The sequence below is a fragment of the Homarus americanus genome, unplaced genomic scaffold, assembly GCF_018991925.1.
Source record: "Homarus americanus isolate GMGI-L3 unplaced genomic scaffold, GMGI_Hamer_2.0 scaffold31037, whole genome shotgun sequence".
Classification (NCBI taxonomy): Eukaryota; Metazoa; Arthropoda; class Malacostraca; order Decapoda; family Nephropidae; genus Homarus; species Homarus americanus.
Window position 1 is genome coordinate 13030588 of NW_024722227.1, and position 72089 is coordinate 13102676.

Sequence of the window (72089 nt, forward strand, 5' to 3'; positions counted from 1 at the left end):
TATGTCCCACCTGCTGTTATACTACTGCATTGTGTGTCCCACCTGCTGTTATACTACTGCATTATGTCCCACCTGCTGTTATACTGCTGCATTATATCCCACCTGCTGATATACTACTGCATTTTGTCCCACCTGCTGTTTATATACTACATTATGTCCCTTTGCTGTTAAACTACTGCGTATGTCCCACCTGCTGTTATGCTACTGCATTATGTCCCACCTGCTGTTATGCTGCTGCATTGTCCCACCTGCTGTTATACTACTGCATTATGTCCCACCTGCTGTTATACTACTGCATTATGTCCCACCTGTTGTTATACTACTGCGTATGTCCCACCTGCTGTTATACTACTGCATTTTGTCCCACCTGCTGTTATACTACTGCGTATGTCCCTGCTATTATACTACTGCATTGTAGGCTACCTGCTGTTATACTACTGCATTATGTCCCCACCTGCTGTTATACTACTGCATTATGTCCCACCTGCTGTTATACTACTGCATTATGTCCCACCTGCTGTTATACTGCTGCATTATGTCCACCTACTGTTATACTACTGCATTATGCTCCACCTGCTGTTATACTACTGCATTATGTCCCACCTGCTGTTATACTACTGCATTGTGTGTCCCACCTGCTGTTATACTACTGCATTATGTCCCTTACTGCTGTTATGCACTACTGCATTATGTCCCACCTGCTGTTATACTGCTGCATTATGTCCACCTGCTGCTATACTTCTGCATTGTGTCCCACTGCTGTTATGCCTGCTGCATTATGTCCCACCTGCTGTTATACTGCTGCATTATGTCCCTGCTGCTGTTATACTGCATTATGTCCCTGCTGTTATACTACTGCATTGTGTCCCACCTGCTGTTATACTACTGCATTATGTCCCACCTGCTGTTATACTGCTGCATTATGTCCCACCTGCTGTTATACTACTGCATTGTGTCCCACCTGCTGTTATACTACTGCATTATGTCCCACCTGCTGTTATACTGCTGCATTATGTCCCACCTGCTGATATACTACTGCATTTTGTCCCACCTGCTGTTATACTACTGCATTATGTCCCACCTGCTGTTATACTGCTGCATTGTGTCCCACCTGCTGTTATGTACTGCTGCATTATGTCCCACCTGCTGTTATAATTACCGCATTATGTCCCCACCTGCTGTTATACTACTGCATTATGTCCCACCTGCTGTTATACTACTGCATTATGTCCCACCTGCTGTTATACTACTGCATTATGTCCCACCTGCTGTTATACTGCTGCATTATGTCCCACCCGCTGTTATAATGCTGCATTATGTCCCACCTGCTGTTATACTACTGCATTATGTCCCACCCGCTGTTATAATGCTGCATTATGTCCCACCTGCTGTTATACTACTGCATTGTGTCCCCTTTGTTGTTATACTACTGCATTGTGTCCCCTTTGTTGTTATACTGTTGAATAATGGTCCATGTATTATAATAATACTGCAACATCAACCTAGAGAAGTCGACTTGTGAAAGAGACCTCGGGGTACTTGTAAGCCCGGACCTACGGCCTAGAAAACAGTGCGTTAATGTTCGAACTAAGGCAAACAGAGTATTGGGTTTTATATCTAGAAGTGTAAGTAACAAGAGTGCAGAGGTCTTATTGCAACTATATCTTGCGCTAGTCAGGCCGCACCTCGATTATGCGGTTCAGTTCTGATGCCCCTATTATAGAATGGATATAAATTCACTAGAGTCGGTGCAGCGAAGAATGACAAAAATGATTCCGGGACTTAGAAACCTTCCATATCAGGATAGGTTAAAGAAACTTAACTTGCATTCCCTAGAAAGACGAAGAGTGCGAGGAGATATGATAGAAGTATTTAAGTGGGTGAAAGGAATCAATAAAGGGGATATAGATAGAGTTCTTATAATAACCGAGCAGGATAGGACTCGGAGCAACGGATTCAAGTTGGATAAGTTTAGGTTTAGGAGGGAGATAGGAAGAAACTGGTTCACAAATAGGGTGGTGGACGAGTGGAACAAGCTTAGCAACTTTGTAGTAAGTGCGGGAACTCTGGAAAGTTTCAAAGGGAGGCTAGATAGATTCATGGATGATAGAGAGTGGTAGTAACTCTCGACAGGAGCTGCCATGCACAGGCCAACCGGCCTATTGCAGACTCCTTATTTTCTTATGTTCTTATGTTCTTATGTTCTTATTAATTATGTAGTTTCACACCAAAAAATCATGAAACACGCAAACGCCTTTTCAAAATTAAATTCATATTATACAGCTTCAACAAAAAATTGCCAGCCGTGTGGTATAGCTGGCTTGATGCACGAGAGAAAGACACGACTGCCATCTATAATTCCTGACACAATAACATCCAATTTTAAACTTCAAGCCATTGACTAACTATAATTTTCAGAGAATTACCTAAATTAAGAACATCTACGCAAGTAATGTTAACACAGTATGGTGACTAATTTATTATTAATTTATATTAACACAAAACAAAACCAAAAACACCCTGATAACAACCGTGACTGTGAAACTCCTGCTTTGGGACTTGGGGTATAAAAAGTGGCAGATGAACTTAATGATCACGAACATAAAAATAGCCATCACTAGTATACACCTGAAGTTAATAATTGAATATTTTTTTTCTTAAGATGTCTTATTTGTGATGTATTGTTTAAATTTAATATAGCTTTGTTACGGTACCGTATATCATTTTTTTAATTAATTCTGACCTGTAACTAAAGTGAACTAACTTCACCAAGTTTGTTAATTACTGATAGCGTCAATGTGAATTACTGTACCATGACTCTCTGCTAACGTCACTCCCAGCACAACGTGACTGAGAGCTGTCAGGACGAAATTTTTCAACTATCGCTCGACTTTTCCTTTTCTTATGTTCATCCATTCTGTAGAAAGTACCAACAAAAAACTGCAAAAATTGGAACTGAAGATTCTTAAAAAAAAAAGCTGGCTGTATACAGAGGGCAGAAAAATAATAAGAGGCCCGGCAACGCCACATGAGCAAGTGTCAGGTTGTATCCAGAGTCCGGGATAAAACATTTACGCCACAAAAACCTGATCAAGTGGTTGAGATAAAGTAGAATCGATTTGTTTATTCATCATCAGTTAGTCAGTCAAGAAACCAGACACAGGGCTATCACATCAGTCTTTAACTAACTCCTACCCCCACATTAATACACTAATGATAATATTCAGTTCAGTCTAGTCTTTGGAAAAACAAAACAAAGCATAAAATTTTCGACATGGGGTGTATAATTGTGACTTAGGGTTTTTTTTCAGTACCGTGTTTACTGAGCACTGAATCTTGCTGAACAAGTCACCTCAACTAGTGTACGATTTGTCAAGTGAAACTGTCTATAATGTACTCTTCGGGAATCACATGAAGATCAGGCACCCAGCTTATTTCATCAGATTAAAGAAAGTTACGCAAACCTAACCCCGCCAGAGAGCGTTAGGGTGTTAAATCATCTGATGTCTCATGTACAGCAGTACAGCGTGATACAGATGGCTGACGCAGGGGTCACATGTAGAGATATGTGAATACATTATTACAAAAACCTAAGGGGGTTCCACATAAATTCACTCTCAATACAACACCTTAAATGTATTGTAACATGGAAACAATACAGAATCTGACATTTTACCATAGAGACATTGTGGTTTAGAATTATCCAAGGATTTCATCCTCCAATTTAATGTACTCTTTGCTGAATCACCCTTTATATTCGAAATGAGAGAAGTCCAGCTGTGAAGACATTACCGTTAACAGTGTTGTGAAGAATCAGTGCTTATTAAAGTGGACTACAGTGCATAAATGAGTTTCTGTGACCTGCTGGAAATCTACATGCCTATTGTTTGTCTGCACACTGATGCCGATCGTCGGGAAATTACCGGACAGCCAGTGGTAATTCGACAACATTTGTGATATATCTACTGCTTCTGTATATATGACCCGGACCGTTGGTAACCAGTGGTAAGTGGATAAAAGAAGGTCGTAACAATATTTAAGACCTGGTGCCTGGGTTAAGGATCACAGCTAGAAATATTTTCAATAGAATAAATGTTCTTCAGTTTATCAAGAACATCCTCAAAATGACATAGGAAAAAATCTTTTTGCCAAACAAAACGATTATTAAGAACAAGACAAAACAGAAAGAAAAACTCTAAAACTAATAAATTTCCGACGAAAATTCTTTAATTTTTTTTATTTGCTCTATCTACTTACATAAAAATCAATATCGGTATTTCGTCCATTCCGCAACAAAACGGGCTTTATTATACGACCAGCCTCTAGTTGACCGTTGCATACGAAAGTGCGACTTGAAATCTTCGTTATTGTACAGAGGGATTATCGGTTCCACATCTCTCTCCACCCTCGCAGGACACAGTTGTAGATAGTGTATCATCTCATCTTCTGTCCTCAAAATCACTCCCCCCCCCCAACAAACCAGTAACGCTTCAAGTGGCTTCGGCCAAATTATTCGTTTACGTATTCTACAGCTGATAGATCGTTCAGTGTACCCTCTAGCCGACCGCGCACTACGTACGGCAACGTGCAGTATTGTTCAAGGCTGGGGCGGACACCCCACATGGTCACACGCTGGGTCTTCCTTTATCTTTATCTTTTTCCTCAACAATCAATTACGATTCGTGGCCATCTAAGCCAACAAACCACAGAACCTTTGTTTAGAGACACACTAGAAATGTCTTCATTATTTTATTCGATGTCTGTACTGTTCTAAGATCACGTGACAATTAGCCCCCAAGCTTATTTCACATTAAGTTTAACCATACTAAACTAACCTTAAATATACCTCACCTAATCTACCTTAAGATAACCTTACTCCAGGTAGCGTTATGATGCATAATCATGATTTGAAATAAACCGGAAGGCTAATCTTCAGGCCACCTTTGTACTACATAAGGGGAACAATACCTGTAGTCAGAATCCACCTCACTCAATACAATGACAACCTTAAAGACTCTAATTGCGTACTCAAATGTTCCAGCCAGAAAAAAAAACTGACAAAGAAACATAAGAAAATGGCCCCCCCCCCTGTCCAACATATACCATGGGACAAGGACGGTGGTATCAAGTGTCCACCAAGCAACAGAAACACCTTTAAATATGCTACAAACTTCGCCTTATCCAAAACGCTGTATTGATGACTCGCTTATTTAAAAAAAAATATATAATTTAAATAAAATATTTAACTTTGAAGAGTTTGTATAAAACGTAATCATAAACTACTATTGTTGCAGTGTGTACACGTTACTAGGCACAGCACACTAGTAATTCTGATTGGTCACAGCCAGATATACTTTCTTTCTTTGACAAATTCTAATAATATGCATGGCATCAATAAAATCAGTATACTGTAACACACACACAAGGACTTAACTACTGCCAGCACAGACACAGCTACTGTATACAGTTAACGTAAGTAAAGAAGCCTCAGTAATCCTCAACATGACCAAATGTATAAACATTTTAAGGACAATTAATAAAATTCAAGACAGATGTACAATTCTAACCAAGGATGGAATTATTACTTTATCCTTTAATCAATAAATGTTTAGCATGAATATTGAATCGAATCTTAAATAAGCGAAGATACTCCTCAAAAATACACATCTAGTCGAGAAACCAATAAAATAGTCGTTTTATCTCTTAATACACAATTCCACATCTTTAACCAAAAGAAAACATTCTATTCTTAATCAGTGTCACTTTAGACGTCATTTAATGACAATCTAAACTGGAGTAACAAGGAAGTAGGTTAGTGCCACAGGTACCAGGTGCTCCCCTACGCTGAGACTAACACGTAAGTGTGGAAGCAACAAGGGTTCATGGACGACAAGAAGAGCACGGCTGGGGGTAGGACAATGGGTGTTCCCTGTAGCGGGAGTGGGTGAGCGGGCGTGGTTGGCTAGCCTTGCCACCCTCTACATATTAAAATTATATTCAGTAACGCTCTTACGTTAATCCTTTATTTTTGTTATGCAGGAGTCTCATATAGTAACTCAAGTTATAATATATATACAACCAAAGCACAGTTGTGGCTGCGGTGTATGAGTGAGTGATAAGGAGAAAACCTTAGGGGAGAGAGGCCGCTATGTTTGCAGACAACACCACCACCACCGCTACGACGCACATTTCTCCGAATGCATCGTCGTTTTCCTTGTGACAGATCGAACTGACCACAATGCCCCTGATGTTCTCTCTTGACAGTGGAAACACAGCTACAACAGCTACGTGACATCTTCCAGCAGTAACAGGTAGACGGGTAGCCAAGAAATCTCTCGACCCTGCCCAGACCATGACGTCACACGTTGTTTGTAAACAGAACGAACGTGACTGATTCGCTAGCCTCTATTTGATGTAAGCGAAATATTAGGTGGTAATTAGCTACTTACCTCATATATTAATTCTCCTCCTTCACTCATTCATGATGACGGCGTAAATCCAGCAACGTAGTCTTATAAATTTCTTGATGAATATCTCTTGGCGGGAAATGCTCCTGCGAATCGATACTATTCACTTGATCAGCACCGTTTAAGATTTTGTTCGATACACCAAACACTGCTAAAGCTTTACACACTTGACACTTTAGACAGATATTAGTCAAGTGAACGTGACAAAAGGCCCCGGGAGAGAGAGAGTCCGTGTTTTCTCCCCTACAGTGTCGGGAGCAGACTGGAGCTTACCTAAGGTCCGTACTGTAACCAATGTGTCAGGGAGACTGGTGGTGGTGGGTGCCAGCCTTGGCGGCAGCAGTTGCCTAATGCCGCTTTACGCGGAACATCATCTCCGTCACATGTGATTGGCAGTAACCATGGCTTTCGCAAATGTTTCATTCAAATTCACATAAAAATGATTTTAAAAATTTCCCAAGCTGCACATCATTATGATGAGTGAGTATAGCTTGTAGCAGACCTTAGGAAAATAAATTTGTTGTTGCTAAGCCGATTATGAGTGGCGACTGGAGAAGAGCGGCGTGCTTGGCGGAACACCGCAGCTGGACAACCAGCCTGGCCACTTACTTACACACCACAATCCTGACGATGGTGTCACACCACAATGCTGACGATGGTGTCCCACCACGCTGTTAACAATGGTGTCGTGTCCTACCACTTGACGATGGTGTCCCACCATACTGCTGACGATGGTGTCCTACCTCACTATTGACGATGGTGTTAATACCGTACTGCTGACGATGGTGTCCTACCACACTGCTGACGATGTGTCCCACCACACTGTTGACGATGATGTCCTACCACACTATTGACGATGGTGTCCCACCATATTGCTGACGATGTGTCCCACCACACTGTTGACGATGATGTCCTACCACACTGTTGACGATGGTGTCCCACCATATTGCTGACGATGTGTCCCACCACACTGTTGACGATGATGTCCTACCACACTATTGACAATGGTGTCCCACCATATTGCTGACGATGGTGTCCTACCACATTACTGACGATGGTGTTCCACCATACTGCTGACGATGGTGTCCTACCACACTATTGACGATGGTGTTAACACCACACTGCTGGCGATGGTGTCCTACCACACTATTGACGATGGCGTTAACACCACACTGCTGGCGATGTGTCCCACCACACTCCTGATGATAGTGTCCTACTACAGTGCTGAGTTGCTGACGATGGTGTTACCACACTCCCGACGATGGTGCCACCACACTGTTGACGATGGTGTCAAACCACACTACTGACGATGGTGTCACACCACACTGCTGACGATGGTGTCACACCACACTGCTGACGATGGTGTCACACCACATCCACACCAAGCGTTGACCTCATGCAGATAGTCCCCAGCAGTAGTTGACCCCACCAATCCACCAATTAAGAACTTAATAATGAACACTGCAGTATAACTATTGGTCCATGCAAGACAGCTCTTGTAATACAGTACACCCAACCATTACCACTCATATATCTGTATCACCTAGATATGAAACTTCCTTAGTATGACTTTGTTAATGAAGTTATTAGGTAACTTGTTTCACTCATCTATATACTGTGCAACTTTATTTTTAAACCAATGCTTAACAATTCCCTTCTTAAATCTAAATTCGCCGGATAGAAATCCATTGTTATGAGTTTTGTCTTTATTTGATAGTTTAGTACCTTGTTCATAGCGCATAAATTTAACCCTGCCTTCCATTTAAACACTTTGATCATATCGCCCCTCGCACTTCTTTCAAAATGACGAAGTTCTGTTTTCTTACTCTCTCTGCAAATGGAAGGTTTTTAATGCCCGGAAATAACTTTGTCAGCCTTCTTCAGAATGTTGATCAAAACTGAACCTCACAATCCAAGTGAGGTCTTTCTAACGCTGAATATAGTTGTAAATAATATATACTACTGTTCCTGTTACTTACACTCCTAGATATAAAGCACAGAACTTGGGCACTTTATTAGTTATTATATAGATAAATTCAATGTTATCTTCATTGGTTAATTTAAGCACACAAACCACAATGATTCACGAACCATCGTACTGATTGATTTTATTTCAACATTATGTGAACTGTCAGGGTGTGTGATGTGTACACCAGACATTGAACCTCCACGACACTACACCCTTTGTCTTTGTTGTTGGAGTACTGTACCTGGCCACTTAGCCTAACGGCTGTTTCTGCCACACTACACCCGGCGTCGGTACGACACTTTGGTTACTGGATCAATTGCTAAACGAAGTCATCTTAGGAAAGAGCATCAACCCTGCTTTATCAAATAAATACTCCCACGAACATTTAGGTGACGATCAAGTGATGATTCTTACACTCGTGCTAAGGTGCTGATGATACTGAGAAAGCTTACAGAGATGATCATATACATACAGTAGGGTAGAGGCAAGTGTTCGCGAAAACCTGAAGACCTGCAACAAACAACAGTTCGCTTGTGAAACAGTTATTGTACAGATGTTAATAATATCGAATCATGTGGAGAACTGAAGATTACCCCTAACTTATTTCACCTTTAGATTATCCATCCGAACACTAACCTAACCTACCCCCGAGTTAGGGTTTCAATGTTTAATAACTAGGCGAAATAAGCGTAATTCACACCTCAATAATGTTAGTCATCAGTATGTAGCTGAGACTTTTACGTTCATTTCACTAAAATATTTTCTTTAATCTTGGAGCAGGGGTTCCTAAGCATTTTGGAATGCCACCCCATCTAGTGCTGTCGGATATACAGTGCGACCTCTAGTCGCACAATGGAGAAGAAGAAAAATCTACATTTATAATTGACTATTACAAGAACATTGCCAGACACACAACAAACACATTCCTCCGTTTTGCTGACATGTTAACAAAACTAGTCCACCTTCCGAATGTGAGTGAAAAATAATCTACATATTTATTATACTTCATTAAATTTAGATGCAATACTCTAAACGTAGTAATGTGGTCAGTAAAAATAATTAAGTCATTTATAAATAAGTTAACTTCTTGAATATGAGTAATAATCACATGATGTATGGAATCATCTATGCTATGTCCATAAACATCTATCGCCTTGAAGAAACATTCTGGAGTGAAAATGCTTTCACAATTTTGCGACAAATTAACAGATGTGAAATCGTCTTTTCCTCCCAAATGTGCCAAATTCCTAGACCATATAGCTGAAGTGAGAATAAACCTATGCCATAAACTTAAATTTTTTTTTCTCTCTCTATTTTCAAATCGGAGGGAAATGTGGTCATCGGTGGTTGACACAATCAGGTACAGTAACACCTAAGCCACTGTTACCAGGACCCCAGCACCACCACCACCACCACCAGGTACACGAACACCTGACAGTTGTTTGGTCAATGTTCCACTGCCAAACGTAACAGAAACATCAGGCTTGTTCACCTTTGAATCCTCAGTTACAACAAAGCTTGGCTCAGAGTTAAGTCCTGGTTGCTCTCAACTGGCTCAGCCATGTCAATATTGTTATAATTATCGACTCTGTTCCTGTATTTTTCCGGCTAAATAAACTGTTTCAATAAAGCACCTGAAGAAAATTACTCTGGAAACTCCTCTCCCATCACAGCAACATTTGAACACACTTGAGAAAAACTTGCTTGCAGGCGGACAGACAACATACGTTAAGAGATATCATTTTTTTTATTTACCTCTGGTCCATTCAAAGGCAAATAGTGCAGGTAGGCGGTGGATGTTGCCGAGGCGGGTGGATGTTGCCGAGGCGTCTCTCCTGGTGCAGACGTCCGCACCTCACCTGGCACAACCTACAGTCCTACACCTAATACTCAAACACCCTTATGCGATGAACAGAGTACATGGTTTTTATGTAATAAATTATCTGTCAGTGTACATAATAGTTACAGAGATCCAGCAGTGTAAATAAAGCCCACACCAATAGATACTGATTGACACGACGCTAAACAACACATCACACCTTTCTACTTCAGGAGCTCCTACTAATCCTTCCTTTTCCTCCTCTTGTGATGTTTTACGACGATGGTGGCAGGTGACGGTCAGTGTGATGAATGATCTGTCACACTGAGACGGTGAGACCTACAGGAACAGTATAATTACGAGACACTCGGAAGTTAAAGCTTATCGTGCTGTTTCTCACCAGATACTAATTAAAACTTAGTTTGCTTAATTCTAGACGTCGTTTACTATTATGACATTAAAGTATGCCTAAAATAGGTTAGGTTAGATTGGTTAGGTTACTTAAATTAATAATGAACGTATTCATTTATAGTTTTTATTATGATTATCTACTCTACATGATCGCTTGAGTTTTTGGAGAAAAAAATTATATGGATTTTTTTCTAAAATTTAAAGCCATGAATATTACGTACTTATTCTTAAAAGTAAACCACACGAATAACTATATATATATATATAGCTATCACTCTCCCCCTGTACTTCCCACTTGCTAACTTTACCTTCCTCTTACACCTTTTTGTATCTTCAGAGCCAACGACTCTGTGGCGGGCAAAGAAAACAGACTTCCCCTTTGCCAGACGTATGATTTGCAGTTCAAGCCCAACGCTGTCAGTGGTTAAGTACTATTAGAATGCAAAACTTTGATTTATGTTATCTGCTCATTCCAAGATAAAGAAGCTAAGACACAACACGCCAATTACAATGTCTTATAATAATAGTGTAAAATGCAGTAATAAATAATATTTGGGGACATGGGGGTACTAGGAGGTGTACAGAATGGTCGCAGAGGTCACTGGGTACACGCATGTTAAAGGAACGTTCAGTCAAGTGCCTTACATCACTTCACCTCTGGTTCCTTCACCGCTAGGTAGTATGCAGCTACCAAACAGGGAGGTACTACCGCCTGGGAAGTTATTGGAAGCGTAATGTGTTGTCCAATGGTAGACCCTGCTGCCATCTGGCACCACGAAAATTGTGACTAAGTCCCAGGTTGCTGATCTGCCTTTCTGCCTCATTTACACACAATTGCAGTTTCTCAATTGTTTCTCTCACTATTGAAAACACAACATACATATATTGCTTCTCACTCTTGATCTTTTTTAATTTTTGAATTTCTTTATGGTTCTTTATTATTATTATTATTATTATTATTATTATTATTATTATTATTATTATTATTATTATTATTATTATTATTATTATTATTATTATTATTATTATTATTATTATTATTATTATTATTATTACATTTTCGTCCCCCAGGCCCCAATGTGGGTCAATGACCTGTGCCCGGGTGGGCTAATGCAAGTGTAAAAAAAAAAAAAAAAACAGGTCGACAGAGTATATGAAAGAAACTTAAAACAAAACTTTCACCCGTTAGTTAGAATCTTCTCACAAAAGAACATGACCGCTGGCTCACCTGTGTGAATTCATGCCAAACTTGCCGATATCACAGGAAGACCTTTGGGTGTACTGACGAAAATTATTTTAATGCGATACAAACACCCTGTCTCCGGTATTCTTGGCGTGTCCTCAATCTCTAGTATACAAAGTTTACCAGCCTTGCGAAGATGTGTAAACAACTAAATACAGCTCGGTTTATGTACAGTATATCATTATCCTAATTCTCAATAAATTTAACTCGATGCAGCAGTTCTTTTTTGAGCAAATTCATCGTTCTTAAAGATGTTCGGTCATAAGCTTCGTTAATATAGGTTAGGTTAGGTCTCAGTAAGATGTAATGGATCACCTGAAGATTATACCCTAGCTTATTTCACCTGAAGGTTGACCACCCTAACACAAATGTAACCTAACCTAACATAACACAACGTAATTTAACTCCAGGTAGAGTTAGGGTGTTTATTCATCATGTGAGAAAACCAAGGGGAACTAGTAATCAGGTGATCTGCCACATATATTTGACGAATAATAAAAAACACGGAATTAACCTAAATCTCGCGCGCGCAGGCACGCACGCGCACTACTACCACCCGAGATCCCTCGACCCGAGAATTGCTGTTCGATACCACAACTGCATCCAGCCCATAGGAGCACGAACTGATCGCTATAAGAACAGCCCAGTCCCAAACATTGTAAAAATTAACAATAACTTGTAATCAACCAGTGTATTCACTCCCAGTCAATCTTACTTTTTGCACTGTCACTATGTTGAAATGCCCTGTAGTTTGAGCTTCTCCCCACCTAGTTATTATATATCATATTTGTATCACTTATGTCACTTGTATATTATTTGTAAATCAAGAGACCAATTCCCCAATTATGTAACTGTATATTTTCAGCCTTCTGGCTGCCATGATCTTTCAATAAACCGTTAATTATTATTATTATTATTATTATTACGCACACAGCTATAATAAAATGATACGAGTTATTAATTATGTCTCTGTCGTTGGTGAGCTCTGAAGTGACTAAAGAGGTCGATACAGAACCGGCAGGGTCGTCCACAGATGTTGCATGCGTGGAGGGCTACATCTAGTGCGGGAGGGGCAGTGGCAGCGTCTTTCCAGCGTTGGTGCTTGTCTGCCGCGGTATGGAGTCGGGCGAACTCCAAAGTACTGACACCTCGTGTGGTGATCCTCCAAGCATAAAGTGTGTAAAGTGTGGAGTAATCGTCTCCCAGGCGAGGTGGTCAGTTTGGCACTTTTTCAGGTTTGTCTTCAGACTATCCATCTACCTTTTCAGCTGCCGGCCAACAGTAAGTTTACTATTCGTTGGGTGACTGTAAAGTAGCTGCTTTGGCAATCTACTGTCGTCCATGCGGCTAACATGGCCATTCCAATGTAGTTGTTCATGGATAATGGTAGCCTCGATGCCCTTACAGTTGGTGTCAGCGAGAATACCGGCATTTGTTCACGTGTCTTCCCAGCGAACTCGGAGGATGGAATGTAGACTACGTTGGTGAAAGTTTTTAGGTGCCTTGAGGTATGTGACCTATGTCTCGCTGCCATATAGCAGGGTGCGGAGGACCACAGTTCGATATATGTGCAACTTTGTAGATAATGTCAGCTCCCTGCAGCTGAAGACACGGGTACGAAGTCTGCCAAAGGCTTGAGATGCACATCTGATCCGATTTTGAATCTCTCCATCGATGTCCGCGGTGGTGGACAGATGGGAGCCGAGATACTGAAAGTGGGTAAGATTAGAGTGGGTAGTACCATTAAGCTGGATGGATAGTGGAGGTGTGGCAGAACCAGAGGCAAGCTGAAAGATAATGTGAGTCTTACGTACATTCACCTCAAGGTCGGAGTTTGCATACGCATCTGCGTAGATGTTCAGGATATCCTGTAGGTCGCGTTCAGTGTCAGCGACAAGGCTGAGGTCGTCTGCATATTGAAGCTCAGTAATGGAAGCTGCCGACACCTTTGTTCTTGCCTGGAGTCGTCTTATGTTGAAAAGACCCTTCATCCGGTACTGGCTGTCCACCCCGCCTGCTAAATTGGCACTGGCACGAGTAAGGAAGGCAGCCAAGAAAATCCTTGTTTTACCCCCGCTTGGATGTGAAAGAACTCAGACTGGGTACCAGTGCACAGAACACTGCCGTTCATTCCAACGTGGAGTTGCCTCACTATGGCGATGAATTTTGGTGGGCAGCCGAAACTGCTGAGAGTTCGCCAGAGGGCTTCCCTGTTGACCCGAGTCGAAGGCCTTAGGTAGGCTGATGAAGGCAATATACAGGTCACGATGCTGTTTCCTGCACTTTTCCTGTATCTGGCGGGCAGTAAAGATCATGTCAGTGGTGCCACGTGATGCTCTAAAGCCACATTGAGATTCTGGGAGAAAGTTTTCTGTTTCAGGAAGAATTCTGCTTCGGAGGACTCGGGCGATAATCTTGCCAGTTACAGACAGCAGCGAGTTCCCGCTGTAGTTGCCACAGTCTGACTAGTCTCGCTTGTTCTTATAAATATTGATGATGGAGGCGTCTTTAAGAGCTTGGGGGATTTCCTCCTTTTCCCATATATTCTCCATGAGAGAGTGGAGACGGCTGGTAAGCAGAGGTCCTTCTGCTTTATACTTCTCGGCTGGGATTCCATCAAGCCCTGAGGATTTGTTATTCTTCATCTGCTTGATGGCAGAAGCTACTGTACTTTGACAGCACAACTTATACATATATAATTTCTCACTAATGATCTCTTTAATTTTTGTATTTATATATTATTATTATTATTGATAATACTATTATTATATTATAATATATTTTTATTTAATATATATTATAATTTGTTATTACTTTTTATTAATTGTTATTTATTATTATTACAGTATTAATAATGATAATAATAATAATAATAATAATAATAATAATAATAATAATAACAATAATAATAATAATAATAATAATATAATAATAATAATAATTATTATTATATTTATGCTCCCAGGCCCTGATGTGGGTCATTGACCTGTGCTCTGGTAGGCTAATCCAGTAAAAAAAATAATAAATAAATAAAAACTCACCCAGGGATGGGTGATAGCTGTGGGGGGTCAGCAAATGGTAGTCCTCCTTCCAGCGCTGAAGGATGTCTTCTTCGTCTTTAATTAGAGAGTTACTGTCGGATGAGCAAAGGGGGGCTGGGCCATGAGTGATGGACCCATAAAATGTTTTAGTGGAATCGAAAAATTCGTGCATCTTGTGTTGATCCACAAGTTTTTGTGTTTCACATGTTTCATTTTTAAGCCAGTCGAAAGGTGTCAGCTTTGGTCCGAGACTTAGGGTTGTTCTGCCAGTCAATTAAAGCAGCACGTTTATCATCGACGAATGCATTGATTTCCGGGTCATTTTCATTAAACCAGTCCTGGTGTATTCTTTCGATCTGGCCGAGCGCCTCTGCAGGTTTTTGTCATGACAGTGTCGAGAATACCCCATTCGGCACTGGGATTTGGGTTGTTTGTTGTCGGGTTGTTTATCAACCCATGTTCGAGCTGCTCTCTGAAAGCATGTGCTACCGCTGGATCCTCCAGAAGCTTAGTGTTAAAACTTTTTCTGGAGACTTGTTCCCTTCGCCGTTTTGGGGCGATGTTAAGTGAGAGTTTAGCTTTGACGAGCCGATGATTAATGTTGCAGTGGTCTGAGCCACGCATGGCTCGGGTGATGAGGACATCTCGACGTTCTCTTTCTCTGACAATGATGTAGTCAATGAGATGGCAGTGCTTGGATCGTGGGTGTTGCCACGAAACTTTGAACTTGTCGGCCTGCCTAAACAAGGTATTAGTGATAGTGAGGTTGTGTGTAGCACACTTGCTGAGGAGGAGTAGTCCGCTGGGATCACACTTGCCTAGTCCCTTTCTCCCTGCCAAATGTCAGCATCTCTGCCAACTCTGGCATTGAAGTCACCTAGGAGCACAACCTTATTTTCTCTGGGGATAGAGGTTAGCACTCTGTCAAAGTCGGCATAAAATGCCTCCTTGATGTCATCCTCTGCATCCAGTGATGGGGCGTATGCACTGTTGAAGAAGGTATGACACGAGTGATTCAGTAGGACTCGGACCGTCTTGAGGCACTCGTTGATCCCAAGAGGGTATTTCAGTTAGCCTGTATAGGATGCATTGGCTTATGGCAAAACCAGCTCCATAAGTGCGGTTTCCCTCTGTAGCAGGCTTACCTTTCCAGAAGGTATATCCAGATCCCCTTTCTGTGATTTGACCCTCGTCTGGGAGCCGGGACTCACTACTGGCTGCTATATCGATGTTATACCTAGCCAGCTCTTTTGCCACAAGGGTGGTTCTTCTTTCAGGACGCTCATTTGTGACAGTATCCACAAGGGTGCTAACATTCCATGCGGTGACCATAAGAGGCTGTATAGTTTGTTTTTGTTTTAATCTGTGATTATGATTGTGTTTTCGACCGCATAAAGATGACCTTACTGGGTGCGGTTGCCCAGTCAGGATGGTTCTTTAGACAGGCTATGTTTAGGGCACCTTTTCTAGCCCCCTCTCCATGTGGGGTGAGCAGAATGGCTCCTCGAAAGGGCTGTTCAGTCGCACAAACAGGACCGGATTGCATTACTGCCTTGATCCCAGTGCATGAATGACCATCTTATCTATGCCGCCCATGTGCAGAGTTGTGACTAGAGACTCCGGGCAGTCATCTCTGTCTGTCCTCGTCCCCACTCGTCCGTCGCCATAGGAATTTTGGGGGTGTGGGGGTTTTGATGATGATGAGAAGTATGATAAGCTGGATGATGGCTGCGCGTGAGTTGATTTATGTGGTGAGGCTGGAGCGCAGGCTACAATCACACATCTTGGCTCTCCCTTTTCCTGATCCAGTAGTGCAAATGTTGCAACGACTGGGGAGAGGGAGAGTTGCAATGGACTGCCGATAGTCCAAGCCACAAGATACTTTCCTTAACCCTTTAGAGTTTAGAGGGAAGGGGTTTCTCTTAGCCAAATAAAATATCTAAGGGTTACACTGCCCTCTAAAGGGTGTGTGTGTGTATATATATATATATATATATATATATATATATATATATATATATATATATATATATATATATATATATATATATATATATAAACTAATGATACTGAGGGATCTAAGTCAACACTCAAAAAGAAACTCAACCACCGAGAACGTTAATTCACGTTGATTCATGACTCAACATGAGTTGAGGATAAGTGAGATAAATTAAGTTTTTATGAGGCTTGGACGCACCTGTCCCACCCACCACATCCCCGAGCAGCCTGGAGTCCCCTTCAAGAATTACTGGTTCTGTAAATTCCACAAATATTTCTAGTATTTGTCACCAAGAACAACCTTTAACTCAATGAGAGCATTTATGTGGAGAATGAAAATATGGTTAATATATAGGAATAACCGGCAAGCGAGTTATTTTTATTATTGTTTATTTCTTACAATATTTTCATCAGTGCTTTCTGATATGATAACCATTTATTGTGGATAGTGTTCGTTTCATAGATAATTAGGCGCCTACGCGTGCATTAGTTTATCTTGCGGGCGGTAATGAGGCCGCGGTCTGCTGAGGGGCTTTTCCCGGCCCGGGGCAGTTTGTATTTTCAGCAAGTCGTGTGAAGGTTCTCGCTGATCTTACATGGACGTAATTTGTGGATTTAGGGATAAAGACAACGATACCCTTCAATTGTTCAAAGATCACGACATTGTTCCTTTACATAGAGACTGTTTATTTTCTTACATTATTTTGATCAGTGAGTTTTGATATGATAATCATTTATTGTGGAACCCGCCAACACAGTAAATCACTCCGCGTCCCCGGGTGCAGAGCGCTGATGCGACCGCATAATCTCACATCCAGAAAATGCCGCAAATTTCATCAAATCATAGCAAGTTCTTTCTGTTTAATATACCGGGGGGGGGGTAGGGGGGTAATTAGGTAAAGTTAGGTAGGTTTGTTTGGTTAGGTTAGTTAGGCCTGTTTTTCATACCCACAAATGTTAAGTAACGTTTATTATTAAAATACGTATTCAATTTTAAACATGTTTCCACAAACTACAACACTGTCCACTATAATATAACAGTGAAAATCCGGTGTTTTTATATTCTTCTTCAATAAATTTCGCTCACCGGTTAGTCCTATATAATTACCGAAAATATATATCACCATGTTTAGTCACCACAAGATGAAATACTTGCGAAGAGTTGACAGGATGTGTGTGCCTCGCTGACGACAGTGAGCTGGTCACCACGATGGACAGCCACCTGCGTTCTAGCGGAACTCTATAGCTCAGCCGTACCTAATTACTGTGTCTGGAGTTATTTCTCATTGTATTACATCATCATAAGTCTATACGATAGTATTCACAAACTTGATTATTTTGTCAAGGTATACAAGAATGGCAATGAAGTAAATTATTTATTTTCTTTATTCAAAGTGTATTTATATCTTACCTAATAAGGAGGGTACGGCAGGAGGGTAGGTGTGTCGTCCTCCACCACGTGTTACTGTGCCGCCACTGAGTGTTCAACCTTCTCATTAATGTTGATCCGCTGCTCACCTATCCATCAAATGTGACATCATGTTGATGATAAATCAATGACACAGGACTCTGCGATATGAAGTATGTGTGCACCACGCGCAGACTCTGTACAATGCTAATGGGGGAGGTAACGTGGGACACGTGAAGGTTTCTCGCACTGTTGTTTTAAGGGCTGATTACACACACACACACACATTTATCTTATGAGGGTCAGGCTAAGGAAAGTGAAGTTGAAGATACAACAATGATTGGGCTGATGATGTATCAAACAGATACGTGGGCATCGAGTAAGGACGAGGAGCAGTTATTGGTGAAATATGATGAGCATTTCATGATGGATTTTGGAAGTGTCACTCATGGCTGGGTTGGTAAACAAAGATGTTAGAGCAGGACTGTGAGTAATATTATGTAAGATGAGAGACGTTCAAGACAGCATTATTAAATAAATGCGAATTCCATTTGTTGGAGCTCTGAAGTAGGCTGCTGAATACTTCATACGATTTTAAATTCGTAAATTACAGTAAACGGTATCGGTGAAGTTCACATTAAACAGCTGATAGATAGCTTTTGTGAGCTTTAAGTCTTTGGTTTAGAGCTCACAAGATAATTATTTGGTTCAACAATGATGAAATATATTAAATTCTTTGTGAGTAATCAATGGCCTTTAATTATTTATGTTGGTAAACAATATATCCTGCTTAGACTATTTGTTCAATATATACTGTAATAGGATTGTGGGGGTATAGGTTGTTTGTGTTCACACTCAGGATGGAATGGAGAAAGGAAACTCACAATGTGCTCTCTATATACATGTTGTATTGGATGTACAATGCAGCTTGGTGTTGGGAAGGCAGCATGGTTACAAGCATGATGTAGAGAGAGCTGGTTGGTGAGGGTGCTCAGAGGAGGACAGCTTGTGGGTCGCCATGCCCGCCGGCGGGAGCGAGGACCGCCAGGCAGGCGGAGGAGGAGGAGGTGTTGCTGGCTGGTTGGTGTAGGTAGAAAGAGAGCGATCACCTGAACTGATGTTGGGGATTACTGGCCTCTTCGCCATTAGGCTATTTCGGCCGGAGCTGATGTCTTCTTTCTTCTTCTAGTCTTGGTCTTCTTTCTTGCTACAACTAATCTGATGTTCTTGTTTCTTCTTTTCTTGTTATTCTTGTGTTCTTCTTGTTCTTGGTATTTTGGTTACTTCTTTCTTCTTGTTGTTTTATTTGGGATGAATTATGGTATGCGTGAGTGATATGATGGTGAGTTACTGACAGACCAGATGAAATGGCTTGTCAGGTGACTAGTTTCTCTGTGATTTTTTTATTTTATTTATTTTTTTTATTTTTATTTATTTTTGTCTTTTGTAGCCCGTGTCTTTTTGTTTGAATATGTGTCGGTGGGTGTCAGTTTAACTTGATAAATGTGCGTGTTGTATGTAATGAAAAGGTTTGTGATGTGTCTCTCATGTTGTATGTTTTAATTTTTGTTTTATTCATTTTTATTTGCTTTGGGGCATGGTTACATACATATTATAGATATAAAAGAGTTCATGCGTGTGTCACTCATAACATGCCGATAAGATGGGTCTCCTTGAGGAAGATTATTACAGCGTCACTTATGGTGACATCATCTTGCAATAGGTTGGGTACAGTCAGCACGAAGCCTCGCTCGGCAGCTAGGATCACCAGCTGCCGGCACTCTGGTTCGTACTGGCTGCACTCAGTCAGAATATGTCGGATAGAGAGAATTTTGTTACAAGTGGCACAGATAGGTGGGAAGGAATTGTCAAGATAGGCCCCTAGGTGGGTCAGATAGGTACAGTTCAGCCTTAGTCTGGCGAGAACGACCTCTTCCCTCCTATTCTTTCTATATGCTGAAGGCCAGTTTCCTATGTTAGTCTTCCAGTTGTTGTGAAGATTTAACCTAGTCCATTCAAGTTGCCACTTTCCAATTGTATATGTCTTCCCCAAGGAGAGACACGACTGAGGCTCCCAGGGTACATTAGTTGTCTCCCCGAGACCCACAGTCGCTCTTGCTAATCTGTCTGCCTGTTCATTTCCCCAAATGTTGCAATGCCCAGGCACCCACACCAGCACAATATTCTTGGCACACTCATGTAATTTATTAATAATGTTGCCCTGTATCTCATTGCTGGTAGTATCACCACCTTGAATTGCTTTAAGAGCTGACATGGAATCTGAAGCGATCACCACGAGGTCAGGTCTTAAATAGCAGGGGTTGGCGTGGCTTAGTAGTTGACCCCCGCTCCGTGGGTGGCACTGGTTGACCTAGACCACGAGGCATACACTGGGGAATTCGTGGGGTCGGCTACGCAGCGACAAACAGCGTTTGTAGGGGAGAAATCCACTACAGGATTACCAAAGCTACAATGCCAAGCAACAACAAGATGACAAGACACAAACTGGCCAACGAAATACACGTTCAGCAACCTGTAGTGGTTCTGTACATGACATGTTTAATTGAACGAATCCCTATCATTGGACGATCAAGATTTCACAGTTCAGTTGGATGTACATATATGATTTTATTTAGTATATGTAGATATATAAAACTATGAAAGATCTAAAAAAAAATTATTGAGCATTAGAGATGGTTATTTTGCATAAACAAAGTGAACAGTATTCAAATTCAAGAACCCAGTAAACCAACTAGTACTCGAACCGAAATGCCCATCCCTAGGAGTTAGTCGATCGTTTCTTCTCAGAGTGTTAAGTACAAGCCTAGTGACAACTAAAGATAAATTGGTGTTCAAGTATTGTGGAATTGTTGTGAGCGATATAAAGTGAAAAGACTAAGGAATTGTACACTGGTAGTATGTTGACTATATTCGAAGTGAGAAGTCCATCTGTGAAGACACTACCCCGTGAACAGTGTTGTGAATAATAAATAATAATTAAAGAAGACTACAGTTCACAAGTGTGTTTCTGTGACCTGGTGGAAATCTACCTACCTGTTGTTTGTCTGTACACTGATACCAATCGTCGGGAAATTACCGGAGACTGGCGGGACAGCCAGTAGTAATTCGACGACACTTGATATATCTACTGCTTCTGTATATAGTATATACGACCTGGCCGCTGGTAATCAGTGATGGAAGCTGGGTAAGCCGCGGTAAGAGGAGGGTCGTAACAAATAAATAACTGAATAAATAATAATGATAAATAATGTGAAACAAGTGGTAACATTCTCATATTATTTACTAGCACCATGTGACATGTTGTAATCCAGATGATACTCTATGTTATATAATAATTCCCTTGAGATACTGTATGTACTGGACACGACAGCATTTAGCATGTGCCACTAAGAATGCCCCACCTCTTACTTGGCTCAGCTATGTCCATATTGTTGTTATTGTTCACTTTCTATCTGTAATTCTCTGGCAAAATAAACTGTTTCACTTTCTTCTTCTTCTATCTGACATTCCCAAAGGTCCGGGATAATTTTCTCGATTCAATCTCCACCATCTTCAGTATCCTCCACTTACCCCAATGTTTTTCATGTCTGAGTCAACCACATCCTTCCGCCTTAAGTCCTGCCTGCCTCTTGATCTCCTCCCTCGAATTGGTTCTTTATAATCTAGGCTTACGATACGTAAGTAAATCATAAAAAAAAAGATACTATACATTCTAGAATTTTGTTAGAATTATTTTACACATGTAATATACCAATAGTCTGTATACATAAAAATCTCCCTTAACTTGCCAACATAACTGCTGCTTGTAATAGAAAATAATCAAAACGCCTAGTTCACAAAAATTATGAAACTAAATTATGCCTCTGCATAAATTTTTTTTCTTCACTTTTTGAGTTATTTGTGAAGGCAATACAGCTTGGGTTATGTTAAAGTGAAACAATAAAACAATGTCAGTGAGGATCATGTCGTGATGGTATAGCAAATAATCATTGGCAATGTTTTTTTATAAACGTATCAGTATACTGTATAGTGTAAAGATTTTTAATGACGTAATGAAAAAAAGTAGGAAGCAGGAAAACAAATGGGAAAACTCTTATTGGTAGAGCAACAAGAGGATAGTTGAAATATATAGAATAAAAAAAAATATCTGGCTATAAATCATTTAATGATGGGATAATGGTAAAGATGTTAATAGATAAAACTGAGGGTAGGAGGGCCAGATGAAGGCAGACCAGGATGGATAAATATAAAAAGAAAGTAAAAACTGAAAACGTTTAAAGAGGCAAGACGTGATTTCCAACCCTCACAAATGAGATTGGAACCTTAATTGATTTATTGTTAATTATAATATTAGGTTTACAGTCGAACAAAAATCAAGTGTAATATTACAGCGACCTTAAACTGACACCGAGAGTCAAGGTAATATCATCAGTCAGTCGCTTAAGAAACTATGGATGAGAGCTCGCTGGGTCAGGAGTTTATCAGAACAGATCAAGTGACCGACCTGTGGTCTTTCCTCCAGACCAGACCAAGGAAAATGGCCGCTTTGGATCGTTGTGCCGTGGGGGAAGAGGAGGGGAGTGTGGGGAAGGACGACCTCCTTGCCACGCTGTTAAGGCAGCTGGGGCAGTTGAGGAGTGAGGTTGACACTCTAAAGGGGGAAAATGAAGCCCTCAGGACGGAACTCCTTCAGGTAGGTGTCCTGCCTAGCAGGACACCTGCGAAGGAGGAGCAGGCGTGGAGAGTGGTTGTCTCCAAGGGGACTAGGGTCAGGCTTAGGAAAGCTGACCAGGGTGTGGAGTGCAGTAACCCTTACCAGGTGCTGCAGGAAGCTGGAGAGGAAGAGAAGAGGCAGGACGGTATGGATCAAGGAGAGGAAAGGGCAGTTGTACAAACCCTGCCCACAGGTAAGGTCGTGGTAGTTGGTGACAGCCAGGTGAGGTTTATGGATAGGGCTTTTTGTGCGAGAGATAGGAAACGTAGGACTAGGGTATGTTTTCCTGGGGCTGGGATAGGGCATGTAGCCGAGAGGTTAGACAGAGTTTTGTCAGGGGAGGGTACCAATCCAGTAGTGTGTCTTAGTGTGGGAGGAAACGACATAGGTAAGGTTAGGAGTGAGGAACTTTTCAAGAGGTATAGGGAGGCGCTGGGGAAGATTAGAGATAGGGGAGGGATCCCGATAGTATGTGGTGTCTTGCCTAGAAGAGGGGTTGGTCGTGAATGGCTGTCCAGGGCAATTGCTATTAATTGCCGACTGGAGAAACATTGTGCAAACAATGGTTGGGCATTCATTGATGACTGGCAACGATTTTATGGCAACGACTACCTGTACTGTCGCGACGGAGTACACTTGTCTCGTGAGGGGGTAAAGACGTTGTCTGCATCCCTGGAGCGTGAAATTGTCACTCCGAAGGGGGGGTTTCGCCAGTAGAGAGGGGTCGGGGAAAATGGGAGTCAAAAAACAAGGAGGTCCTGGGAAGTAGTGAAACAGAAGTAGATAATGCTGAAAATATAGTTAGTCATAATAACAAACATCAAAGTAATAAATGTAAAACAGATAGAAACGGAAGAAATATATTGAGTGTTTATTATACTAATAGTAGAAGCCTGTGTAACAAAATGGACCAGCTCAGGGCCATTGTTAGTAAAGAGAACATAGATATAATTGCAATAACGGAAACATGGATAAATTCAAACAGCAAGCATTTTTTAGCAGAATTTCATATTCCAGGATATAACCTATTTAAATTTGACAGAGTAGGAAGGAGAGGTGGCGGTGTAGCAGTGTATATCAGGGTGTCATTAAAAAGCTGCAATAAATCAAACATTAAAACAAATAGCGACAATGAAAGTATTTGGGTAGAGATTGGTGAGGGCAGTGAATCCGTAGTCATTGGTGTTATATATAGACCACCTAATTTGAGTAGGAACGATGGTAAATTGCTATGGGAGGAAATAAAGAAGGCATCTGATAGAAACAATGTATGTATTCTAGGCGATTTCAACTTTTCAGGCATAGATTGGAAAAATCAACTTAGCGATAATGAATCTGAAGATTTTCTAGAAGTAGTACAGGATAGTTTTTTATATCAATTCATAAACTCGCCCACTAGAGGAAATAATATCCTCGATTTAGTTCTCAGTAATAATGAAAATCTAGTAAAAGATGTTGGGATTGGAGACGAACTAGGAAACAGTGATCATAGAGCCATATATTTTAACATAATATGGGATGGCAGGAAGAAGGAAAATTCGGCCTTGATCCCGGATTTTAGGAAGGCTACTTACGGTAGCTTAAGGAGAGACCTAAGGGGATAATTCCTTGTCAAAGATTACCCCCACACCTCCGGAAACTGTCAACTTAGGACGATATCCTAATTTAATTTAGCAGCTACTTATGCATCAATTTATTGCGACAATCAATAATGCCCAAAAATAAAACACACATCCCTAAAAGAAAATTCAGATCGACACGGAACCAACCAAAATGGATGAATAATAGACTCTAGATCTTCTAGGAAAAAGAAAGGAGTATATAGAAAAGTTAAGAAAGGCGAAAATCACTTACTTGGTTAATATCAGAACCTAACAAGACAGGTAAAAACAGAAATTAGGAAAGCAAAGAGAAATTATGAAATCAAGGTAGCAAACGAATCGAAAAATAACCTCAAAGCTTTTATCAACTGTATAAATCAAAGGTTAGAGATACAATAGGTCCCCTTAAACTAATGACAGGAGAAATGACTGATGATGAGTTAGAAATGTGCACGTTAATAGTTGGCTTGCCCAGATTCACAAAATGAAAACTCTAGCACAGTTTCCAGTTCATAAGGTATATAACCACAGTATAGAAAATATATGATGAATATCAATATTACTAGTAACGATAAAATAAAGCAATTAACAAACTGAAGCTCTCATAAATCGCCTGGTCCAGACGAGGTATATGCTAGAATATTAAAAGAATGTAGAGATGAGTTGAGTAATCCATTAGCAGTTTTATTTTAATAAGTCATTAAAATCGGGCCTAGTGCCAGAAGCTTGGAAACTTGGTAAATGTAGTTCCGATTTTCAAAAGGGTGATAAATCAATAGCATCAAATTACCGTCCCATTAGTCTCACGTCAATCATAGGCAAGTTGTTAGAGTCAATTATTGCGACAAAAATCAGTAGGCCACCTTGAAACATTCAACTTAATTCATTCTTCTCTCATGACGGGGTTCACCCAGGACGTTCTTGTCTCTGCCACAAATTTGCTTAGCTTTTTCTCAGAAGTATTTGAAGTGGTAGATACAATGATAAGTCATGATATAATTTATTTAGATTTCAGTAAAGCATTCGATAGAAAGTCCCCTGAGAGATTGATATAGAATATGGAATAGGTAGATCAGTATTAAAATGGATCAGGTCATGGTTAACTGGTAGGAAACAAAGAGTCAGCATAAATGGATTAAAGTCAGACTGGGGTGCGGTCAAAAGTGCTCCCTAGGATCTGTATTAGGCCCCTCTGCTGTTTGTTATATTCATTAATGATCTTAGATTTAGTATACAACTAGTAGGATTAGTAAATTTGCAGATGATACCAAAAATGGGGAGAGTGATAAATTCAGACAGTGACTTGAACACCTTCAAAGAGATCTAGATAATTTTACATGAGTGGTCAGTAGACTGGCAAATGAATTTTAATACTGATAAATGCAAGGTACGTAGATAGGAAAGACGAATACAAACGTTAAGTATAAATCAGTAACACGGAAATAGAAAACTCAGTTTGTGAAAAAGATCTAGGTGTATTTGTTAGCAACGACTTGAAACCTAGAAAACAATGTGTATTACGTTCGCAAACAAGGCAAAACAGGATTCTTGGGTTCATATTCAGTCTGTGAGTAACAGAACTGCTGACGTTATCTTGAAACTTACCTAGCATTAGTGAGGCCACACATGGATTATGTGTTCAGTTCTGGTGTCCTTATTATAGAATGGACATAGATTCTTTGGAGAGAGTACAAAGAAGAATGACAAAATGATCCATATTATTAGAAACCTTCCATATGAAGCAGCACTGAAAAGCTTAGGCTACATTCATTAGGAGAGGCGTAGAGTTAGGGGGAGATATGATAGAGGTGTACAAGTGGGTGGATAACAAGGGTAAATGGAAGATGTTCTGAAGCTCAGTAATAACGAAATAACTAGAACAAAATGGCTTTAAATTGTAAAAATTCCATCTAGAAAGATATAGGCAAGCACTGCTCTGGTAATAGAGCCAGGATATGTGGAATAGGCTACTGAGTGCTATCGTAGATCGGGGACGCGGGGAGCCTGCTAAGACGAAGTTGGATAGGCACATGGAAGTGCTGGATGGCGTGAAAGGGATCTGCCCTGTATGGGCCAGTCACTCCTGCAGTATCCCACTTTCTTATGTTATGTTCTTATGTTCTAATATTTGGAAAGCCAATGTCACAAGATTATTAGTTATATTTTCATCGACTATGGCCATGAAATTCAAAAGGAATTTAATTGCCACTTGAATGCGCGGACATATACCATATGTAGCCTACGAACTAATTTACACTAAGAATTACATCTAAATTCAAATATTATATCAGTTAGCTGTTTGCCCGAACCCTTCTGAGGTATACTACATTGACAAATGATTAAATTACTACTACAAGAAATTTCCTCATTTATCACAGTAATTTAAAGTAATTCGTATATTCTTATTCGTTATACAGATAAAAAATTCCAGAGATTAACTGAACTTTCGAGGGAGTTTAATCACTTGTGTACGGGGTCCTCTATGTGCTAAATAATATCGCCTGGGGTTATCCAAATGAAATGTTAAAAGTGGCGTCCCCTTAATGAAGGGATTAGTGGAGACAGTTTACTAATACGCAGTTTATTACTTAGGCCACTTTCAAAGCTTACACACTATTTGTCAATGTTTACGACTTAAGGATTTGATCTCGTACTGATTTCAATCTTGTAGGCCTATTACAAACAAATAATGTGCTGTACCCCACTTTCTAGTGGGAATGTGTGGATAGAATATCTTTACAGATATTTCAGAAGGGAAAAAATCTCAGAAACCACCATTTTCATCTACCAGGGTACATAGTAAATACAGACGTTTCCAAGCCTTGACCAAACCTCCGTATTCCGCTGGCGTGTGTAATGGGAGGTCTCCATACCCCTAACGTCCAAGTGAAGTGAACAGAAGAGACCCATCAATTCTCAAAGACCAGAGCGATGTATCTCTTATTTTTCAATTGTTGGGGAATAGTGAGAATACTAATAATAAACATTTAAAAAACCTTACTTTTTGACGCCACGTAATAAATTGTAACAAGAACAGCAACACTCTCCTTTCTTTAATAACTAACTCTGTGGTATGTCTTGTACAGTATCTTAATGGATTTGTGATATTGGTATTGTTAGGGTTTTATTTATTGTTCTAACGCTGTACGTCATTTCTATTTTGTGAATATTTGGCTGAATCCTGATAGGATATTATGAAGTCGACTGGAGTCACGCTTAGTTTTGTGAACCTGTCCAAAGATCGTTCATTATTTTGTCAATGGTTAACTCTTCCAGTTGTACCAATTTAAATAATAAATGTCCAATCACATCTTTGTTTAAAACAATATTTTCCTATGTACTATTATTGTTTTAATTCTTAAATCAAACTTTTCTGTGTGTGCCCGAGGCGTGTGTCGATACCTGTCCCAATAAATATGTGATTGTACATCTGGATTCTTGCCTCTATCTCCATTCACACTGTCTCGTTTCGTGTTCTTTTGTTTGGAAAACACTAACAAAATCTATAATCCAATGTGTCGGAGAAGGCTGACAGTGTTCCACGTAACTGCTAATTTAAACCCCCAGAATTAGAGCCTAAGTCATGGCACACGGCACATGGATACAGTAACACATTTTAGCACACACACACAATCGTGTCTGTATACGCGTATTGTGAGAGCGAGGCTTATTTTAGCACAATACCTGGAGTTAAGGAAGTGGAGGAGTTAGCGTTGGTCAACCTTAGACACCACCACTCATCAAGCGGTCGACATGTGTTGCCAGATAGCGTCACACACCAGCCGCCACATTCCTACCATTCTCACCTCACAATACCAACAAGAGCCCACCTAATTAGCTGCCAGTCATGCCTTCGGACATAGAAAAAACAATCCTGGACGGAAATATTCCACACCGCCCACCAATCTCGCTCAGGTTCCGCCAGGTAAAAATGTATAAAGTGAGCTAAAACTGGAGGGTGGACGACTCTGGGGTCGGGCTGACTATATAAGATGTCCTCTTACACACTCTCTTAGAAGGGAATTCAGTGGTGACGTCAGAGTTTACGTGCAGTGTGTTCACAAAGCAAGAGTAACAGGCATGTTCTCCCTCGCTGTCTCGACACTACCACTGAGCTGAACTGAGGGAAGTTTCATTTAAAGCTAGCAATTTCCGTGCATCGATGACAACTGCTTAATTGTTGGGTTTAAAGTGAAAAAAAAAGGTTGTCATAGACCCCCCAAATAAAAAATATGTACAAACGATATCTAACGGATACTGACAACCTGACATAAGAAAAAACAAAAATAAAGGAGAGGAAGTTTAATAAAATTAATAGCGGGCTCAATAATATATGCAATTTTGCTTGTTTCCACATTTAAAGTATAATTAAAGTTTACTTAATTACGTTATACTTCGTAATAAGTCACATGTATAAGATGAAGTGAAAGATGTTGGAACTTCAAGTGGGTGTCAAAGAATGAATGTACAGTAATGGTTATGTCTGCCGAATACCATTTATGTATGATACTCGACCCCCACTTATTGCTGATGTCATGAAGTGTTTGGCCAAGGAAGCTGTTGGCTTCTAAACTCACAGTATATATTCCTGGTCTTTTCATATTAACTGAGACACATCAATTGCGATAATTGCAGCTGCAACTATCACTCCATCTATTATTATATAAGAATACAAGTCTTTCCTTGCCATCATGCAGGGTAGCTGGGCAGGTGTTTATTTCTTCAATCTTGGCATGGGTTACTCCACCACCTTGGCAACATACTATACAAAAATTTTGGAGGTATTTGGGCTCTAGGCTCATTGAAACACCCAGGAACCAAAAAGGAACCATCTTCCGGTTTTAGTGCTTTATTCTTGTCACCCAACAAATTAGTCTCAGTTTTTGCCATACCTATAAACGAGCTGGAGGAGATGCTCAACAACTTAGCTCATGGATCTCTATCTTTAATAAGAAAAAAAAAAAGTAAATTAACATAGTAATTCAAAGTAAGAGTAATGTTAGATCATGCCTTTATGTGTAGCTAGAATTCTCATCTCTGAGGTTGTCCCATATATGCAACATATTTAGTCTCTTCTCGGATAACTTTTATGTTTCTATTATCTTCATTTTGATTCTTGGTAACCAGTTGTACTACGATTTTGTTTTATAGTTACGTCATTGTGGCTGAAACTACACCTGCCATAATGTCTCTTCTACAGCTAAATTAACTTTTTTGAAGTCAGATTTTTTAATTCTATCTCTTAATGTACTTAATCTATTCTCCAGATCCCTTCTAAATTAACTTGAATTCCCATCAAGATATTCTGTGACAGATGAACGTAAAGGCTCCTAAATCTTCATGAGTTTTATTCGTTCAAATGTGATATCCTGCTCTATACGTTTTCCTCGACTTATCTGTGATCGTTACCAATATTAAGCTGATTGAGAGCTCAGCTGTTACTGTACAATTAGCGTGTCAGCGCGCCATTCTACTGGTGTATGTTCAATTCCAGACCACCACCAGGAGTTTCCCATGACAGTCGTGGTCGGGAGGTGGGATGAAAAATCCCAACCTATGTGACTCTACTCCTGTGACGGGGAGGAGCTACATTTTCTGTTATTACCTCGCTCCCGAAGGAAACTGGAGTGACCCTGCTTGTGTGTCTGTCTGTATTTCTGTACCATCGACAATTATGTAATGGAGCATCAAATCTGACCAAACATCATGGATGAACTTTGTTGGGAATACAGTAAGCACTGATATTTTAGATTTTTATATTTCCCCCGAGAGGACTAGTTTGTTAGGCACCCCATTACATCCTGTGCAAGGTGAAGCACAGAAGCCCTTACAGCGCCCATCTGGGAAGCATGCGTTGTTCATGCTTGCCTTTATGACTCGTGCATTAAGGGCATAGAAGCCTGAAAGGTCATGGGCTTTGTCAGCAAGTTATGTGTTTATGACAAAGCGTTGCAGGTCCCTAATAATGTCAAGTGCCAGGCCATAGGCATTGACAATATTGAGGGGCATACCTTTTAGTGTGATTGTGATAGCCTGTACGTTGGTAGTGTCGGCTTCAAGGGGGACGTTGAGAGGTTGGTAGGGGACATCCTTCTTGGCGTAGATACCTAGTCCACTAGCATGTACGCATGGTGGTCAATTGATGTGGAGAACTGGAGTGGATGGGCCTCAGGTGCCGGCATGCTGGTGGGGGACGGGGAGCCGGGGTGGTGTCCTCGGGTCCATGAACAGGCAGCTTGCGGTGGGTGGACGGGGGCAGCAGGGCACACCGGGGCAGGCTCGGTAGGTGCCACGTCAGCAGTGATGCCTGGCAGCGGTGGAGTAGGCCGTGAGCAAGAGAGGTACACAGGGTGGCTACCAGCTTGTGTCAAACCAGAAGAGGGGGGTGACTGGGTAGCAGCTGAAGGCAGGGGTAGTCTGTGTAGTTTGGAGATGGTGGTACAGAGTGTATCAAAGAGTCTTTCAATACGGTTGGTAAATTCGTGTAAGAGGGATATGATCTGTGTCGTGTCACAGGAGGGGTTTGGGGGGGGCACCGGTGAGCGCAAGGCCTGACAGCGTCAGAATAGAGACGGGGAGGAGGCCCAGTAGTAGTTGAGTTAGGAGACGGCCGGGACTGCTTTGTTGCAGCGAGGTGAGGTCAGGCAGGGGCAGGTATTGTCGATGAAGGGGACGCAGAGGGATGCGGCCCGGTAAGCTAGGGGGAGGGTGAGGCAGCCTTCGGGGAGGCTTTTCTCCTGGGACAGGTGGACGTTTGGGGCATTGCATTGATAAAATTTTGGGAGATCAAGGTCAAAGGTCAAGGTCATTGTTATCACCGCCCTCGTATGCCGTGACCTCTGACTCCCATGTGGCCGTGCGACCTGTGACCTCGCCAGATGTTGTTATGACCACAGATAAGAGCTTGGGACACCTCTGTCACACAATATCGTCCAACCTCACCAGAGTGTACAGACACTAGCTATAACCAGGAGTTACTTGGAGTGATACTAGGAGTTAAGTGGAGCTATAAGCCTGCACAAGTGAGTGAAAGAACACAGTGATTGTTTGTATTATGGTGAAATGTTGTGAACTACATACGGCAATTTGGATAATAACCATACAGAATAGTGTATTTACTAACTGACGTATAATGTATACACATACTGGAATGTAATCAGTAGTTAACGAGTGTCTCACTTTTACAGGTTTTGACCATATCAATCAATAAACGTTGAGTGAGCCCACGTTGTGGGTTTCTCTCACCCTTAAGACGTCTTCTAACTGTCGAACCAGTCGGCAGTTAAAGTCATGGTCATATAAATTTGAGATATATAATTTTTCACAACAAATTTGGAAAGAAACACCGAAGAAGAATAGGAATTGTTGCATTAATTCCTCGACGAAAACATTCATAAACTTTTTTCTGTATGAAGTCACGTTTCTCCAGACAATGATAACAAAGATGGCGATTTTTCGACGAAAATAACATGGATGTCATAAATCATGTTTACAGGTATCAGCTATGGGGCTATTAATTAACTTAGCTTAACTAGTTAACTTTTAAAATAACAGTTTAACTTAACTTTATCGAAATTGTGCCAAATTAATTGATTAACTTCGATTATTTATAAATTAACACCTTAGAAAAAAATAGCAAATAATATATAACACACCAGCCCTTGCGCCCAGTGAGTATCCAAACTGTTTGACTTTCCTGTACAGTACATGAAATGTTCGTAGCCAGACTGTACAGTAGGGAGTGACAGTTTGGCAAAAGTTTTCAAAATCTAATTGCTTGGGTTGGATTATTTGTCTATCGGCCACACTAATTCCGAATATGTTTGAGTTTTTTACATCATTGCATTAGAAGGTTTGTGGATACGTTTGGGTTTGGCATGAAAAACGCGAAAAAACTGTAAATAATAAAGGGACTGGCAATGTGGCACAACCTGTTAAAATCAAGTTATTGAATTGGATTATTCGACTACTGTGTACACTGGTTCATAATATGCTATTGTTTTACAACTCAATGCGCTACAAATTATGCCGATATTTTTGCTGCAAGTCACCACATACGTATATTTCGAAAACCAGGGCCCAATATTACCAACGGCGTGGATAGATTCCGTGGAATGAATTCAGGACATTCCCGCTCATGGAACATTACCAAACTCCGTATATGTGCCAATGGCAGGCCAATGGCAATATTTACAGAGTTTGTTGAGGCTCCCTGGACGGGAATGCCCTGAATTTATTCCACGGAATCTATTCACGCCGTTGGTAATATTCGTCCCAGGACTGATCAACGAATTCAGCCCAAGTAGCTTGACTTGGACAGTTAAGGACAAAATCTCAGTCCGTACTTTTGAATAAAATATTGTTCAATAGGTGGTGATATTGAAGTGCTGAAAGTTGTTTTTTCTGTGTTGTTTTGCAGTTAGTTCAAAGGGCCGCCACCAAGATGGGTCGTCCTAAGATTAGCAACACTCAGCTGCGCCAGGGTAACGATAAGGTGTTCGGGGTTCGGATGCCTCTGCCATCTAACAAGTTGCCTCTGAACAAGGAAGTTGGAAGTGCCCTGGCTTATGAAGCAGAAAACGAGAGGTTAAGGAGAAGAACAAATGCTTTTGATTATATGGATGCCACCAACAAGGTGACTGAGAAGGTACTGGATGTGTATAGGAAGGCCACTGTCCCCACTATCTCTGAAATCAGGGTGAAAATGAGAGTCCACGACCTGTGGAGGATGCGGAGGGAGACGATGATGATGAAGGGAAATGGACAGAAACAGAAAAGGAAGAAAACGAAGAACGGGAAGCTGAAGATGAGGTTCGAGGATATAGCTGAGAAGTTGTTTGATGTGGCAGACGACAGCAAAGTGCACGAACGAGAGAAAAGCTTCCTGGCAGCCCAGAGGAAACCGGGAAGGGAGGGCTCCATTGATGGCGTTGACAAAATTGTGACTGCCAAGCTGAAAGAAGAGAGGGAGAAGGAAGCGAAGAGGGCAAAGAAAAGGGCTGAGGAAGAGAGGAAAACTGAGAAGATGAGGTCAAAGAGTAAGGAGGAGATGGAGAGGATGTCGTGTAAAGTGTCGGCAGTGGATGACAGTGCTCAGGAAGAAGATAGTGATTATAAGGATGTCAATGACAATGAGTTCATGGCTATGGTCGACAGGAGAGCAAGATCAGAGAAAAGGAAAAGGGAGAAAGAAGCCGAGGACAGGATCGGAGAAACTGCTGACAGGTTCAAGGTATCCAATGATGCAGTGGCTCACATCGCAAACACCATCAGAGCTGCAGACAACATCATAACTGAAGGGGACAAGTCTAAAGTGACTAACTGGAAGAAAGTGGAGAGAGTCAGGAAGAGGTCACGAGAACAGAAAAAAGAAAAGTTCAGGGGATTCAAGGTCAGAGGTCTCATGGTAGATGAGAGGATCAATGAGAACAAGATAGTGACTGGTGTAGGTGAGAAGAACCACAAGAGATTCGCCATGGAAAAGAGGGAAGACTGTGCAGTGATCGGCTTCCCTGGTGAGGAGTTCCTTGGTCACCTGGTCCCGGTGGGGAGAAAGGGGGTAGACCTGGCCACCAGCCTGCTGGCCTTCCTGGAGGAGCGCGGTATTGACACCACCGACCTCCTGGTTGTCCTTAGCGACGGTTGCAACAAACTGAGTGGCTATAATCACGGTTTCATCGCCGAGTTTGAAAGGCTGTTGGGACGGCCTCTCCTCCACATCCACTGCCTGATCCACAGTCTGGAGAAGCTCTTCGGCCATCTATTCAACCATTACGCTGGCCCAACCACTGGTCCCGCCTCCTGGAGTGGTGAGGAGGCTCGGAAGCTGACCGGCAACGTGTGGGACCTTCCGGTGGTTGAATTCGAGGCCGTCACCAACACCTACCTCAGGTCTCTCCTGGATGCCATCCCCTCCGTCGTCTGGGAGGAGTTCAGCTGGGACACCCGGTATCTGTTGGAGATGGCCAAGACGGTGGAGTCCGGCCACATTGAGGAGAGATGGGCCAGGGCACGGGCCGGAGCCATGGCCAACGCCAAATGGCAAAACACGGAGAGCAGGGAGCTGAGGGCCTACATGAGCACCACCTCCCCCAGCGAGTCACAGAGACGGATGACCTCCTTCATCATCCTTATCTACGTGCCCTCCTTCCTGGAGATCAGGCAGAGGAATCTGCTACTGGAGGGCCCACGCCACCTCCTCGCCATCATCAACCGGGTGAGGACGTACTGCACCCTGGAGGAAGTGGAGCTGCTTACTCCATACCTCCAGTTCAACGGCTACTTCGGCCAGCACGAGGTGGTGCTGGTCTCACTGCTGGCCTCCATGGACAAGAGTGAGAGGGAGTTGGCCCTAAACATCATCAAGCAGCTGAGGAAGAAGGAAAAAAGGCACAAGAGAAAGACAGTGAGGAAAGTGAGGAACCCTCAACTGAATCTGGCAGCCACCAAGCTGTCAGAGTTGGTTGATCTGCAGAAGGCCAGCTCCTCCCTCCCATCCTGTTCCATTACAGTGACCAGGAACTGGAGCAATTTCTGGAGGAACCGTACAGTGAGCCAGGTCTGCCCTGCACCACCACCGCAGTGGAAAGAGGAGTGAAGCTCACCACGGAGGCGGCAGACGTGGCCAGCTCTGCCTGGCAGCAGGACCAGGTCACCTGGAACAAGCTGGAGGCCAGGAAGAGAAACAAGCGGAGGGCTAAGAAAGAGGACTACCAGTGCTAGACTGTGGGGACACTGGGACTGAGGGGACACTGTGGGGACAGCCAATGTTAGTGTGCCAACTGTGCTAGTGTGCTGCTGATAAATTGAAGCATACATGCCAATAATAAAGAATGTCTACCATTATTCTTGTTTTTTTTTATGTCGAACCCAAAAGTATCCACAAACCTTCTAATGCACTGATGTTAAAGATTCAAACATATTCGGAACCAGCGTGGCCGATAGACAAATATTCCAACCCAAGCCACTTGATTTTGAAAACTTTTGCCAAACTGTCACTCCCTACTGGAGAGGGTGAGGCCGCTCTGCCTGCTGCCTCTCAGTTACTCAGTTGTCGTTGCAGTGTCCATGTGATAAACACGCTCAAAGGGCGAGGTGTATATTATAATACTTTTTGCAAGTTGAAAAGGCTTGAATGTTGGAACATGAGACGAACATTTTCGTATACACATTATGGTAATGACCATAATGAGGTTATCAGGGTGTTGGTGAAAAAAAGATACAATTGTTATGAATGGTGTTGTGGTAATTTGGTAATCCATAATTTGAGTATCTGAATTGAACTTGGCAGTTAGCAATTATTTGAGTGGTAAAAGGGTGTACTTTGTGACCTAACTACTTATTACGGTGCCTGATACCGTTGTTGAGTAAAAAATAAATAAAAAGTCATGTAGGGACTGGGGGAAACGACGCGGCAGACGAAGCAGCCAAGGCAGCCACACGTTCTAGAAGCGTACACATTCAAGTTCCAGCAAGCGTGCAACATATCAAGAATCACCGCAGAAAGACTACCAAGATCCACATTCAAAAGAGATTCCTTCACACATTCAACGCTGGTTCCCAATCAGCCAAATGGTACCTGGCGGCTACAAAAGGGGAACCACCTTTCGCGGACAAGAAAACACCAAGACAAACCCAAGTTAGCCTTCATCGACTACGACTAGGGTACAAGTGCACTTGGCAGATGATCGGAAATGACGTCGGGGAATGCACCTACTGTCAGGAGCCAGCGGCCAACCCACTGGAACACTATCTCCTCGACTGCGAAGTCGCACAAGGTCTCCGAAACAAAATTCGAAACTTCCAAGAACAAACAACGCCAGCGGCCACTCTAACCCGAAAGGCCCAAGCAAACCACATTCACCACCTTCTACGGGTCATCACACGATACCTACCACCCAGATAGCTCAGGAAGTAACCTCCCCTCAGCAAGTGCAGACCCCGGTTCGGGGGGCGCTCCACCCCGAAACTGACCACGTCCAAGTGTGGGGGTTGGTGGTAAGCGTTCACTGACCGAGGGTCCGCTCACACTTGCAACCTGCAGTGTCCTTTCATATCTGCAGGTAGGACAACCTCCAATCCCAAATCCGGTCTGGCTGCTCCAAGAGCTCCAGCCGGAACCACCAAACGGGCCGCCTACAGGCAAAGGCCCGTGTCGGACTACGGTCCGACAATCTCAACAACAACAACAAGCCGTGAAGGCGTAGCTATAGCTGTTAAAAGAAACTTAAAATACAAACTAATCGGTGACTTCCAGGATGAATTTCTAGCAATAAAAATAAGTACAACTCAAGGAGACGTAATTATTGTTACTACTTATCTGCCACCGAGACGACCCTACTTACCTATAGAAGACCTATTAAAATTGGCTAACAACAGTCACCCGATGTACATCTTAGGAGACTTTAACGCCAGACACAGGATTTTGACAATACAAATAATAACGCCGTGGGAAACGCCCTTAATCAATTAATAAATCTAGGGAAAATCAATCATCTAGGTCTTAACTTTTCAACATGGAGAAATCACAATACACAATCGACACCAGACAAAATTTTTTTACCAACAACAAAGCCTTTTTCAATTACCATATAAAACAAGGACCTCTCACAGGCAGTGACCATCTGCCAATTATACTAACACTGTCAACAAGCCCCATACAGATGCCAATAAAAAAGAGACTGAAAATGAGTAAAACAGACTGGGACAGCTTCAAAGACGACTTAGGTAATCACCATTCGATTAACCTACAAGGGAAAACAACAGAAGACATAGACTCAGAAATGGACAGACTGCACTCAGCAATAAAAACATCTATAACCAAACACACTCCTACTTCACACGTCAGAACATTACCCAACAACGGACTAACAGAAGAAGTTAAATTAATCCAAACCATTACAATGAAATAAACAGGTATATGGAGAGACACGGCAGTAACAGATGGCTATATACGACTCAGACAGCACTACAGATAAAATTAAGAGACGCATGTAAGGAAGCAAACAACAAAAAATGGAATGATATTATAATGGCGGCCGACAAGACTAAAGACAAAAACATTTTGGACTTCCATAAACAAGATGATGGGGCACAACAAGCAAAAAACACCATAATGTAAAGACCACAATGGAACAAAACTGTACGAGGAAAATGAACAAGAGTCAGCATTAAAAAGAGAATGGGTAAAAAAGTTTTTAAAATATCAGATGAGAAAAATGAAGATTTTGATAGTGAACACGAAGAAAGGATAGAAGAAGAATGGGAAGACACATACATAGAATCACCCCAAAGCAATATATAGACTATAACTTACTACCTAATAATCAAATAATAACCATGGGAGAAATGATGCACTGTCTGAGGAAGTTTAAGGAAAAGGCCCCCGGTCTCACAGGTATTACAGGAACTATGATCATAAACCTGAAAACATCTTAAAAACATTATTGAACATCTATAACGCATGCTTAATAACCGGTTACTTTCCAGACAAACTAAAATATGCTAAAGTGATATTTATTCCCAAGGACGGTAAGGACAATAAGGAAATACTAAACTACAGGCCAATATCTTTATTAGAAATTACTGGGAAACTACTGGAAAATTTTTTAAATTCAAGACTTATAACCTTTTTAACACAACAAGGGAAAACTAACAATAAACAACATGGATTTATGCCCAATAGAAATACCCTAACTGCAATAGCCACAATAAAGGAAATAATGGCAATAGAAAAGAGCAAGAGGAACCAGATTAATGTAAGGGAAGTTTATTTATTTAAGGGACGTTTCTAAGGCTTTTGATAAAGTTTTGCATTTAGGCTTAAAATATAAAATATTAAAATTGGGACTTAACGAACATTTGCTAAGAATATTGTGTAACTATTTAGATGATAGGAGAGCACAAATTCAAATTGCATACCTTATGGGAACTATGTTTAATCTCGAGAGTGGAGTACCTCAAGGAAGAGGCCTTTCTCCAACACTATATACCATATATACCTCGGACACACCTCAACCAACCCCCTTTAGCGAATATGTAATGTTTGCTGATGATATCACTCAAATAGTATCATACCCAGGAAAATCAACCCAATTTATGGCACGCTACACGGCAACAGCGATAAAAAACATAAATGACTGAGAACAAATGGAAAATCAGGACAAATAAAAAAAAATCAAGATAGTACCAACAGCCAAGATCAAAACAAGTCCATTAATAGTCGACCAGGAACTATACCCATACGACACTGAAGGCAGGATGCTTGGACTAAAACTAACAAAAAGAGGATATATAACATACTTAAAAGATAAAGAACGACAGGCAAGAATAAGATTATCAAAAATAAAACGCTTTAAGAACATTAGCATTAATAACAAAAGAAAGATTTATATAGCCCTTGTCAAATCAATTATGGACTACCCACCCATCCCATTGAACACCCTTAGTAAAACGAGCATTAAAAGGTTACAAACAGTACAAAATATAGCCCTCAGATTTATATACAACATAAGATATACAGACCGCATCAATAATTATACTGGTCACCATAAAAAAAAATTCTCATGGTTCTGGATCAAAACAGTCTGATTCTAGTGTAATTGTATGTGCTGAACTCAATTATGACATTCGTATAGCTGTATCAGGCTCAGTTTTCCAGAACCAGCATATCTATATATTTAGTGTACCATGCTATTCATACAGTAATTTATATGCTCATTGGCTCCACTTATGCAATTATTTTTTCCTGATTTGTGCTTTTTTGTTTGTTTCAGTTTGCTGATTCATGATATTGCATATCTACACCTGCATGATTTGTAATTACTCTGAAATTAACAAAACATGGAACGTCGCAAGTGTGTGAACGGTGCTGACAGTTTTTGCTACATATGTGGTGCCTTCACTCCTGGTAGCCTCAAGAAACCAATCACAAAAGCTGTTCGACTGAACTACAAAAGTTACTTCAAATGTCATTTGGGTGACCAAGGCAAGAAATGGGCACCTCATGTAGCCTGTAAGTCTTGTGTTAACCACCTGAGCGAGTGGATGTGTGGTAAACGAAGTTCAGGAATGCCGTTTGCTGTACCAATGATATGGCGTGAACCTAAAGACCACAGTAGTGACTGCTACTTCTGTCTCACAAATATTAAGGGAATAAAAATCAAGACACGAGGCAAGGTACAGTACCCCAATATTGCTTCTGCAATCCGACCAGTACCGCACAGTGCTGAACTTCCAGTCCCAAATCCACCGACTGAACAAGAATTGAGTGATTCCGATTCTACCTCTACCTCAATGGAAAACGACTACCAGGATGACTCTGAAAATACCAGGCCTAAACTATTTACTCAAGAAGCGCTTCATGATCTCATCAGGGACCTAAACTTGTCAAAAGAAAAGGCTGAAGTTTTGGGATCCAGACTAAAGCAGCGTAACCTGCTAGAAGATGGAGTGCATATCACTACAGCGCGTTACCGACATAGACAGCTGTCTGCATTTTTCAAGATGGCAAACAACCTTTGTTATTGCGAGGATGCAGTATCTCTCATGCAACAACTCTGCAAGTCTGAAACATACAAGACAGAGGATTGGAGGCTGTTTATAGACTCAGGAAAAGACTCTCTGAAAGCTGTTCTTTTACACAATGGCAATCGGCTTCCATCTGTCCCAATAGCACACGCAACAAAAATGACTGAGAGCTATGAAACAATGAAAATTCTGTTGGCCGCTATAGAGTATGAGAAACACCAGTGGAAGATATGTGGCGATCTCAAAGTCATCAGTTTACTACTGGGCCTTCAGAGTGGCTACACAAAGCACATGTGCTTTTTGTGCTTGTGGAACAGCAGAGCTGATGCAGAGCACTATGTGAGAAAGGATTGGCCGACAAGACCAAGAGATGCGCCTGGAAGGTTTAACTGTGCTCACAATCCGCTTGTAGATCCAGAAAAGATATTTTTGCCTCCACTGCATCTAAAGCTCGGTTTGGCTAAAAATTTCATCAAAGCTATGGATCAATTCGGTGCTGGGACTCTATACTTATCTCAGAAACTAGGTGGTGTGGTTTCCGAAGCCAAGTTGAAAGCAGGTGTCTTGAATGGACCACAAATTCGTATACTAGTTAATGATAGCGAATTCACCCAAACATTGAACCCACTGGAGAAAAAAGCATGGGAATCATTTGTCAATGTGTCAAAGAATTTTCTTGGAAACTATCGTGCTGACAACTACAAAGAAATCGTAACAACCATGCTTCAGAATTATCATGCATTGGGAGCAAGGATGTCCTTGAAATTGCATTTTTTCCACTCTCATATTGAATTTTTCCAAGGTAACCTTGGAGACGTTAGTGATGAACACGGCGAAAGATTTCATCAAGATATCGCCATAATGGAGAGCAGATATCAGGGACAATTCAGTCCTAACATGATGGGCGACTATTGCTGGACACTGCAACGAGAAGAGATCAAGCTGTACAAGAGAAAGAGTAAAGTTCAGAAGCACTTTTAGAACTTCATATTTTGTCATTATAAAGGATTTGAACTTATGTATTTTGGTACAATTTTTTATGAGCTTATCTATGATAGGTTTAAAATTGTATCTTGCATGACGCGATAATGTTACTATATTTACTATTTTTTTTATTCTTTAAGAAAGTAGGTCTGATGGTAGAATGAAACATCCAATTAATATTCATTAATATGAAATTAGTCATGAAAGCACAGTCACATGAGATAATCTCATCTTTTGCACGACACGTGATGGAATATTAAATATTTGTACCTATTGATTTTTTTATAAAACCTGGTCTGATAGAACAAAACAAATATCAGATTCGAATTCAGCAATATGAAATTAGTTGTGTGAGCATTATCTCATATGTGAACCATTTTGGCTGTTGACCAGTGAATGAACAGCTACACAAGAAAGCAAACCTCCTAGCAATCAATGTAGAAATACACAACAAAGCCGCAAATATTTGGAACAAAGTGACTGAACTCAACACGGAAACTTACCAAAACTGGATAATAATATAGATAATGAAGAATTCCAAGAACACAGTTGGTTTAAATCAGCCAGGAAGAAAGTAATTGAACCATCTCCTGCCCCAATATACACATAAAACATTAATAGAGAGAACAAAAGATGAGAGTGACCTACCAGCTCCACTAAGAACCTGGCAGGCCTCTCCATACAGTGTACCTTTAGAGTAACACAACTAACAGATGACTAACACCTTAGAAAAAAAATGACTACCCTCCCAGCCACACAAGGACCTGGGAGGGCTCACTAACTCTTTAGCAGTAAAAAAAATGTGACTACCCTCCCAGCCACACAAGGACCTGGGAGGGCTCACTAACTCCTTCGCAGTAAAAAAATGTGACTACCCTCCCAGCTACACAATGACCTGGGAGGGCTCACTAACTCCATCACAGTAAAAAAAAATGTGACTACCCTCCCAGCCACACAAGGACCTGGGAGGGCTCACTAACTCCATCGCAGTAAAAAAAATGTGACTACCCTCCCAGCCACACAAGGACCTGGGAGGGCTCACTAACTCCTTCGCAGTAAAAAAATGTGACTACCCTCCCAGCTACACAAGGACCTGGGAGGGCTCACTAACTCCATCACAGTAAAAAAAAATGTGACTACCCTCCCAGCCACACAAGGACCTGGGAGGGCTCACTAACTCCTTCGCAGTAAAAAAATGTGACTACCCTCCCAGCCACACAAGGACCTGGGAGGACTCACTAACTCTATCGCAGTAAAAAAAGTATAATAAGCAGCATTATATAAATAAACCAATATTACTACAAAGGTCTGACGACCCAAGGGAACAAAACAAAGATAAAACACCAAAAAGAAAGATGAAGCGATCTGGTTGAGCCCAGATTCTTTCTACTCCTACTGTATTTCAGTTTCACAACTTTTTCTTCAACCCCTAATAATCTTCTTTCACTTCATAACTCATGACTCCAAAGCCAAAGTGAAGGCGAGGCTGTGGAGCCTTGTTTCTACTGTTCCTACTGTTGAAGACCGGACCACAAATCGACCTCTCTGACTACCACTGGACGTCCCAGGAATCCAGTTTGGGGAGACGCCCTTTGTGGGCCTCCACCTTTGGGAAACGACCACGACCGTCACCGGACTACCTCACGAGTGTAAAGGCCTGGGACTTAGGGATAGAAATCCCTTGCCAACCTAATCAGGATCTTATAAAAGGAAAGTCAAGAACCATGGTCTTCTGAGGGATAGCAAACAACCGTTCGAGACGACATCTTTTTAGTATGAAAATAACACAAAATTCTGACACCACTCACACAAATATCAAATAACAATTACGGGAGTTAAACAATTATGAGAATCCAACAATTAAGGGAATCAAACAATTAAGGGAATCAAACAATTACAGGAGTCAAACAATTAAGGGAGTCAAACAATTAAGGGAGTCAAACAATTATGGGAGTCAAACAATTAAGAGAATCAAACAATGAACATATTTCCTACGGCGGCGGCCCTGTGGAGGGTTCTGGAAAGCAGTGATCCTCTCTCAGGGGGAAGGTCAAGTCAGCTTCCTCACTTGGCGCCGGCGGGCCATGTCTTGTTACACAGGAGAAACGCCAGGGCACGGACTGTGTGGAGGATGTGGCGATGACGTGGCAGCCGCGGTAGTAGCTGGGGTAGGTGTCCGGAGATTGACAGTCGATTTGTGAAGGTCTGGGGAAACAGCCCCCGAGTCCAGGACTTATTATGAGATCACAACCAGAATTTGAACGAACAGCGGCGTGCAAGTACAGCTGTGACTGACGGCTGGGTAGTGTCTGATCTGTGTCGAGGAGGCAAGGGACCTTCTCACCTCCGTCACCCCCCAAGTGAGCAATTAAAGCAAAATGAGCGGCGGGCAAAACCATCCTGCTCTGTCACATAGCCCTGACAACGAGCGTTCAGGGATTGTCGCCCATAGTTCTCCTCATGGCAGTGAGTGACCCACACTCCCAAGGAGGGCAGCTATTGATTGGCAGTACTGACGTGGTTTTAAATCTCTACTAAAATCCTTCCACCCTGGCCGAGGCACCTGCTTTATTTAAGTATTTTTGCGAGCTCTGTAGCAGCACACACCTCACAGCTGAGTGGGATTGTGTGTGTTCATTGGGGGTCGGGGACAAACAGGCCGATCCCATAGAGACGACTGTGATCGTGCAGTCACTCCACTGTGCGGGGGTTGTCTCTTGTAAAATCAAAGAAAGGCCTCCAATATCCTTCTACATGCACAATGACAGTAAACATAAGAATAAAAGTAAAAGATAAGAACAAACCTATTGATAAATCTGGACTATTTACCCTAGCATATGTTGAACTAGGTGTGCCCTTCAATAGGGTATTCAACCTGAACGAAGGGTTCAAAGTCATTTGCCGAAATGAAAATAATGCAGACAAACTACTAACCACTAATGCGAAACAAATCATTGCCAAAAATGGAATAATTGTGGTCATGCCTCCTGAACTAAGAGCCAGGAGATCTGTTTTCGTAAGGAAACTAGATTCTCAAGTAGGAGGGCAAACGGCAGACTCTCTGAAGGCAGACATTGAAAATAACAACGAGGGACTTAAAGTAGAAGAAATAATCAAGATAAAAGACTACACGCACGTAATTAAGATTTGTTTCGAAGAAACGGCTATGGCAGACAAGGTCCTCCAGTGCGGTTTTTAGCGTAAACATGTCGATATCCTCATCAAATAAAAAGGGAAATACACTGATTCTGGACATACTACATGCTATAAATAAGGAAGAGCATATACTAGAAGGGATCAGTTCCGAAAAGGAAAGAAATTTGCCCAATCGCAGGAGGAAGGACATGTTTACACGCAGCAACAACATTTCAATAAAGGCTGTACAAATCGCAAAAGGAACGGGACGTGTACCACACCCACCCAACCATGGCTATGTCCTGCCCCATCAAAAAGACCCTCATCAAATACAAGTACAAGAGCAGAAGACTAAATGAGAAAGGATGAGAGACTAAAGGACATATGTTGAAATAGCAAAGAGGGCCGTGAAAGAGGCAACAAAGCTAACCACTGACACCATAATCAAATTAAGTGACACTGATCATTACAGAATGTGAGCATGCTACATGCTCACTCATGTTGACTACAGCCCCAGGATCATATATGCCGACGAACCCAATAGGATGCTTGAAATAAACAACATGCCACACCAAGTGAACTTCCTCGAAAACCAAAACTCAGCAAACTTGTTACACGCCACCAGCACCCCCAGAACTTACAAAACACTTCAGACAACGATTAAACACGGCTCAAGGACTCCTACATCACCAACAGACCAGATAACATACGAAAAAGCGGAAGGACCCGGAGATTGACTGAGAGGGTAGATCCAAGACTGACACAAGGAACGGGAGCGAAAAAGGAAATCAGCGGTTAAGAACAATGAAATGAAATGGAAATCGACTTCCCAACAACAACAACTGTGTCTCTATGCTCTGGAGGAAGAAAGTATAGATATAGGGAATATGTTTATCAAAAACCACAGTAACAACACCACACAGAAACCAACTGGAAATTAATCAAGACTTAGCAACGGCTAACGAAATAGTATGGCAACATACAGACGAATGGTATGACAAAGAAACGGTATGGAACATGATTAAAAAGGCAAGATAAATTCGGCAAAAAAGATTTTATTGTAATCATGGCAGCTGAACTCGTATGAAATCATCGGGACTCAAACGAAAATGAGATCAATCAACTTCAACCCCTCCAAAAAATGAAATAATGGGCTACATCTAACTGGAAAACACTTAAAATCCTAAAGCAACACAAAGTCCAGGATTGCATACAAGCAAAAATATCGCTTTGTAAATATATACAATGAAAGCAATCCAGATATATTACTACTAAGTTCACACGGCGAATTTCGAGAACAACAAAAATTCCAAATATTTAATCTGGCCATACCCACCAATCGAACAAAGTGGAGAAAACAAAAGGGTGAAAAAAAAAAATATCAAACATATATTTTAATAGACAACCTAACAGCGAATTCTACACAGCACAGATGTCACAGGAGAAATAATAATCACAATAAATATACTCAATTTTCAAGAAGACCATCCTCCTTATAGAACACCTACTGAAAAACTAAATAAAATTATAATATACCAATGTACATCCTGGGAGATTTAACGGTAAGACACCGCAGTTTTAGCAACGGCAACAATAACCAGATAGGCTTAGTATTGGAACGTATAATAAAAACTGGCAGACTACTTTTACCGTGGCCTGCACTTCACCACCTGATGGGGACAAACGGCGTTTCAACACCACAAACCCACGCAACAACAAGGCATTCTTAACTACTACATAGAGCAAGGGCCCCATCACCCCAAACGACCACATTCCGATAATATTCACAATTTCCTGACTAGAGCCCAATTCAAACAAAAATACCACCAAGGCTCCAGATGAGCAAAACAGACTGATGAAATATATGATTTATTGGAAAACTACTCACAAATAAATTCAAAAGATGCAACACTAAGAAATTGATGAAGAGGTGACAAGCTACACAACACACAAACAAGCAATCAACCAGACAACCCCTAATAACGTCATAGTAGAGAACCCTCCTGAGTAACAAAACCAACGAATAAATTAAGAAAGAGACTAAGGAGTACAATTATAATAAAATTAGACATTTAGAGAAATAAACAGGGCCTACCTAGAGAATCCATTCGTAATATAAGAGAAAATACAAATGTTGCTTACAAGAAGAGTACAGGCAAATTAATAACGAAAATGGAACAATATAATAAAAAAACATAGACACCACAGTTGACCCAAAAAACGTCTATAAAACATCAACAAACTACTTTGGCACGAAAAAACAGAGACAATAACTATATTAAAGACCAAACGACAAAACCATAATTATAAAAAGAAGAGGCCTTCAGGAAGAGAATGGAAAGATCTTCAGAATATCAGAAGAAAATTAAAATTTTGACGAAGAAATACGAAGAGTTAATTAAAGATCGCTAAGAGAACAGCTAATAGACCGACTCTCTACCACACAGGAAACCCAGAAAGAATAAGACCCAATAAATTCATAAATCACGACGAACTACTACACTGCCTACGCAATTTAAAGGAAACTCTTGACTGAGCGGCAGCAATATGAAACATGTTATTAAACCTGCCCAGCAGACCAATGGAAGCCCCATAAATATTTACAACGCAACCTATCCGTTGGTTACTCTCCTGATACCCTTAAGCGGGCAAAATGATCTTTATTCCCAAAGAAGGCAAGGATCCAAAACATAATAAACTACAGACCCATATTCCATTGAAACAACTGGGAAACTCTTGAATGCATACTAAATAACAGACTTAGATAAGTTCCTGGTTAACCACAACAAACCCAACCCAAGACAACAATTACTTTAAAAGAGGTAGAGGAACCTGCAAACGGCAATAGTAATAATAACAGAAATCATAACCAAAGAAACAGCAAGGAAACCAAGCAAATGATAGTCTTAAGAGATGTAGCAAAGGCATTTGATAAAGGTGGCACAAATTTGAAGAATACAAATACTAAAACTAGACCTACCTGCAAAATAGAAAGAATCCTATGGATACCTTCAAATAGAAGACAGCACAGCCACAATTGGCAAACCATTTAGGTCCACCCTCGACCCAGAAAAACCGGAGTGCCCCAATGAGCAAGGGTCCTATCTCAACACTATTCTCTATATATACGAGCAACTTTACCTGGAACCAATGCAACATAGCGAACATTATTATCTTTTGCTGATGACATCACACAACTTCAAGTATCATATCCCGGAAAATCAGAAGAAATGATGGCACGCCATACGGCCTTAGCAATAAAAAAACATAAACGACTACGAAAAAAAATTTAAATACGGACAAACATCAGTCAAATTTAAAATCATACCAATTGCCAAGAAAAAAGGTCGAACCAGTAATAGTAGATGGAGAAATTTACCTGATACACCAACGAAGGCAGCATCCTGGGACTGAAAATCACAACAAATGGTTTCCAGAGTCACCTACGAAAAAGTCCACAACTACGAAGAAATTGGATTACATATATCTTCCCCAAACCTACTTGGGGGAGGATCTCTACACATCAAGCCCTGGATGGGAGGATTCTGACCTGACCAGGTTAGGTTAGGTTAGTTAGGTTAGGCACTATATTTTGCAATATCTAGTGTAATAATTTTTAAGAAAACTATACATAAATTCTTGCATTTAGTGTAAATACGAAAGTAATCTAACAATGTTATATTATTTAATCCTGGTGTTGTTTATTTATATTATATGTTGGGGGATCTTATACGGAGTTGACTGGGGGAGGAGGATCTCTATATGAGCGACTGGGGTGGATCTTCAGTTGATTACTTTGGGAAGATCTTCATATGATCCCGCAAACTCGCAAAAAATAGGAAGATTAAAAAACCTGAACAGCGCTAAACAAAAGAAAATTATACTACTTGCACTAATAAAATCAAAGAATAAAGGCCTCCTGTACCCAAATCCAACCCATTTATTGCAACGAGAATCAAGAAACTTCAAACGTACAAAAATAAAAGCCTAAGATTCATATATATAACATTGGTTTATGAAGAAAGAGTAACAAACGAAGAACTCCATAGAAGAGCCAACACCAACGCAGTAAACGTAGAGATATCTACATTCAAGCCAAAAGGAACAGGGAACATGTACGAGAGTTAGACTAGAACTTAGCTAACTTTGCCTGGGACAAACGAACCAGTCAGAAGAGCAAGAGAAGAACACGCTTGTCTAGATTACAGAATAAGAGTCAACAATCCATTACTAATACCAAAATACATCTAAAAATTATCAAATTCTATTACAAACAAAAATAACTGTGTAGCTAATAAATACTGTACTCTTGTCAAGCTTCAATCTTTCAATTAAACCAAAAAGATAAGACCACCTTCAGAACAAAAAGTAGCAGGTTGATCCTACACCTCTTCTTAGAAATTAAACTTCCTACTATAAAACAAAAGCTTCCAATTCTCTAAAACAGAAAAAATTTATTGTAAGCATAAGAGGACCAAAGGACACTATCCTTGGCCTCTAACTTTGCCCTTTCAGGTTCTTTTCCACCTATTAAAACAAAAGATACAAGTTGCCTGGCCAGCTCCACAAGAACTGACTAGACAGGGTCGTCACCCTTCCTTGGAGCAATGGCTACTGCAAAAAATCAACATATTTTTAACTAAAAATGAAAAAGGCTTCAGAGCGAGAACCAATCACGCAAGATGTAACTAAATATCATTATTATAACCTCAGCATATCTGGTTGGAGCCCGAGACTGTCAATCTCTTTACTTTCTTCCACTCTTCTCCTCTTTCCTTGATCGCAAAACCAATCCCTCCCCCAAATTGCCACCAAAGTACTTCCAATCCTAATCCCTGTCCTCCCAATCAGCATTGCAAGTACAGCCTCACTCACCACAGACGTCAAGTCAAGAAGGTCATTCCCACCAACGGATCTCAAACCAGAAGACCTCTCTTCAACTAGCTGCTCATCATACACAGCCCTAGCACTGCACTGTCTACTCAACGATCTCAAACCAACAAGACCTCCTCTTCAACTAGCTGCCTACACAACAGCTCCCTAGCACTGCACTGTATACTATATATATATATATATATATATATATATATATATATATATATATATATATATATATATATATATATATATATATATATTTATATATATATATATATATATATATATATATATATATATATATATATATATATATATATGCAAGTAAATCACTGTAGGTGCGCGTGATCGTATATGTTGATAATCTCAGGAAAAGAAGAAAACACTTCGTGTTTTCTTCTTTTATATATATATATATATATATATATATATATATATATATATATATATATATATATATATATATATATATATATATGAAGTAAATCACTGTGGGTGCAAGCGGTGATTCAGTATAGGGTAGAAGAGCGGATCTTCCTTCAGGGGTGAGTACCGGTGAAGATGTGAATTGCACGAAAGCGCTTGGGAACTACGTGTTTTCTTCTTTCCTTGTGGTTATCAGCATATATATATATATATATATATATATATATATATATATATATATATATATATATATATATATATATATATATATATATATATATATATATATATATATATATATATATATATATATATATATATATATATATATATATATATATATATATATATATATATATATATATATATATATATATATACAGAAAACGCCATTGTGAGTTTTCCTTCTTACCTCCATCATGAGTGCGAGATCTCCTACATGTACCTATGTATGTGAGCCATACAAAGAGAAACTAGACAAACACAAGATAAATTTGACAACCAGCCACATATACAATACAGTACGCTACAGGGTTTCCAGTTCCAGGGGCCAAGGGGCGGTTGGGGTTCGGTATGCCGTCTGTGAACGCCTCGGAGGCGTTGTTGGAACTTTTACTAAATCCATCTCGATTATTTTTGTTATAAAAATAAATATGATAAATTAATTCTTGCTTTCTACGAATTCAATGTAACAAATACAGTACGGTACTTGTTAACACCAAATTTTCCTATGAATAGATTATTAAAATATAGTTTTTACGGCTCGGTGTTGAAGTTACCTTTAATGATACTGAAATTACATTATGCTTTTCAGTATAAGTGATTTAATTGATCTCAAAGCCCCAACATCACACCATCTGGTCTTAGACCATGGGCCGAGGCCAGCTATCTTGCTTAGTTTTCGAGATCCGTATCCCCACCTGGGAACTACCTATAAATATGCTAGTTATGTTATATGAACATCCATAAACCCTAAATGACATGTTCCCAACTTTAAATCTTGAACGTTAGGTAGAAATTTGATAAATTCTAATTTACTGGTTGCTATAGAGATGTTTACCTTAGCAACAGAGTACAACATTGTTTAAGCCAAATCTAAAGGTAGCGACTAGCAATATTTGATGGAAATAGCCTTATTGCATACCTTAAAGGTCGTTCAAAGTCGTCCAAATAAACTATGATGGAAAAAAGGCCTAGAATGTTCTCGTTGCTAAGCGTAATATTCCCTAGCAACCATAATTTTTAGCCTTATATTACTTGATGTTCAGAGACATTAAAACCTTCAATAAATGCATGCAAAATAATACAAAGCAACAAGCGATATATATTTAATAACTTTTAATTGGACATCTTAAAATACATTTATATAAGTATTTTAATTCTAGATAATAGTTTTGCACATAGGCCAAAATGTAATAAAAAATATTGAAGAAATTCAATCATCAATATAAAAAATAATGGAAAATATTACACATAAAAAAATTCCTTTTGTTACTATTAATATTACTAATAATTGATAATGATTAGTATTAATTGTTATTAAAAATTATTAATAATTATAAGAAAGACGATTTATCATCTAATCAAGCCGTAATTACTACATAAAAGGGCGACTTTAAAGGAGCTGGTTATTGGTGGAAACAAACATTCAGTTTTTCAACACAAATAGCCAGCTCCTTTAATAATTTTACTTTACTTTTATCCTCTTCGCCACTGATCGGCTTGTTAGCCGCTTGGGCGATCGGTCACGTCTCTGATTACTTTTCCTTTTCATTTATCTTCTTCACCAAAAGATCAGCTCACTAGCCGCCCGGGCGATCGGTCACGTCTCCGTCTCGCACTGTTGGCAAATACTGGGCATGCACCGGCTCCTGAATGTACCTGAACCCGCTCCAGTGTTGGTCAAGTCTTGTCTTGAAAGAGCTCACACTCGGTGCCGTCACAACACTCTCTGGTAGATTGTTCCAAGAGTTTACAACCCTCACTCCGAAAAAGTTTGCCCTCACAGTTTTCTGGACTTGCGGCTTCTTCAATCTTGAGCTGTGACCCCTTGTGGGGTGCTACCTTGCCATCATTTATAAAATTTAAGAGACTAACACTGCTACCCATGTCTCTGTTATTAATATAATGTGCCCTTGAAAGAGGGATCAACTGTACAGAATTTAGTATGATTGATTTAGGATCTGAAAATAGCCTACCAGTGGTCAATATACTATATTTTTCAGATATTGAAGTTCATCATCTGAACCTTCCGAGTCTATATATTGTTCAGCAACTACTGTTTCTGGGGTAGTGGTCGAATTCTGACATTCTGAACATGAACACAAGTCGGTGCAAGGAAGCTTGTTATGGAGACATGTGCATCTTCCTTGTGCACATTTTGTTTTCTTCCATGAACAATGCACAAGTTCCATCACACTAAATGGTGCTGGGGGAAGAGTCATCCAATCGACTACCAATTTTTTTGTCTTCAATTTTCCAACCATTACTTTCAGGTGGTGGTATTTCAGGATTTTGAACTAGACATCGCTTATATATTGCTGCCTGATAATTGGCCCGCTGTATGTGCTTCAGAAGGGAATTCTTATAAGGGGGTAACCTACATTCTCCAAATCTGCCAGACTTAAACATTTTCACCCGTGATTCATTTACATCACAGCAATCCTTTTGTCCATATAGCTCGCATATATATGCCTCCAGCTCATCAGATAGAGTCTGAGAAACCTTGAATACATTTCCAAGTTGTGCTAATGCTGCACAGTGAGCAGGATTTGATATCATGATTTTGGCAGAGTTCTTTTTACATATTCCATGCAGTGCGCTAACAGTCACAACCGGTCATACAATGAGAGAAGGCTTCACACACTTCTCGACCAAAATGGCGAAATATTTGGCATAGAGCAATTGTGCGCATATTATCTCCTTTACCAGTATGGAAGTACAACTCCGCATCAATGTCCATACAGAATGCTACAGCGACCACAAGTACATCAGTATCTGGGCTGTTTATAACTATGTGTCCACTAGTATTGGCAGCATGAGCACTGTGTAAGAGCAGCCTGGTATCTGCTTCCTCTTGGGTTGTATGCAATGCTGGAATTGGTTTGACTTCAACAGCAGTCTTTATATCATTCACACGAATCAGATCACACTCATCCCCGTGACCAACAATGAGTGTGATGTCACCCAGGAAATTCTTCTCAGTCTTACACCAGTGGTCAAAGAGAAACTGCAACAGATGTTTTTTATTTTCTCCGGAGGAGAGAAATTTTGTCCATTGTTTGGGTGTCTTTTGGTCAGGTGAATATATCTTGGTGACTTGTGAATTACCAGGTCCTCTGCGATTTCTCTCTGCATCCTTGATACAGTTTTCCCTGTATCTACAGTATCTGGAACAAAATGTATCAACTTTGAGTTGCTGCTTTTGGCTTGCTTTAGGAGAACCTGAAGGACAAAATCAGCAAATTTTCCAAATGTAGCTTGAGGCTTCAATGATTGTACTAGAGCCATGGCATCCCATATCCAAGTCGAGCCAATTAGTATATCCACAGTTGCTGTTGGAGTGACTGCGTCTTCTAAAAAGTGCATCATGAGCTTTGTTTGTTTTCATCAGGGACCCATCTGGGTGAGCCAGTGGTGCAGGGAAAGGTTCCTAAGGTATGGACTAACATTTCTCCTATGTCTACTTTCCTCACAGTTCCAACCACAATGAGACGGGCAAACAAATTTCTATCTGCCATTAGGGCTATTTCGCTGCCCTTTACCTTTGAGACTGTACACTTTGCTGTGTCCTTAAATGTTTTGAGCTTTAGTTTCTTAATAGGGTCATGGAATGATACATCATGATTTTGCAGTCGGCTCTCACAGAATTGTTTTAGAGCTAGTTCTCCTTTCTCTTTAGCATCCCTAAGATCGGTAAGGACAGGAGCTGTTGCTGCTTGTCCAGATGTCAGGTGATACAGTTTGTCACTCTCAACTAGAGGATCAAAAGGGTTGACCATATTTTGAACAGTGTCAATAATCTTTCTAACATCCTTTTCATCACGTTGCTTTCTAGCACTCTCCAGTTCACTATACATGTTGGATGACATTTTACGCCCAGCCATTTCCTGACACTGTCTTGTGATGGCAGCTCTCATCCACCTGTGAACTGCAGCTTTATTAAGGGTAAACCCAGTGAGTCCTCCTTTTGTTTTTGAATCACGATTTGCAGTTTGTTCAATAACTTGGTCACAGGCAGTCTGTGCAAATCTGTGCATGGAGCTCGCCATGTTTATCAATATTGGTGAGAGACGACGATCATGATTGGCTGTACACCAGCCCTTATGAGACACGCTGTCTCATTGGTGGCCAGTGCTCTGCCGCGACGTCACTATGTACTGCTTTCTATCCACATTTTCTGAGAATTTTCAAACAAAATTATAAACTAACGTGCAACTTTTGATACTGGGAACATTCATATTCGTGATTAGCAACATCTAATTTACAAGAAAAAATTCATTTGAAGTAGTTCCTTGACGGGTACTACGGAATTGAATGATATCGAGCCTCGGCCCGTGGTCTATCTAAAATTGTATTGATTTGATAAATGGTTCTTCCAAAGTAATAGGGATAATAGACCTCATAATTCATGTTTCCATGCCGTGAAGAGTGGAAAATATTACATCATAATTAAATTTGTTCTCCTTTTCTCTTAACTTCATAAAACCCACAATTTTCATTTATATATTTATTTTTGTTCCTGCTGCTGCATGTAACCAAGATCAATATCCTTTGACCGCCTAAAGAAGTAACTTGGGTATGCATTATACAACCTCTGCTCTGAGGTTCACCAAACCATTGTTTTGGCCCGGAGCGAGACCTCTTCGTGGGAGTGAAGGTCCTGTTGATAATTTGGTGGTGCGTTTCTGGTGAGTGGCTGAAACATGTCATGTTGGATCGGTACACTGGGATTGAGATATCAATGATTTATTGCAGCATAACTCAGGAACTGACCGTAAAAAAAACAGGACAGTAGACAAAAGACAACAGGAAAACAGTGAGAATAAAAAAAAAAGTACGAGTCCACATAACCTGCATCTTCTGTAATAAGAGAAAGAGAGGAACAATTGAGGATTTCACCCCAACAAATACTGTACATCATCACCTTCCTTCCCGGTCGGAGAGATATCCGACAGGTGTCGTAAGGTATCGGTACCTTTCCTCATCGATACCTTGTGTCACAATGGACGAATATTTCCGATCACTATTTGTGATTCCTGCATTATGTTGGTAGACCTGCCTCTCTTGTATCTGCGAGGTTGCCAGTTATTATTTCTGGCATTTGTTGTAATTAAGCTGAATCACCATGCTCCATCTTTAGTAGAATAATATTATGATATTAATGTAGCGAAAATATATCAACGACAGTCTAATAATGGGGGTTTTCTGCTGGAAATCCATGACCAACACTAGTACCCAAGACTCATTGGAAAACATAGCTTGCACGGACAAACATGGAGAAATGTCACTTTCCGAATAACAGTATAGCTATAAATCAATGTTTGTTCGTTATATATATATATATATATATATATATATATATATATATATATATATATATATATATATATATATATATATATATATATATATATATATATATATATATATATATATATATATATATATATATATATATATATATATGTATATATGTAACGGGTAGGAATTACTGGACTTTAATTTCTCACTTGACTTGGGGTTTATTAAAGATTATTAGATGGTAATTGCAGTGGAAGCGCCCCTTTGAGAGAAATTCCGAACCAGCACATGAACACTTAAATTTACTAAATAAAATGACTTGTCCGTGACCCGTGGAAAGATAGCGTCTGTGACTGGGATGAATGAGACACACTGTTAAATTTACACTTATATTCCCTCCAACACTACAAACGCAATCAAATAATGGTACACCAATATGCGCACCTCTTAACCTGAACTTAAAATACTACTCTGGGGAATAAAAGTTATACATGATGTTGAAATTATTAGAACCTCAGGCAATGCCTCATTAGATGACAATAAGTTTAAAGTATTAAGAAATGTTGCTTGCACACATGAACCAGGCCTTAAGGGCTTTCAACAAAATATCAATCACTGAGAAAATGGTATTAAAAAAATAAGAAATTAATAACTCTACAGTGATTAGGCCTTAAGGGCACTCAACAAAATATCATTCAGCACTGAGAAAATGGTATAAAAAATAGAACTTATTTACTCCACCCTGAGTAGGCCTTCAGGGCACTCAGCAAAATTATGTTACCCCAACAGATACACACCTCCTAACCTAACTTAAACACTACTCTGGGGAACAAGGGTTACACCTGAGATGAAATTATAAGGAAATATTAAATGCACACTGAAGGTTCCAAGTGTTCCCTGAAGAAGGCAGTGATGGGTAGGGAAACACCGGGTAACACTGAAGTCCATTTATTAACGGATAGGAGAAATACAAGTGGTGACTAGCGTGTGCCATGCACGAGGCACGGAGTCAGACTGAGACTGCCTTGCCATATGGCAGTCTCGGGGCAATGTTGCCACATAACACGTGCAGTGTTGCCACGTGATTATATACATAGGTGCTACTCGGCACAGTAGCTTATATACAAGGTAGCCACTCGGCACAGTAGCTTAGATACATAACCTACATCTCCCTCCCCCCTCACGCTCATAGTCTTTGTCTTGAGCGGACTTCTTAGTCCTAAGTCGCTCCGAGCGTCGAGGTGCACTGTGGGACGGATCCTCATGAGGTGTAGGGGACTCGTCCTCGGTCAGGGGGCCAGCAGCAGGGGGTGGGACTGGCCGGAGGAAGCGGCGGTTCCTCCACCAGATGCGGCCGCTCGGCATCCTGACCTTGTAGTCCCACGACCGGCCGATGCCCATCACTATGCCCACCTTGTCCCAACGTGTCGTCCTCGGGTCCTGGACGCGGACAAGGGCACCAATCTCCAGCGGCTGAAGAGGGCGGGCACGGTCGTCATACCGAGCCTTGGCGTCCTGGGCACGTGTAGCGGCGCGGCGGTCGCAGCTCTCGGCTCTGGTCTGCCCCTCCTTCGCGAAGGCCTTGGCGTGTGCAGGAACGCAAGAGCGGAGAGGGTGACCATACAGGATCTGGGCAGGGGAGCGTCCTGTGTGGGTGGGAGTGGACGCGGGTTCTGGGCAGCTCTGTGTGGCAGCGCCAGGCGCGTCGCTCGTTGATTCACGCACCCTGCTGGCGGTGTACCAAGCAGCTGGGATCTGCTCGGGAAAGTCTCTGAGCACCACACCTAACTCCTTGCAGTGCTCCCACGACAACAAGGGTGTAACGAGAGTAGGCTGCACGTGGATCCATCCGTGACACGACCTGTCGCCGTAAGTGATCTCCGCTTGAAAGGAGTCCACAGCGTCCGGCATCTGGGAACCGTCCGCATTGTAGTACTGCAGCTGCGGCGGTGGTCCCAGGTCGCGTTTGGTGAGGCCCAGTTTCTGGAGGTGCTTCAGGCCTATCACCGTAGTATCAGCGCCGGTGTCCGGTATCACCTCGATGTGACCCGACACATCACCGTGTGTGACGGCGACGCGGATGGTAGGGGAAGGGGTAGCCTTGGGGCGTGTGGTCGATTCCACCCTCCTGATGTGACTCAGCTGCTGCTTGGGGCTGTGTGGGCCATCTGAAGGGGGCTGCGTGCGAACCACCCCGAGGGAAGTGCGCTGCTTTCCTCCTCGTCTCGGGCTTTTGGGCTTGGGTTGGCGGCAGCACTTGTCGTAGTGTCCATAGCGACCACAGGCCTGACACTTGCGGCCTCGTGCAGGGCACCTGTCTGTGTTAGACCAGTGGCCCTTACGGTCACATCCACGACACAGTGCGTCGGCGGCCGGGCATGTCTTGGGGCCATGCTGCTTTCCACAGCTGCCACAGGAAGCACTAGGCGGAGGAGTGGAAGAACGTGCGGCAGCCTTCACGTTGTTGGCCGCCTTCTTATCCTTCTTGTATTGTGAGATAGCTCTCACAGCAGGTGGGGCCCGTAAGGCAGAGGTGGCGGACTTGGTGGCCTCGTATGACCGACATTCAGTCACTACCACCTGGAGTGTGGAAGAAGCGTCCAGGAGAATGAGTCGCTGCACCAACTCTTCTTGCCTGACACCTGCCAAGATCCCGTGCTTGATCCAGGTTTCCTCACATTCCCGGCTGTGCGCCTTGCAGACGTCGATGTCCTCCGAAAAACTTTTCAAACGTACAAAAAAGTTGTCAAAGGATTCATTTTCCGCCTGCTTGCAGCTGGTGAAGGTGCGGCGATGCAAAGCCTCGTTATTCCGACCTTTATCATGCTCCTGTAAAAGGTCGAGCACATCCGTCACTGAAGACGTAGAATCGGGAGGCACTTGCAACGTGTGCTCCAAAACTCTCTGGGTCTCCAGCGACAAACACATCCGCAGTTGGATGAGCTGTTTGTTTGGAGGCACGCTGTCAAGGTCCACCATCGTGGAGTAATCTGTCCACTGCCGCCTCCACTCACGAAAAAGTTGAAACGTGACGTCTGGTGAGAGGGCGGGTGGGGGTTAAACAGATGCCTTGGGACGCTGGTGTGGTGGAGGAGGGAGGGTACTGGCGCCTTGGTGCGTGATACCTGCGAGTGAGGGAGGGTGGGTTAGCGCCAGGGTCGCCAATAGTGCATCAAAACACGCCTTTTCCTCCTCTCTTCGTATTTCCTCCCTCTGAAGTTTCATTTCTCTGCGTCTCTCGTCCCTGTCGTCCATCCACCTCAGAATTGTGGCAATGTCCGTCGCTGGAGGTGGAGGATGAGAGTCTCCGCCCGGTGGAGGGGATGGTGGTGGGGAGTCGTGTCTCCCATCTTGACGTTGTCCCTTCTTACCGCCCATCTTAGTATGATTGAACTGCGCTGTTTAGTATATAAAGTGGCGCCTCATCAGCTTGAACCACATATATATGACATAAACAGCGCAGAAATAATGCATAGAGTCCACTGTTCTGTCCGTGAGTGCGTGCGTGCGTGTGTGTGTGTGTGTTTCAGAGAGCAGAGCGTGGTGGTGGCTCACGGAGGCATGACCGTCAGTGTCTCCCCGGATGTCACGCGAGAAGGGTGTACGCCTGCGTGCTCCGTGGGCACCACAAAAAAGAGGCCAATGCTCAACTCTCAGCTCTAGACACACTAATACACTGACACTAACACTGCCACCGTCACTAGAACGCACTGTGACGGCACAACACTACACGTTGCGGCGAACACAACGCAACACAACACAACACACTATGAGTCGACGCCCACATCGCCGGCTAACTGTCCATTGTTCACACACTTGTAAGTCCACATATCCTACTCACTGCGCCATGAAGGTTCCAAGTGTTCCCTGAAGAAAGCAGTGATGGGTAGGGAAACACCGGGTAACACTGAAGTCCATTTATTAACGGATAGGAGAAATACAAGTGGTGACTAGCGTGTGCCATGCATGAGGCACGGAGCCAGACTGAGACTGCCTTGCCATATGGCAGCCTCGGGGCAATGTTGCCACATAACACGTGCAGTGTTGCCACGTGATTATATACATAGGTGCTACTCGGCACAGTAGCTTATATACAAGGTTGCTACTCGGCACAGTAGCTTAGATACATAACCTACACACACATCATACATTAGTAACTGAAAAAATAGTGTTAAGTACACACAAAAATATTATCACTATTATTAAGAAGTTACTGAGTCCACCAATACCAGTGAACCATGCTTCCTAACCTATCACATAGATTCCACCTGCACTCCGTAGTTTTTTTAAGGCACAACCAACAGGCACCCATAGTTTAAGGCCCAAACCAACCTTTCTCAACCTTGGAAATGTACCTCTAAGTTCCACTGGACTCTTGGTCCCAGTGTGTGACCCTGTATCACTCAGCTGGCTTCACTTTACCTCCAGTACATCCATGAAACGGAAGGGAGTGAGGCACTCAGACCTTGTACAGTTGAGAGAAGCTTTAGCTTCCCATTAGTAAAAGGTTTTCACTAAGCTGCTTGAAGATATGTGGTATTGTGAGCCGAGGTAGAGGAGAGTTGATGACCCCAAACGATCGTCACGTCGTTAGTTGGGCACCTAGACAGCTGGGTTCACTCCAACTCTCACCATAGTCAACAGGTGGCTCAAACCCAGGTCAGTGGATGGTCATACAGCTCGCTTCACCACTCGTGTCTCATACCGCCAGTGGACGTTATCATACCGTGTGGGGTCTACAGAACCCTGAAAAAACCGGGCTGTTAGCTATTGTCTCACATCACCGTTTGTTCCTACCGCCCTATCAAGCTTTGTCTGAAATTGAATAAAACTTACTTGTTAATACTGATGTTAAATAAACGAAGGAACCAGGTCACTCGATCCGTCTCTCCTGGGTACAGCACAGAGGTGGTCCTTGACCTCTCTCACCTCTCCCCAGCCACGCTTGCTCACTGGTTCACGCTTTCCAGGAGTGACTTATTTACCAGACGCTTAACAGCTTAATTAGGACGTACACAACATTTTCAGACTGGGAAACGATCTATAATTATTTTCAATTTAATAACTGATATTTAATTTCATGATTAGCGTCCCTACTAACTCGGTAAATTACATTTAATATCGTATAGGCCTAGTTCCACAACCTCTCGCTACGTGCGGGGAGCGAGGTCTTCCCTCAGACGACCTTGAACTCAGCATCGCCAATGGCGCGGCGTTTGAAATTACACTGAAATTTCTGAATATTACAATCGACCCCCCTAAAAAAAAGACAGCACTGTCCTCATGTGCTGAGAAAAACATGCATACGACCCCCCTAAAAAATTGTTCTAAGAAACTGCATCTCACCCCTTTAACGTGCTAAACGCAGCATTCCCGTCTTCTCTGCTCCCCTTCTCTGCCGCTAACATATGTTAGGTGTTCTGGGTAATAAGTTCTATATACAGGAGAGAACACAAACACCTGTATAGTTTTGTAGGTTCGGTTTACTGGATAAGAGTATGTACACAGAGGTGGATAGCACTGCTCCCTAGCTAAGGTCCTGGTCAACTACCATAGACGACGTATGGCAAGTGATACATTAGCAGCTTCCATACGTCGCCAGGCACATTAATTAAGCGTGTGTGGGATATAGTAATAACATTGCCCTGCATGCTAGCTAGGCTGAATAAATATAAATGGAGCACATACATAATATGCATACATAATACATAATCATACATAATATATACACCTCCCTCCCCTGTAAAACAAGCAAAAGTCTTGACGGATATACTCTTGGATCCGTTCCTGAGCGTCGAGGGACTTCATCACTGGGAAGGGTATGGGACTCAACACTGGTGGCAGGGCCAGCAGAAGGCATTGTTACGGGGCGGAGAAAACGGCGGTTCCTCCACCACACACGACCACTGGGTAACCGCACCTGGTAGTCCCGTGACCTGCCGAGACCCATGACTACGCCTACTTTGTCCCAACGTAGGGAGGTCGGGTCCTGAACACGGACTTGGGTGCCGACACTCAACCTGGGGAGAGAACAGGCGTGGTCGTTGTAGCGGGCGACGACGTCCTGAACACGTTCGGCGGCTCGGCGATCACAATCCTCTGTCTTGGCCTGCCACTCCTTGGAGAAGGATTGAGGGTGGGCAGGGACACAAGAACGAAGGGGGCGTCCATACAAAACCTGGGCAGGGGAGCGTCCGGTGTAGTTAGGTGTGTTGCGGAGTTCAAGAAGACCCCGGTCGAAGGCCTCGCAGTCAATATTCCCAAAAGGGGCCACCTTAAGGATGAGGTGCTTCAAAGATTTGACAGCAGCCCAAAGTTGCGGAGATAATGGATGACAATTTCTGAAGATTTTACTGTGCTACTGGAGATGTCGGGGTCGATGCCAGGCCGGAACACAGTCTGTCGTGCACGTCGTTTGGTGGCCTCAGCTCCACGGTGACTGTCGTGAAGGCGAGCCAAGGCGTGGGGACGTGATGCAGCAGGGACAACTACCGAAGGAGAGGTGTCACTGGCCAGAGGTAGGGGTAGGGCGGCAGCAGGGTAGTTGCTGCTCCCTTCGTGCACCCTGTTGGCGTGTCTTACCTCAAGAATAGGTTTGGGGAAGTCCTGGGAGATGATGGCCAACTCTTGACAATGTCTGTAGGACAGCAAGGGAGTCGGGACACCATTATGCACGTCAATCCAGGCCTGACACGACCTGTTGCCAAAGGTGACATGTGCATAGAGTGAACCCAGGGCTGGGGCCATCTGTGAACCATCTGCCGTGACGCAGAGGTCCTCGGGAGGCGGTCCTAGATCGCTTGGAGAGAGCCCCAAGCATCGCAAATGCTGGGGACCGATGACTGTAGCATCAGCGCCGGTGTCGGGCAACATCTGAAGACGGGATGACACACCGCCGTAGGTCACGATGACGCTGATGTACTGGGGGACTTTGGTCCTGGGATGCGAGGAGTACACCCTCCTAAAGTGGGTCGGGCTTTGTCCAGGGTCGTCGTGCCTCTGATTTGGCGACTGTGGGCGGCCCTCACTGGTAGAAGGGCGCCGAAGCTTCCGCCGACGCTGTCCCTTGGGTTCGTGGGTAGGGCAACACTTGTCATAGTGGCCCAGACGACCGCACACATTGCACTGTACGTACTTAGCTGGGCACCGCACTGTGAGCGACCAGTGGCCCTTACGGTCACAACTGTTGCAGGTAGACTGAGCAGCTGGACACACCTGTGTTCCGTGCTGCTTACCACAGTTGTTACAAAATGAACCGGGCGTGGACGTGGTGGGCGAAGGCGTAGGAGCAGACTTCTTGTCCTTCTTGTACCGGGAAACAGCGCGTACAGCTGTAGGGGGAGCTCGGATGGCAGAGGTGGCACACCTGGCAGCCTCATAGGAGCGACATATCGTCAACACATCCTGAAGAGAAGAGGAAGAGTCGAGGGAGGTGAGGCGTTGGACAAGTTCCTCGTCCTTAACACCCATCAAGATCACCTGCTTCAACTGGGTCTCCTCGCACTGCTGGTGGTGGCCTAAACATATATCTACCTCTTCCGAGGCTCTCTTAAGACGTACATAAAAGGCGTCAAAAGACTCACCCTCCATCTGTCTGCAGCTAAACAATTCCCTCCTGCGCAGAGCTTCATTCTGCTGTCCTTTGATGTGCCGTTGTAGAACGTCCAGTACCTCCTCTACGGACAGCGAAGAGGTTGGGGGTACCTGCAACGTATGTTCTAAGACACGCTGAACTTCCAAGGACAGGCACATACGCAGCTGGATGAGTTGTTTAGGCTGTGACAAACTCTGGAGATCCACCATTGTAGCATAATCAGCCCACCGCCGCCGCCATTCGCGAAAAGTCTGGAAATTTACATCAGGCTCCAAGATGGGCGGCGTTTGAGCTGCTGCTTTAGGTGGGGCTGGGGGGCGTGAAGGAAGCATGGATGAGGTATCTGAACCATTCAGTACCGAGGCAGTGTTAGAGCCAGGGGCTTGGTTAACAGTGAGGCGAGATATCAAGGCTTCGAACCGTGCACTGTCTTCCATTCTCCGTTGGTGGTCTCGTTCTGCCTCTGCTTGCCTTCTGTGCTCATCCGCCAAACGTCTGTGAGCTTCATCCCGCGTCTCTCATCTCTCATAAACTTCATTAAGGCAATTATCTCTGGAGATAACGCTGAATGTTGAGGTGAAGGGCTGCGCGATGTTGTGGGAGCTGGGCCGGCCTGGTCATCCATCTCTGGGGGACTATCATCCGCTTGACTCATCCAGGCGCTGGGTCCACGGCTACGTAAGGCATGAGACATAACTACTTCCTCTGTGTACTGTGTCTTAAATCAGTGTTGACCGGTCAGCCCGTCGTATCAACAAGATTTCAGACAAAAAATTTAATTAAATACACAGATAAGTAGGTTATATATATAAAATATATATAAGAAGCCGCGCGGTCAGCAAGTGTTAGTACATGTATGTGTGTGTGTCCCAGGCAGGCAGAGCGTCTCGCCCCAGCTGTGAGGGGGGGTGGAGGCGGCGCTGTGAGGGAGGGGGGTGGAGATAGGAGTAGCTCAGTCGCTCTCTGTAAACGGTCAGAGGAGGGTGCGCTGAGCTCTACACCCCACAAATGCCCAGAACATGCCGTATACCTTGGAAATCCGTTCGAACAAGGTCACACATGAATGGCACGAAACACACAATGCACTAAACACTTCACAGAAAATCACTGTCACTGACACTGCTCAAAGTTGCGAAATTCTTCGAGGGATGACGCGGGGTTGACCCAAGGCGGGGATCCATCAGCCGGCTTTCCACAAACTTGCACTAATCACTCGTAATAATCCAGTAAAACTACGCACTGCGCCATGTTAGGTGTTCTGGGTAATAAGTTCTATATACAGGAGAGAACACAAACACCTGTATAGTTTTGTAGGTTCGGTTTACTGGATAAGAGTATGTACACAGAGGTGGGTAGCACTGCTCCCTAGCTAAGGCTCCTGGTCAACTACCATAGACGACGTATGGCAAGTGATACATTAGCAGCTTCCATACGTCGCCAGGCACATTAATTAAGCGTGTGGGATATGGTAATAACATTGCCACGCTGCTAGGCTGAATAAATATAAATGGAGCACATACATAATATACATACATAATACATAATCCAGCATACATAATATACATACAACATATATATATATATGCAAGTAAAAACTCATGCACTGTTAAACAAATGTTAATCAAGAACTCCCCCAACAACACAATTGGTTGCATTTATAAAGTTCCTTGCAAGGAATGTAATATGTTTTACTTAGGCCAGACAGGTAAAGATCTTGCAACTAGAATTAAACAACACAAATACAGTGTTAGGACAGGCCAGGAATCCAATGCTCTGTTTGTTCATTTGAGGGATAACAAGCATTGCATTGACTGGGATAATGCCTCCTCAATATTACCATGTAAGTCAATTGACAGTAGGAACATCATAGAATCTAGTCTTATTAAACATACCGAAGCATTCAACATGAATTTGAGTAACGGCATGTACAAGCTGGACAATTTTGTAATTAAGAAGATTTGTGATCAGGTGAGAAGGCCGGGTCACTTGACCATCTGACCTGACCACCAACCGTTGTGTGCTATTTAAAGATTAGTAGGGTCATTACCGAATACCTGACCATTGTGGACCTGGTCTCACCCTCCTCTGTATATATACACCTTGATTTGTATTACTCTCTCTAGTCTGTACTCACCCCTGAAGATGTGAATTACACGAAAGCGCTTGGGAACTTCGTGTTTTCTTCTTTCCTTGTGGTTATCAGCATATACCTAGATCACGCGCACCTACAGTGATTTACTTGCATAAATGGATTCCACGCGCCACTTCTTCATCCTCTCTACAAGCTGTCCTGGACTGTCTCCTTTCGTTACTGAATACTCCTCTTCGATGATCAAGGCCCACAAATTGAAAATACGTTTGAAATTTCTCCAGACATGCCTCAGTGAAAAGTTATGCCTAGATCAATCCTCCCACAACGTGTCCTGAAGATGTCTGACCGCCCCTTTGATGAGTTCCAAGAAATCATCCTTAAGAAACATTTTGAAATAAAGAAAATTGAAGTGGATGAAGCCTTCCGTATTGTAAGACAAAAAAAGCGCGCTTTTAATATGACCATACCGAGCTATTGGAAAAAGTTCATGTTAGACTACTGTTTTGATAACCTGAGACGTGAGCGTTCTGATCTTCAAGCCAAGATAGACCACAAATTGGCACTCCTTATTAGAAATAGTGATTGGACTAAGGATGCCAATAACAACTGTGTAGTGAATCTCTCCTCGAAACAACTAGACAATGATACCTTGTGTGCCCTCGGCTATGGTTTAAGTTTTGATGGTTCTAACAAGGGAGTCGACAGTGTTGACATAGCCAGAGCATTTTGCAATTTGGAGAAATTCAGTAATTTGACAAGTGAAGAAGTGAACATGTGTAAAGGTGTCGTGTATGCATCTATGTCCAAGCCTTGTGTTCCAAACTGTCCAGAAAGATTCACCAAAGCAATCCAAGCCCTTAAGAAAAATAAGGATCTACATGTCACTAAAGCAGATAAAGCCAACACAGTAGTGATCTTAAACAAAGATGACTATATCTCTAAAATGAATGACCTCTTATGTGATACCACAACATATTCTAAACTTATAAATAATCCTCTCAACACTGTCAACACCCAGTTCAACAAAAAACTGAAGTCCCTATTGAGAGGCAAAGCTACGCTCATTAAACATCTTACTTCAACGTCCCCTCCACTGCCATACATGTACGGTGTAATCAAGACCCACAAGCCCAATAACCCAGCAAGACCCATCATTAGCTCAGTTGGGTCAATCCCTTATAAACTATCTAAATGGTTAGTTTCTTTACTAAATCCCCTAGTTGGCAACATTTCTAACTCCAATATCAAGAATAATATGGATCTGGTTGATAAACTCAATAACTTACACATTAATCATGATTTTAAACTGGTCAGCTTTGATGTAACATCACTCTTTACAAAGGTCCCAGTTGATGATTTACTAGAGTTCCTCATAGATTCCCTGGATAACATTTCACTGCCCGTCTCGAAAGACGACTTCATCGAACTCATCAAACTATGTATTAAGGATTGCAAATTCGAATTCAATGGGGAATATTATGCTCAAAAATTTGGTATGGCAATGGGTAATCCACTCTCACCTGTATTAAGCAACCTATATATGGAATTCTTTGAAAAGAAACTATTAAGTAATATTTTACCACCCTCAGCAGTCTGGTTTAGATATGTTGATGATGTATTATGTCTCTGGCCATGTAATGAAGACCTAAAAGCTTTCCTGCCACAACTTAACAACTTAGCCCCCTCGATCAAATTCACTGTGGAATTAGAGCAAGACTGTAAATTGCCATTCCTAGACTGTCTGATACACAGAATAGGTAACACTTTTAAGTTCAGTATTTATAGAAAACCAACGAATGTGTGTTCATACATTCATTATTATTCTGCCCACCATAATAAAGTCAAACAGTCAGTATTTTCAACAATGTTTTTACGTGCCTTGAGAATTTGCAGTCCGGAATTCATCGATGAGGAATACAAATATATATATAATATTGGCTCAAACCTTAAATACCCTAGATCTTTCATAGACAAATGCTTAAACATTACTAAGAAAACTTTTTATAGAACTGACCCCAAGCCCACCCATGACCATAAGAATATCTTAATATTACCATTTCACAAAATTTCTCACACATTCCTGCACAACTAAAAACCTGGAACGTCAATGTGGCATTTAAAAAACTCATGCACTGTTAAACAAATGTTAATCAAGAACTCCCCCAACAACACAATTGGTTGCATTTATAAAGTTCCTTGCAAGGAATGTAACATGCCTTACTAGCCAGACAGGCTCAGTAAAGCGATAGGCCAGGAATTACCGCTCATTTGAGATCAGCACATACGCCCTCAATATTGCCATGTGTCACCGACAGTAGCTATTAAACATAGCCGAAATATCAACATGAATTGGTAACGAGCGCTGACGGCTCGTACACATCATTTGTCTGCGCGATCATCTGACCCGACATCAACTGCCGTGCCATTTAAGACAGCAGGTCAGGTTACCCGACCATTGTGATTCGTCCTCCACACCCGATTTGTGGCCGCTTCCTCTCAGTTCAATACCCCTCGAAGATGACTGACGAAAAGTGTTAGCTTTCGTGTGTTTCTTTCCTTGTGGTTACTGTATATATATATATGCAAGTAAATCACTGTAGGTGCAAGTGTGATCTAGGTATATGCCGATAACCACAAGGAAGAAGAAAACACGAAGTTCTGCTGTGTGTAATTCACATCTTCAGGGGTGAGTACAGACTAGAGAGAGTAATACAAATCAAGGTGTATATATACAGAGGAGGGTGAGACCAGGTCCACAATGGTCAGGAATTAGGTAATGACCCTACTAATCTTAAATAGCACACAACGGTTGGTGGTCAGGTCAGATGGTCAAGTGACCCGGCCTTCACCTGATCACAAATCTTCTTAATTACAAAATTGTCCAGCTAGTACATGCCGTTACTCAAATTCATGTTGAATGCTTCGGCATGTTTAATAAGACTAGATTCTATGATGTTCCTACTGTCAATTGACTTACATGGTAATATTGAGGAGGCATTATCCCAGTCAATGCAATGCTTGTTATCCTCAAATGAACAAACAGAGCATTGATTCCTGGCCTGTCCTAACACTGTATTTGTGTTGTTTAATTCTATTAGCAAGATCTTTACCTGTGTTTCTTTCTCAGGTTATCAGCTATATATATATATATATATATATATATATATATATATATATATATATATATATATATATATATATATACAGTATATATATATATGTAATATTCAGAAACCAGTGAAATTTCAAACGCCGCGCCATTGGCGATGCTGAGTTCAAGGTCGTCTGAGGGAAGACCTACGTGCGAGAGTTTGTGGAACTAGGCCTCTACGATGTTGAATGTAGTTTACCGAATTAATAATGATGCGATTCATGAAGTTAAGGGACTATTATTGAATTTGAAATTATTATAGATCGTTTACCAGTCTGAATAATGTTACGGGTGTCCCAAGAAAGTTATTAGTTGGGAAGAAAATATGTCACTAGGCCTAAGCTAGCGCCTTGGAGGGACGCGAGGCTGGCTGGTCCTCAGTCACGTGAAAGAGATCGGACCTACAGGACGTCCCTGCGCGTCCGTCCACAGAAAAAGTCACGTGGTCTAGTCACCTGTGTTGCGCTATTGCAGTATAACAAGTAAGTCTCATTCGATCTCAGATAGGGGTTAGATAGGGCAGTGATAAAGTTATTAAGAGCTAACAGTGAGTCAATTTCAGGGTTTCCGTCAGAACCCACTTGACTGGGAGAGATTGACTGCCGTTTGAGACTGCCATTGATGATTGAGGATTGCCGATTGTCGCCGTTGGAACGATCAGTGTAGGCTTGCCACTGGTTAGCGGGGTAGCAAAGGATCTCTTGAGTGAACGAGTGCTCCCGACAACTAAAACGATACCGGACCAGCATCAGCATTGGGTGATCAGTTCTTACCACGTGGGTGCACAACACCACGTGCCCTCGGTCAGCTAGAAGTATTACCTACTGGCCATGGTCACCTGCGGGCGTTCTCTCTTCCCGCCCATGGACGCACTGAGAGTACACTGAGTCTATCTGAGTAAATAAATGGTCACACACTGAGACCAGGAGTCTAGGGGATACCTAGAGGAACATTTTATCTCCCTTATTACGGGTGTATGTTGAGTTGGGTGGAGCATGGTTCACGGGTATTGGTGGACCCAGTAACATGTCAATAATAGTGACAATATTTGTGTGTGTAGTTAATACCATTTTTCAGTTACTGATATTATCTTGACGTGTGTAATAATAGTTCCTAAATGATTTTGATAGTATTGTTTTTTGAAAGTTTGTGCCACTAAGTGGAACCAGAGTGATACTGTGATTTAATTCCTTTAATGCATCTAATTTTTCTTTATAATTCCGATCTCAGGTATAACCTTTGTTCCCCAGAGTAGTGGTTGAGTTAGGTTAGGAAGTGTGCATCTGTTGGGGTGATATAATTTTGTTGAGTGCCCCTAAGGCCTATTCATTGTAGAGTTATTAATTTCTTGTTTTTTTAATACTATTTTCTCAGTGCTGGATATTATGTTGTTGAAAGCCTTTAAGGCCTGTTTCATGTGTGCAAGCAACATTTCTTAATACATTAAACTTATTGTTCTCTAATGAGGCATTGCCCGAGTTTCTAATAATTTCAACATCATGTATAACTTTTATTCCCAGGAGTAGTGTTTTAAGTTCAGGTTAAGAGGTGCGCATATTGGTGTACCATTATTGATTGTGTTTGTAGTGTTGGAGGGAATATAAGTGTAAATTTTACAGTGTGTCTCATTCATCCCAGCCACAGACGCTATCCTTCCACGGGTCACGGAAAATTCATTTTGTTTAGTAGATTTAAGTGTTCTTGTGCTGGTTCGGGATTTATCTCAAAGGGGCGCTTCCACTGCAATTACCATCTATTAATCTTTAATAAACCCCAAGTCAAATGAGAAATTAAAGGTCCAGTAAATTCCGACCAGTTACACACACTCACACACACACATATATATATATATATATATATATATATATATATATATATATATATATATATATATATATATATATATATATATATATATATATATATATATATGTGTGTGTGTGTGTGTGTGTGTGTGTATGTTTACCTCATTGTTATTGTAATAGGTATAATAATTATAATAGTCATATTGTGCTAATGGGAGGACGTTGACAACATCGTCTCGTAGTGTACCAGATAATGTTCCGTTGCCAGCACGAATCATGAGATATGTTATATTCATTATTGTTACCCTATTAATTGAGGTAGAAATAATATCGAAATGCAGTAAATGACAATGTCATTGTAATTGGATATGGCATTATAATACATCTGTAATTACTATATTTGCAAATGAATGTAATATCGGATTACAGTGTTTCATATTTCGTTCGAAGCGCTTCCATTGTAACCTCGGTTCATGAAAACATAGTATTGGTATATTCCAATTTGGGGCTGAAATAGTATCTAAGATGCATAAAACAGCGAGTTTACTCATGATGTTATTGGTTTTGCATATGGTATCACAATTCATCATATTTCATTACATTCTGTAGAGAATAGGTGGTATACTGTAGATATCATGGTGATTATCTGTTTCAAAAAGGATGAACGAAAGGGGCATCTCACAATTAGAAATACCAACCGAACCGAGACGGCTGTGCACGTGTTATTGTGTTCATTTCCAAATACATAAGGCCCAGGAGGGCCGATACTTTTTGGGGAGAGTATACATCCTCACAGGAAGCAACGACTCGTTTTTTTTAATCTTTCTCTCATTCCAAGGTTTCTTTAAACACGAACACCAACATCTCTCTCCTCCTCCCCTCTCTTTCTCTCTACCTCCCAAGTAAGAGAATTAATGGCGTGGACTAGTGGAGGTAGTGGGTGAGCCAGGCAGGAGAAAGAGCCCAATCAATATTTAGTGTTAACCTTCAGGCATTATTGAGCATGTGAGTGGCGGCCGTGCTTATGTCATGCCTGCTCCCACCTCTTGTGACTCACCTACTCCCACCTCTTGTAACTCACCTATCCCCACCTGTTGACTCACCTGCCCCCACCTTATCGTTCACGTACTCGTACAGATGTTAATTGAGGGCTAAAACTAAGACAACATAAAATACAACTGTAGCTATCTGATTTAAACATCCACTGAAGGGATTCTCTGCTGAGCGAGTCTAAACCTCTGTATTCTGCCATCTTTCGGTTTGATTCAACCATTCTACTGATTCTCAACCCTGGTGATTCTGGCACCTCGTCCTTGAAGAAAAATGTTGATCTCCTGTTGGTAAACAAACCAGAAAATATTAACGTAACTGCTACTTATATTTATAGGCTTTGTCTTTTTGCACAAATAAAGCCACATATCTTGAAACCAGTTTGAGTTTGTTTAGCATTGAAGGTTTTTAAAACTCACAGAGCTTATTCAAATCAGGCGGTACCTCCACCTCCGTCTCCCAAGTACTGCTCATATTTAATTTTTTCCGAAGTCTTTGGGTGGCTTCTTGCTGCACGAATAAGGAGTTAAGCGTAGAACTACGGATGTTAGCTTACAAAACGAGTTTGCATAGAGAAAAATCTAAATACTTGCATTGCATTGTTGTGTATCAGCCGTAAGATTCAGCCTGTGTGCTTGACTAAGGTTATGACTTGAGGGCTGGCTGTGAAAAAGCTGACTATGTAGGCCTCATTTATTAGCTCAGATTGTTTTGATTAATCGGACTCGAAAGTTTATATTAGATACATGACTATCTTAGTGACGGATTAAATGTTGCCTCTTGTGTTCCTCAGGGTAGTGTTTTGGGACCATTTTTAATAAATATCTATCGTAGTGACAAGTGGAACAATAAAGTACTTACAAAAAGCTTATTCACAACCGAGGCCACACCCACTATGCCCTTACTACTGTACCATAGTTGAGATGTTGCGAACCTTAACAGGGGTACGCTTGAACACTATATTATTGAATGTGACACTGTCAAAGACTTCAGGCCACCTGACTTATTGTATCTTGAACTATGTAATTACTTCATTGAATCAGGTGTGCTTGAGGACATTCTTGCTGTTTATCCCAAATTTGCTAGCCCACACTGATTAGTCTTCAATTAGAATATGACTCCAATGTATGTGATCCACTGACCTATATATGCTGCTGGTGTGTACGAACCTCTGTCCTGCGTGGCAGTGAACAGTGGCATTACCCACATGAATCTGACCTATATATAGTGT